At 37.8% G+C, this 72,089-nt stretch overlaps 1 protein-coding gene across 7 annotated transcripts; it reads right to left on the minus strand.

The window, feature by feature from the left end:
- Positions 1-8,134: 8,134 nt before the first annotated feature.
- Positions 8,135-48,731, minus strand: PCMTD1 (protein-L-isoaspartate (D-aspartate) O-methyltransferase domain containing 1). 7 transcript variants are annotated; one of them, XM_059488167.1, is made up of 7 exons: positions 48,526-48,724; positions 46,430-46,549; positions 31,024-31,451; positions 26,923-27,025; positions 15,389-15,560; positions 13,713-13,836; positions 8,135-10,805 (listed from the first exon to the last, which is right to left on the minus strand). In XM_059488167.1, exons 3-7 carry the CDS (start codon positions 31,328-31,330, stop codon positions 10,435-10,437), a joined length of 1,077 nt encoding a protein of 358 aa, XP_059344150.1. In that variant the 5' UTR covers positions 31,331-31,451; positions 46,430-46,549; positions 48,526-48,724; the 3' UTR covers positions 8,135-10,434. The 7 variants fall into 7 exon arrangements, with proteins under 7 accessions (XP_059344150.1, XP_059344158.1, XP_059344174.1 ...); XM_059488175.1 differs by lacking the exon at positions 46,430-46,549 and having other exon boundaries at positions 48,526-48,731; XM_059488191.1 differs by lacking the exons at positions 46,430-46,549; positions 48,526-48,724 and adding an exon at positions 48,013-48,153.
- Between the last annotated feature and the right edge of the window lie 23,358 nt (positions 48,732-72,089).

The following is a 72,089-nucleotide window of genomic DNA, read 5'->3' on the forward strand; positions in this document are numbered from 1 at the left end:
AGCTTCCTCAGACATGAAGACATTACCTAGTATTTATATTAGCACAGTATCCAGCAGCTTTTTCATTCAGCCACATGGAGCAGGAAGCAGGCACTTCTCAGTTAAGCAGATGATTTTTTTTGTCCTCTTGCTGCTGCTTTTTATGCTGCTCAGAAGTCCTGCCAGCACTAGGATCTTTGCAGCTGCTGCACTTTCACCTCTGATGTTTCCAGAAATTCAAGCATCTCAGGGTTCTGCTGGGACATTTTAAAGGGAAAGAAAAAACAGGGGTAGAGCTTCTCCTCCCCTGAGAAGTGAAATGAAAGCCAGGCTGGACGACTCAGCTTTGCACATGCCTACAGGAAAAGGGGGCAAATATTACTGATGCCAAACTGTCTTGTAAGAGGAAATCTGCCAAATACTGTCTGCTTCCAAAATTCCTCAGAGCTAGTGTCAGTCTCAGGCTGTGATAAGCAAGAACCTATCTTGATTCAGAGCCTAAAAGCTACGTCACATTCTCTGTAGAATGGGCAGGTAACCCCCCTCTCTTTTGCTCTTTCTCATTCTTCTGTCTTTCACTGCTGCCTTTCCTTATTCCTTCCCAATGAGAAATCAGGAGGAAAGCAGATCACTGACTTGGTTTGTCCTGCACCAGGATCTAGGGCCAGCTAGGTAAGGTCTCATTTAAATAACAAAATGCTTCTTATAGAGAAGAAGTTCTCTATTTGCCTAAGGAGTTAAGTGACATAAAGCATGTTTTCCCAATGGGTAAACTGAGGCATGGGCTAATAACATGTAGGGTAACCTACAGACCAGGAAAAGAATCTTCAATTCCCCTCAGATTTCTTGCCTCTCTCTTACAAAGATAGGCTGTTTTCTCAGATCTGCTGTCAGAATTTGAAATGCATGGTTAGATCCTCTAAACAACTTGGATCTCACAGTTTTTAGCATAAGCATTGCATAGCACTCCCTAACTTTTGGACATCTTGCCTAGAGATAATAAATGCTCCCATTGCCAGGCAGCATTTAAAGGAAATGTTAGAGAGGAGCTCTTTGTTTACAGCTTTGCATTTTCATGGAAATAGACTGGCATCTTCAGAGGAAATTAGTATTGTTCCCTTGGATTACAGCGTAGAGCATCTATATTTATTCACAGACTCCTGTTGAGCCCCATACCAAAGAGCTGATCCAGCGCAGCACTTCTGCCACCTCCAGTCAGCTCTTTTAACAGCAGATTTTAGGGTATGCATGGCAAATGCATAAAAAACAAGCCCCCCTCCCTCTGTAAGGCCCCCAAATTGAGGATGGGGCCGAGGGACAGGGGAGCTGCAAAGGCTAGGGAGAATACTCAGCTAAAAGAAAATGCTGAAGAAAAGCTGGGACTGGAAGGCAAGTCTGAAATATTACAGTTCTAGGAACAGGGTATTTCATTGTGTCTGACCATTTATCTTCATTGAAACTGAAAGGGCTGAGCATTCACCTGCTAGAGGCTTGTACTGCTCCTTTCTCATGAAAAAGTGCAAATGTCAGCACTTTCTTTCCTCAGTAGTTGAATTACTGCAGGAACAATTTTCTAATATTTTCTCTGCTCCCCTGAGGGAATATGCTGTACTGGTGTGAGATGGTGTGGTCACTGTGAGACCCTGGCCAGAGAAGGGCTGGCCACACCCCATAATAACCAGCTGGTGGCCAAATCAGCACTTGGTGACTGTGAGTTCATCCCAACCCTCTTTTGGGGGCATCCACAGCCTTTCCTTCCCCGTCATCTCTGCATCTTTTACCCCCCCATCCATCTGCTATCTCTTATCCCTTTGCAGTCAGGAGGCAACAGCGGAGTCCTTACTGACTTGAAGGGAATCGGGAATTCTTCATTTCAGGTACTCTTAAGTAGACTGCTGCTTTTTGTTCTAGTATCATTGATGCTATTGGTAAAATCCAAGTCAGAAATTTCTATTCTCTTCTACTCTGAGGGAAATTTCTAAAATATTTACTTCTAGGATGTTAGAGAACAATATAGCGAGAAGCTTAGTATTCAGCTATTTTCATTAAAGATTTTATCATCTGTTCTTAGCCATACTCCCAAGTTTTAATGAGGAAATGGCTTTGACACAGAGCTTTAAAAGTTGTCAAAGCAGCAGAGTTGGTGCTTTTGCCATTCTTGTTTGTGACTAAATACTTTCAATAGCTTTTTCAATCTCTTTTAAATATTGATCCTGAAATCTCCAAAGAGCTTAGCAGCAAAGCAAGGCTGCATCATTAAAGGCAATTGACTTACAAACACTCTAATCTCTGGAGAGAGGAAAAAAAATAAAGGATAAAATTTGAACCTAACACAGCACATGCAAGCAAATATAAGTTTTGCTCTGTGGTGCCAAATGCATAGTGAGGCTTCTTTTCCCCAGAAGAGTTAAATAGATGAACCGAGACCTGGTGTCCTGCTATCTGTCCACCACACATCCAAAATAATTTGTGGGGACAGCATGGGAACTAATAAAACTAGCCCCATATATTGAAGACTAAGAGAGAAAAAGAGTCTTGGAAGATGTAAAAGATTCACTTCCATAATTTCTCCCAGCATGGAATTTAAATTTCCTACCTGTCACAAGGGAACTTCCATTGAAAACCTTTTTCTTCCTGGTTTTGTGAGAGCACTTGCACCAATACTTGTGTTGTTTGCAACAGCTTCATTCACCTTCCCCAAGGCCTACCCCAGCAGGAGTGTTTTGGGCTTTCAGGACAAAGCAAACCAGAGGACAGCTGCTCCATGATCCCTTGCTGGGACTTGGGCGACAATTAAGTTACATTAAACCCCAAAGTAGGAAGGTGGGAATTGGAGAAAATATGGACATACAGTGTTTTACTTCAGGTACCTCAAGAGGCAACTGGACACTTGAACACCACTGTGGACCTTTTCCTATATGATTTATTTTAAAATCTTAAGCTAGCATCACATCATTATCACTACCTTATCCACAAAAACAGAAAAATATTTTAAGAAATAGGATATAATTTTGTGATCAAAGGGAAAATAGCCTGCTTTATTTTAAAAGCAAATTTCTTGAAGTGAGATAAGGTCCTGGAGTTGCATGTCATAATTAAAAAGATTTAGTCAGAATTAAAACAAACCTAAAATCCTGGTTTTTCAATGTGGAGAAGTCACTTAGTGCAGGTACTTAAAATGATGATCCTGTAACAAACACCTTTCTACAGCACATTCACACAATCCGTATTTTGGGCAGTAGAAAAGAAAAGCTGTGGAATGAAGCACTAGAGGATTTCATAAGGAGATAGCTCATTACCCATTTTCTACATCTTACATGTTGTTTACTGGCATTTTGTGTTATTTGGGCTAACAAGCCTGACATTTGTGCCCATGCAAATTGCCACTCTGGCCTTTGAACATCCAGTATTCAGTGTGTCCTTCTGCTATTACAATTGTTTGGAAATGTGCTGGCTTTATTATTTTTTTCATGAAAAGTTGAAACTGCATCTGAGGAAAATTGTTGCCAATGCTCATCTTAGCACTGGCATCATTGGCAAAGCTGAGATCAAGCTGTGGAAACATTATGATAGATATAGTTTATGACTTAAATACGACACTTGCTTTTTTTGCCACCATTTCATATTTCACCCAGTTTTCTGAAAGTAAATTAACAACTGCCAGAGTCTATAAACTCTCAGGACTGAAAAGATGCCAGTTTGCTAGATAGCGAGGCTGGATATTACTACAAAAGCTGAAGGTAGGGCTGAAATCTGTTTGTGGCACAGCTTGAGTATCTGGAATGGACACAAAAAAGTCTTGCTGGGGCCCTGGGCAGCAGAGCAGCAAGCACAGCTCTGAGGTACTTTCCTTCAGGTTACACCTCTTTTTCTGGGAATGTTCTGCAGGAGCCAGGCTAAAGTGCCACAGGCTTCAGAACATAAAATGTGGATTTGTTTCACAACTCAGGCCTCCCAGCCTATGCTGAGGAGGAAGAGCAGCTACTGCATTACACATCTGTAAGCCATGCACAGGCATGGAGTGTGTCAGCCATGGCAGCCTTCTGCACAGCTGTGCTTTCCTACATGCCCAGATGCCCTGTTTTCAACATAAGGTCTCAAGTAAGGATTAGGATGAAGTCCAAAGTAACTTTGGCAGCTGAAGACATCGAATACCCAATTACACAGCTAGTCAAATCCCTAGTGACCTTTTTACAGTGTGGCACCGTTGAACCGTTATGAATGAAAAGCTTTATCCACACCATCAATTCTGGAAAGGTCTCAGATTGCATAAAAGCACAACTCAGAAGAAAACCTCTTATCCTATACACCTACACTGGAATTTCAGAAAATTATTTAGAAAAATCATAAAGACTCTCCTGAGACTGACTCTACATTTTACAAAGGTGTTTGTATCAAAGAACTTTACTCAAAGAAATATTTTCCTATAAAAAAAAAATCAATGTAGATTTTTTGTATTCCCTAACAATCGCCAGCATCTAGCCTTTGTTCCCGAAAGACAATGCTGCCCTCTTCTGGTATCCTTGATTACACACAACGTTCTAGGTAAAGTTCTTCAGCAAGGTAAAAAAGCATTTTTTAAGGATGTACTACTTTTGACTGTGGGAAAATAGACACGTCAGGTTTTGAGAAAAACAAACTAAAACAAGCAAAGTTCCACAAATAACAAACTTTGTTTTTCAGGCTGTTTATCTAAAAAGGGCTCCACTGTTAAGAGATTACTGAAAGTCAGTCACAGAGAATTTGTTAGATGTGGAGCAAAGAGTACAAAGGTAGTGCTTTACAGTGTTGCTTTTATTGACTACAGCACAAAGTCACACTGTGCCATTTAGTAAAGGGAAAAACTGAAGGCTGAGACAATAAGGTTAGAAAGATTTAAACGAGGTATTTAAAGTAGTTAAAACATAGAGCAGAATCTCCTTACAAGCTAACATATATAAAGCCTATGGATTGTACAGAAAAAAATAATGATAAATGGCAGAAATGAAAGATTTTTAAAGAGGAATCAAAATTTGCAGCTAATTTTATTGTATAAACTGCTCTGTTTGTTTTTATTACTGTTACTGTTTATTTACGAGTAATTTCCCCATACAAATTATTCCTGCTCCTGTTCCAACCCTGAAAAAAATGCTTTTTGATCACCGAGTTGAGATATGAAAGCTTGTTTTCATGCCTGTGTAGCTCTGTCTTGTATGCACAGTACTGAGATCGCCCATGGCAGGACAAACACGTCAGTCTCTCGGGCTGACCTGCTGTCTATAGGCAAGCATACACTCATTCATGCTTGTGTGGCCAAAGCCTAGTTTTATATAGGTATAGTAAAACACCACTACTGTTGTAAAAAAAAAGAAAAACCTATTTATCATTGTCACATGATGCTGTAGTGCAGAAAATGGAGCCCTGGTCTAAGAGCAGAAAAATGGAGACACAGGACACAGCAAGGGGGATCAAGGTGTGTGGGCCACCCTTGGTACTGGAGATTCAAGAGCTATGCACAGCTCTAGAACAGTCAGTTTTAAAAATTCGCAGACTGAAAACTCAAAACAAAACACAGTATCTAACATATGCAGATTAACACAAACAGGTAAGTTGAAGATGCAGAACAACAAATGAAGATGCAAAAAAAACATTATCCAACATACAAATGACTCCCAAGGTGATCCCAGGAGGGTAAGAAGGAACAATCAACGTGAACAAAATATCCTGCCCACAGAAGATGGCAGAGGTGCAGAATGCTGTGTTACCCTCTCTAGCTGTGGATCTAAAACTCAAGGGAAACAAAGGGAGATTGAAAATAACTCCAAGAGGAGGAATAAAAATAAAGAGCATGTGCTACAGGTTTAATTGCATTACTGTAATACCAAGAACTGCAATTTAACTTTCCTATCTCTTTGCTTGCAAGAAACATTTTTGTTTTTTGTATCTTCTGAGATGCCCAACAAAAGGGAAGATGCATGAATCTGATTCCATGTTCTTAGAAAGCTAATTTAGTATTTTATGATTTATATTATATAAAAGAATACTACACTAAACTATATTAAAGAATAGAGAAAGGATACCAACAGAAGGCTAAAAGATACTAATGAAAACTCGTGACTCTTCAGAGTCCAACACAGCTTGGCCCCAGTTGGCCATTAAGTCAAAACAACTCACAGCAGAAACCAGTGAAACGATCACCTGTTGGTAAACAATATCCAAGTACATTCCAAAGCAGCAAAACACAGGAGAAGCAAATCAGATAATGATTGTTTTCATTCTTCTCTGAGACTTCTCAACTTCCCAGGAGAAGAATCCTGGGCTACGAGATTTTTCAGAAAATATGACGGTAACATTTGTTCGTAGAGATCATCCATGGAAGCAGCAGAACAGCAGGAAACCCTAACAAGTTATTTTTCAGCCAGGATAAAAAGGCTACCAAAATGGAAAGGAAATGCTTATAAAAGAAAAACCAGCATTTAGTGTGTACTAACACCTATAGTTCTGCTATCTTCTCTTTATTCTAAAATCATGGTTAGTCATGAATGCATGAAGAAGTGACAGAAAAAAATTCGGTGCCTTTGCTCCTTTCTAGCATGCAAGTATTTTGCAAAATATCCTAGCAAGGTATAGATTCCTTGCTTGCAGCAGAAGACGACAGAGCTTTTAAAAGGATGTGCTAGTTCCCTCTGCTCCCCTGAAAATGCTCTTTAAAGCATCACAGAATACGAACAGAAAACTCTAGAAAGAAAATGCTGATAAGTACTGATAAATCAGAGTTAGATTCTTGCTTCCATACTGGCCATAAATGTGGTACAAGCCTTGTGGCTACACAAGCCAGCTTTACTTGAACAGAGTAATTCAACAAGTTGACAAGTACACTGTGAAGCCACAGAAGAAAAACAGGCACTGATCAAGCCAGTCATCTAAATTTTACTGAAGTTGTTTTACTAAAACATCACAAAAACCATACACCTTTAAAGCCTCGCTGTTCCAGTTACACTCCAATGACCTTCTCAGAACAAGTTTATGGAAAACACCTCATACATGATTCAAGTGTTGTCAAAATAAGTAGCAGCTCATTAAAGTGAAGTTTAGTATATACACCTCTAGGAATAACATAGAACACTCCTTTATCTTTTATAATTGATTAGTAAATCACAAAGCCTTCAGTTTTACTCAATTACATGAATGATGGAAGGCGACACTCTTGAGGACATATGGATAAATATTTAATGAGCTAAAAGAGCTTTAATCAGAACATAGCACATTTGATTACATTCCCTATTTGTTTTCAAACTCACAGGCAAAGATGCCTTTTAAAAAGTACTTCAGAGAAAAATAATGCAGGATTAAAAAAAAAAAACCAAACAAAAAAAAACCCCATCAACAAAAAAACCCAAACCAAAACAAAAAAAACCAAAACTCAACACTTAAGTTGCCTGCACCTGAACAAGCAACAGTGCTCAGCCAAGCACAGCTGTTTAGGCTCATGGCAATGATAACTACTCATTTCAAGTTTTTGGGAGGCAGCTGCTCAGTTTTTCCTGAATGACATGGGATTAAAAATTCACATCTTTTGAAAAGATTGCACTGGTCTTGGGTCCTTGTTCAGACCAAAGAAGATAAACCCTCCCCGAAGTTCCAATTCATCACATCCTTCCTTACAGTCATCACAATTGTAGGCTGCTTATCAGCCTACCTGACTTACCTTGAATTTTCCCTCTAATTTGCAATAAAATAAAGCTGCATCAAGAAGTGTGCAGTAGGAAGTGTGACTCACTGGTTGCTCACCACCCTTGCAGCTCTAATATCCAAGTTTTCCTTATTTGTTTTGGCCCAGGTAGCTGCTCAGTTGAGGATTAAAAAAATTCACTATTTAGGAAAAAACCACAAAACATGGAAATGTTCTTCAGTGTAGAGCTCAAGTTCAGCTTCTGGGTTCTCCTGAGGAAACTCCACATGACTACTTCAAAAGTAGTGCTGGGACCAAAACAGCTTTCCCCATTTCATGAATAACATCTCATCTTTCAACCTTTGCAAAAATTCACAATTTAGCGAGAATATATACTTCTGAAATTCAAGAATAGCTTTTATTAAGAGATTACTGACCTAATTATGAAACAACTTGTACCTGAATTTCCAAATAACTGAATATACTTCCACAGAAACACAGAAATTCAAGCAAGCAGAAACCACAAAAAAACATTTTATTGCAACAATGTCCCCATCATCAAGTGAGATGGCAGAAATTAAATTTTAATTAATTTTGCGTTTCTACCTTTTTATTTATGTAAATATAAATTCAAGAGTGTAAAATAAATCCACATATAAAACACAGAGGAAACATTCTCTTTCAGTGACTCCAAAAGAAACTTACATACTGAAGATTCATGACAAGTCATCCACTGTCCATTTTTCCAAGTATACAGGCATGAAAGAATGCAGAAATTTATTCTCCAAAAGCATCCTGTATAAAGTCCTTGAAGTACTTAAGTAATATTTAGTAATTTCATTCTTGAGCTCATGGATGTAGATTCCAAGAAAGGAGACAAACATCTCAAACTTCAGATTATTTAACCTCCATCTAAAATAACCCATTTAAAACAAGATTATGTTCAATTCTTATAGCTGAAGCATCACAATTACTTTATTAGTATCATTATTTTGGAAAACTATTTCATATAAGGTTTTCCTGCTTTTAAAATAAAGTCAGAATATTTATTTCAAATACTTTTGCTTACTTATGCAGTAAATATATTGCGGAAAGTAACTCCACATGCTGGTACAACAGGCCTTCATGAAATTCCATTTAAACATTACTATGATGTACCTTAAAAACAGGGACTACAGCATGAAATGCACCAAAAAGAGTCAGTGTCATGGGACGGTGTCTGACCTTCCTTCTCAGATGCAACAAAACGCTAATGTATTTTGAAGTAAATATTGGACTGCTAGACCATACGAATACTAGTTGGTTATAAATATTTGGAATAGGAACATTTACTGCTTTAGAAATATGTGATTATTTTTTGTTCATTGTTTTACACAAAAATAAGTGTGACCAGTATTATAAAACGTATTGTGGGGGATATTTCAATGGGAATGTTTTTCATTGGGTCTAACAAGCATACATTTCCTATGATTGTGGTTTTTAATATGTATCACATGCCAAGTTCTTAAACTTTTTACCCTCATGGTTATGTTACAACAGAATGAAGAAATTAAGATGGTAAAAGCAAAGTTAAAAATGAGAACTGCAAATAACTTCACAACTAGAAGAGGAAAAAATCACGGAAGGATTTAAATCAGCACTATTGTGGGTCCCCACAGTTGCACTGCTACTCTTAGGTTTCCAAAAGATGCATATGATTTTATAAATATTGTTGTGCTAAGAGCCATGCTCAGAAACAAAATATAGGCTGGCACAAGTCTACCTTCTTGGAGATGCATGTTAAGTATAAAATTCACTTACTAAAGTGCATTTGCTGAACAAATTCTAAGTTCTACTATTATAGCTATCCCAATAAGCAATACAAACTAAACTTTGTTGAAATTCTACCTCTACTTAAAAGCAGTAAATATAGATGACTGAAATCTAAATTACAATCTTGAATTACCAAACTTCTTGACTCAATGCTGTGAGCTCTAGAAATAAATGTAGTGTCCTATACTTCCCACAAATGAGGAATTGCCTCTAGTTAGAAATACTGACAGTGTAGAATGGAGTTAAGTATAAGCAGAGCTGAAGTAAGCATTGCTTTGCTTCTTATTCAACACGGTGTTTCTTTAAGGCTCTGAAAGAAGCTGTTAGTTGTCACAAGATCTTTTGGCAAAAGATAAATGCAGAAGTAGCAGGGTCATCTGACATTTCAGAACTTGTATTTTCGTATTTCACTAAAGCCAGCTCATTCAGTGTCTGTATACATTTATTGCACTTGTGTTGTTGGAATACTCTATACCAACATAGTAATAATGATTGCAACAAAGCCATAGTAAAATAAACTTTTAAAGGGTCTGATTTAGATATTAGAAGGTAAGTGTCTGCATGTTTAAAATGTTTCCCTAATAGTAATAAATACAGACAAATTGCTCATCAAGTCAGATGCATATGTTTAACCAATTATTTAGCATATATAAAATTTCACTCATCTTTTTATCAATACAAATCTGTTAGGGATCAAAAAAAGACTTACCATGCAAAATATTGATTAGTGCTGCATAATGGAATATATATTTCTATCAGAGTTAAAACAGCATTTTCAAAATTTAAAGAAAAATAGACTTTTAAAAAGGGATTCTACTGTCGAATGCAAGTCTTCCTTGTAGCAATGACAAGATAGAGACAAGTTACCATTTATCGCTGTACTTCAGTCTTGATGAAAGACTAATAATAATTTGTCCACCTACTTCTTAATAAATGCTACATTTTCAAGAATAAAGGAACTATCAGTAGGCCTTATTTCTACTTAAAACAAGTTATTTTTCTCTGTAATAGGTCAAGTATGCTTTTAAAGATTCAGGTAATGGTAGACTCATAATTTTCTCTCTCAACAGATTTCGAGGAGGCTCTTCTGGCTTCAAGGCCTCACTGTGATCTTTTTCCTCCTCCTCTTTGTTATCATCTTCCATTCTTTCATCTTCTTCACTATCTGGAGGCTGAGGAATGAGCTGATTACCAACAAACACATAGGTGTTAATCCTGCGTCTACGACATCTCCTGCGTTTGCGTTTCGGAGGAGCCTTCTGAGCAATACCCTTGGCTTTCATCTCCTCGTTTATGAAGTTTCTAAGAGTGCGTCTGATATATATCCGAGCTAGGTCCTGGAGGTTCCTAACAGCACATGGAGCTAAAACGAAAGAAAAGTAATAAGTTGTACTAAGTAAAATTTCCCTCTAGCAAAGAAACCCCAAACTAACTGCAAGGCAGTGAGACTAATGTTCAAAACCAATTGAATTGAAATTTTAGTAAATGATACAGTATGCAAATGATACAAGTTTAGATAGCATCACCTTGACCCTGTGGAACAGTCTAGGAAACAAAGAGGTCTTTTAACAGATGTGCAAGAGAAGTAGTAAGCATGAACAGATCATTAAAATAAATTTTAAAAATTACACAACAACTACTGTCACTTTTTAGCACCTGGCATGTTTTGGCACCTACTGCTACCACAGTTAAGATCCTACTGTGGGAAAACAATTTCTACACCTGTGCCATACTAGTTTAAAGCAGGTGCCTTTCTTCTGCCTCCTCCTTCTGCTCACTTCCTACTGAATCTAACTGATGAGGGAGGGACATGTCTAATTCACAGGTGACAAACCAGATAAGCCACCTGTACATTTGAAGTAGAAGAAGAATGAAAATTACTCAAGTCCTAAAGGCAGAAAACCCCAAACCAACAAGTAAAAGAAAAAGCCAAAACTTTATGTTTTCCAATGACAAGCCAGGTGATGACAAAATATTGCTTGGCTGCTGGACACCTGCCCTAGATGAGCTATGGATGGCTATTTCCAAGGAAAACAAAACCAAAAAAGCACACTAGCCAAAGTTGAAGCTTGTTCAACTTTTTTACTTGTCACTTCCTTCCTCTAAAGAATACCATAAAATTAACAGGGACTTCAGCAAGAAAGAAGTCACTAAAGAAGTAATTTCAAAAATTACACTTCCAGAAAATGCATTCAGCTATAAAAGCTACTGATGTAGTTTAAAGAAGCTGTATTGTTATATACAATGACTTCACTTGCAGACTAATTCATTTATCTGAGACAAAAAGGATATTAACACTGACAATACTGATTTCAGGTCATGACAAAGATAGGAGGGAGGAGAAAAAAAAAGTCCCATTTCTTTAGAATAATATCAGCTCAAAATTCAAGAACAAAACCCTATCTAATCATCCAGAACATGTTTCTAAGTTCAGGTGAAAAAAATGGTGATTGCAGATTGTATGGCAATTATAACAAATGCAAGCACTTTCAATGAGAAGAACAGGATGCAAAATTTTAGGTATTTACTGTCCATGTATTTCCATTTGTCTACTACCAGTGAACTGCATACTAACTCATAACTACATTGATCAAATGAACCTTTTAACACCACCTCTATAGTTTTCTACAAAAAAAGACTCTACTTTGAGAATGACTGACAGATTTTTTACATACTTGAGTTATTTTAGTCTATATGTAACACTACACGTGTCAGAGAGTATCCAAGGGTTGTCCAAAGTATGGCACAGACTCTATGTTTACTTAGTAATGACATCTACAAACTCTGGCTAAACTTTACAGAAGAAGCACGTTGACTACTTTGAACTTTTAAGATAAATTACAGGCCTGTGGACTTGAAACAAATAGACAATGTTACTATAAAGGAGAAATTGTCTAAATTTTTTTTGAGTTTCAGCACACTCCTCATTACACCCCCGCCCCTTCCATGTACCCCCAACAGATCCACAAGAATACTTTTGGCTTATTTTTAACTTTTTAAATAAAACCGGATCCACATGAGCAGTGGAAAGAAGCCTATTTCACTAATCTCATTTTACAATGCAACTTCAAGCCTCTAACTCTTTTTTCTTTTAAATGTGAATAATACCACATTTGGTTATTTTTTCCTCTTCTCACTAAAACTTCATTTTGAAATTTTAACACAGGAAACACCTTTCTTGTACTACCATTCAGCTCTGACTGTCCATGGTCTGCACTCCTCCTTCCAAAATTTAGGAATGTTGATAGAAAATCCTCTTTTTTTCCAGGGAATTAGACTGTATAAAATCATTGCAAAGTTTGACTAGCCACCTCTGTATTTCATTGTTAGATATAACACAATCTATGCATTATGGATGGAACAGAGGAAAAAATAATCTTGAATCAGTAAACAAATTTCAGGAAATTACTTCTGACGGCTCAAACCAAGAATTAAAACAACAAAAATTAATTATTTATGCATAGGAAGAGATTATGTAAAGGAAATTATCTTTATACTTTGCATAAAAAAATTAAAAGTACCTATCACAGCAAGTTCACACTCAAAGTTAATAGCCAGATCAGCAGTCACAGGCAATTCAAGCTGATAGGACATCCTGGACTCCTGAAGGGCTTAGTTTCACAGTCAAAACATGTTAAATTTGGGCTCTTTGTTGGGTTTATTTAATTTCCCACATGCTACCATAGCCCTGTGTTCTACTCCTAGCCCTGACTACTTTGACAGAAAACTTCAACTCTACGCTTTTCTTTGTCAGCTTTTTCTCCTTTCCTGTTATCATCCTATCTTACCATTTGGCAAGAGGTGTACTTCCAAAGACTTTCTAAATACCTTTACTACCTCTGCTCAAAGCATTGCAGCTAGAAAGCCAATGCCAGTGACTAATAACAAACAGTTATGTCTATATCCACTGCACACAGACATAAAGCAAACTTGGGCTTATTAATAACCTGTCATACCACAGCCCCAATTTAGACCTCTTCCTTCCATTTCAGGGGGAAGAAAAAAAAATTTCTGGCAGACCACAAGAAAGTTAGCACTGTGAAGGATGTTAATACTAGCTGGCTAGAAGCTGGAAGCATTCTATCACTTAAATTATTACCTTAAATTCAGAATATTAACTGTGAAGGAACACAGACCACGTACTAGGAGCACAAAAAATCAGTAAGCTACTGCTTTGCTAAATGGAATGTTTCTATAGCATAGCCTCTCAGTTTCCAACATCAGGCACTGTAACATGCCTGCGAGCCAAAGGGAGGGAGCACAAACTTACGCAGTCCTACAGTGTCATGTTTGCCGTTGTCATTTCTGTTTGGTTGCACTAGTGGAGCAAATGAAACAGCAAGGATATTCTTACTTTCCCATGTGTTCTGTCCTGTTCTCAAGATCTGTGTTAGCTGCAAAACAAAACCAAAATAGATCACTGGTTACAATTTTGTCATAGTCAATACTATTCAGATAGGTTTCAAACATGCTGCTTTTTCTTTTTTTTCTTCAAAATTAATGAATTAACGCTGTTTTATGAACAAAAAGGACTTTGATAATCCTTGAAATATCACTTGGTCACTACAGTACTAAATAAGGCTCCTTTGTAATGGGAAGAGATGCAGCTGGAAAACTAAGGCCCTAAGGAAAACACTAAGGTAAGTTTTGTTTTTTCTCATTTTTCCAAAAGATCAAAGAATACTTTAGATTGGAAGCAACCTCTGGAGTCCTACCCTCCTCCTTGAACAGGGTCAATTTCAAAGTTAAATTAGAAGCTTTTCTGATTAAGTGAAAAAAGATCTAGGACTGAGATTCCCCACCTGTCTAGGTAACCCGCTGTAGTGTTCAACCATTCTTACTATGAAAGATTGCCTTCCTTATTTGCAGGCAGCAAGATCCCTTGCTGCCAGTCTGTAATGTTCTTTCAGTATCCTCTGCACCTGTGAGGAGAACTGGACTCCTGTCTACCACATAATTCTCCACCCCTTCAGCAAGACAACAGGAATTAAACATTTCCTTAGAGTCTTTCTGCAGGCTAGATTATCTCAGATCTTGTAGCTGCTCCTCACACTTTATATGCTCTAAGCCCCTATCCACTTGTATATAAGGTAAAAATAGTCACAGTTTAAATTTCTCTCCTAATTTGTGACTACTTTTAAGCTGAATTCTATCAGCTTCAACTGACAGTATCCTAGCTGAATAAATGATGGAATTATTTATAGAACAGAATCATGCAAGCTACGCTTAAATTCCTTTGGTATTTAGGAAAGCAGATCAGTAAAGTGAGAATTCTTTTTGGAAGTAACTAAAATGCTTATCAACAAGAATTTTAGTAATTATCTGTATTTAGGAGGACAGCAACTTAAGTCACATGATGTGCCTTTTTCAATCTCCTTATTAGTAAAACAGGGAGAATAATACTTACCATTGAGAAGCCTTTTGAGGTCTAAGAATGAAAAGCGATAAAAGTGTGAAGTATTATTAAAATAATATGCCCCTGTCTGAAAAGCATTACATCTAATATGGAAAAGCAACACTGAAAACTGCTGTGAATACAGACATATTTTTCCTTTGCTTTTTTCCTCCCTTTGCAATGTCCTACTAGTCATAGCTATTCTTTGAAATCCATTCTCCTGGTTTAGAGGTGGTTTCTTTGTTTTGAAGTACTGACTGAAAATGTCTGTGTGGCAGGGAGATTTCAAAGAAGTTCTGGTATAACACAGAGGAAATAGCATGAAATAGACTGTTAAAAGCAGGATATTGATGCTTTCCTACAAATTTAAGGGAAAAATGTTCAATGCTTGATTAATAAAAAGATTAGTATCTGCTTAACTGCAACAATACATCAAATCAAGGTATCATTAGTTGAATGTTAACTTAGTCAAATATATATTCAAAAGCATTCTTTAAATTACATATTTCTCATACTAGAAGACAAAAAGGGGAAATTGTCACTAAAGTCACCTGATCTTCTATAGGCATTACTAAAATGCCTCCAACTTTCAATAAAATTTTCATGTAGTTTTCATGGTCCTTCTGGACTCCAGCTCCACAGTAAATCCGGTCATACTGATGACTGTCTGAGGCTATTTCCAAACAATTACCAACCACAAAGGCAGGTTCACAGAACTCAAATCTAAGGAGAAGAAGAAAAAAAGAAAGAGGGGACACATTTCAAATTAGGATTTTTAAGAAAAGCCAGTCCAGATAAAGACAGAAAAATATATTTCATATCTTCCCTTATATCATGAAGAATGATTAGCATATATAATTTAAAAGTTTGTATTAAGACATTACTCTGAAAGTAATCTGGTTTTTTTCTGCCACATCAGGGACCACTGAAGGAAAAACTCTTGCAGTTACAATTATGTACTATGCAAAACAGAGAAAGCTTCAAAACACCACCTTCCTAACTAAAAGCAAGTACATTAAAGAAATCTTAAGCTATATGGTACAACTGCTACTAAAACAGTATGTTTATCAACGATAAGCTGTTGAATAAACATTGAAAATTTTCATTTCCTAGCAGCTCCCCTCAATTTTCTATCAGTTAGGGTCTATTTAAAAGCTCTTTTTTCTCTACCTCCCAACTTTCCACCTTGAGCCCAATCCACTTTTCCCCAAAAAGTAATTCAATGAAAAAGTCTGACATTTTTTTGACCACACACAAAGCAAAAAATAAAAGATTCTTTATCTTGGAAACAGCTAATTTTCTTCAGAAAATGGAAGTAATACAACTGGCATTTTAGTGGACCAAAGTATATAACACAAGTTGAAAGGACTGTAGGTGCTCTCTGTCGCTGCATAAAACACCAAAGGAAAAATGTACAGGGAAGTACTTTATTGCTAAAGCTGCATGAATTTGCCACAACACTGTTATTTTCTGACATTTTTTAAAGCTCTGAAGCATCTTACTGCTGTAGCTGTTAATACCATAATAAAATCTACCATTTTGTAAAAAAATTCATTGAGCGAATAATTGTACCTCTTCCCCAAGCACTTTATATATAAAAGGAGAGCTTACAAAGTAGCTCATTGAAAGGATTTATGATTTTTTTTGAAAAAAATATTACATAAAACCTAACACCCTTGCTGTTTCACGAAAAAGTTCATAAACTTCATCTGGCAGTATTAAAGTCCAATGCATCTCAAACAGCATCCAGAAGGAATGAATTTTTCTAGCAACTACAAATACACGCAGCCATTTTATGAACTTTATGGCTGACCGTCAATGGAAAATAATTTTTCTTTTTGCTTGGCTAGCATTAGCAAATCCCAGTACAATACCTGACAACATTCAAATCAATATTTTTTCAGTTACAGTAAAGTTGGCAGCTTTCACTGCTTAGGGATGAAGTCTGTAAGGCTTGGCTGACTTTCTGATCTAGAGCGCTGCCATTAACAAATCAGGAAATTGAAATTCTTGCTGGAAGTGTATTTTTCTCTCCAAGATGGGATGCTTGATCTTGAAAATATTCCAATGCTTCTTTCTTTGACTAGCCCAGACCAAACCCAGAATCTTTTTACAATTACTGCATGGCTCTCTCTCATGCACTTCTTGAAGTCAACAGTCCATGTTTTCTCTTCCAAATCCAGAGGGAGAGGGAAAAAAAAAGAAAGCTACTAACAACACTGGCCAATTGAAGATAAAAAAGGGAGATGGAAGTAGAGTAGGGATAAATTGCCTTGTTGCACAAACTGAGAAGGTAAAGCTAGATGAGCCAGAATCGTGGCTGAAATAATTCCAGATTAACACAGAAAGATCTAGAAATACATTTGACAAGGCAGAAAATGAAATCCAAGACACTGATCAATCTGCTGAAGAAGCAAATCTCATTCCAAAAGCACGTGGACTATCATATTCCTTCCTACATTTTCTACATCCCACATACAGGTCAATCAGGCAGTTTTTGCTGTAGTTTTAATTTCAGATTACCTACACTTTAAATCAAGCATTAACATATCAATTTAATTTGAAAGACTGAGCGAAGTACTTTAAAAAGTAAAGGAGGGTGGGGGAGGGGGCAGAGAGAGAGTGAAGATGGTATTTTTCCAAAAGGCATTTTTAAATCTTGACAGAGTCCTTGGTTAGTTTTAGAAAAATGAAGATGGCCTCCCTGCCTGCCCACCCCCACAACTTTCACAAGTTCTTACCTTCTCAGAATGCTCCTTTAAAACCTACCAAATTTATTACCTGATAATCCTGTTTCATCTTTTAGAAACCACCGTAAAAGCTCATGAATACAATAGTCGTACCCTCTTAAAACAAGGAGAAACACCAACTATCCAAGGAATACAAGACACAAGAAAACCCCATGAAACATTCCCCAGACACAAAATATACATGAGCTGAAGACAAAAATCCACAGTATTCTTTACTAATATAGTAAAAGCTGAACATAATTGTTCATTTAGCTCTGCAGTTCGCAATGAGAAGGGCACAAATTCCAAATAAAGACACAGAAGCAAACTTAATACACTTGTAAGAGTAAAATGGGTTAAGCACTAGAGACTAACTCTGTCTACAGGCACTTTGGATTGTCTGCACTGTGCTCCCTCCACATTATTAGCAGAGTTTTGTGAAGACACAAAGCTCATGACCACAACAGGTGCTCATTTGTTACTCCACTTACTTCAAAAAATACCTTCTTCCTCCACATAGTTTTTCAGTTAGTTTCAACCCAGTCTGTCAACAGGTGGTCCTCCTGACAGACTCATTTCTTGCAGCAAAACTAAACACTTTATGGACTAGGTTACATGAAATTTCTGAAGACACTTCTTTAGTCCATGTCAGATGAAAAATGAGATCTAATCAGCTCACGTGGCTGTGCAATGCTCACTCCCAGCTGCTAGCTGCTGGTCTGCTGCTACTTCACCAACTGCCACATGTAATTCCCTGTTATCCAGAAAGGTAAAAGTAGGTGGTAGAAGAAATGGGAGGAAAAGATGATAAACTGTCTCTGGTAACAGCAACATGCCTGTTTAACAGCCAATTCCTCTTCATTTGTGCTTCTCACAGAATTATTCAGAAATAACTGTTTCATGTGTTAGGGTATGAACAGTGACTCATACCAGATACAGCAGAAATACAAGAAAAGCATACTGCTTTCCTGCTTGGTAGAGCATCATGGACTTTTCATGGACTAGCTGAGTTATAGAACAGTGAATCTTGCCCCTCCACACTCCCATGAAACATAGAACTCTCTACTGATGCAGCAAGACTTTCCCAGATCTCTAAATCTTAAGATGATTTTGATTTTACACACACCTCTGAATCAGAAAGAGCTCATAAAGATATGTACCATTTTGTTGTATTTCCAATCCAGTAATAAGAGATGGTCTTTGAACACAGACTGAAGTATAATTCTGAAAATTCTTTCTGCTAACTTGCCTACGCAATTTTTAAGAAAGTAAAATTTAAATTGGTTTTACTCAGGTACATGAGACCCCATCAATTGATCAGGAAATTATCTGAAACTTAAATACAAAGGTTCTACAAATACAAGGAAGTATTTGGTATTTAGAATACCTACCAGGCACATCACAAGCATGTTAGTCCTACAGCAGGAAAGTAGTATCAATCATATTAGGTCAAGTTCCATTTTTTAACAATCAAACCCCAATTCTTTTAGCACTAATTGTCGCTAGATCCAAAAAGTTTCTTTTATTCCTATTGCATCTGGGGTATCAAAACAGACCAGATATTACACTTCATTCTGTGTTACATCTTTTATTAATATTGATGAAAATAAAATTGTTTATTGCTTCAACACGCAGTATTGACAAACATATACTATAACTATCAAAAAGAGCTAGTATTTCACTTAAACATTTTATTTCCAAGCTGAAATGTAACTAAAAACTGCCACATATTCTTTAATGTATGTTCACCTCTACCATGTGACCAGGGTGGCTTTACAGACATTATACTGGTAACATGAAAAAAACTATTTCACACACCAGACAACAAAAAGAAGGGAAAAAAGTGCTGGAACTATCTGGAAAACTTTAGTCACTTCAGGTTCTTCAGTTGAATCTGCTATCTTGATTGCAAGAGAATCAACAGCAAAGAAAACAGAAATTAAGAGTTCCCATTACAGACAACATGGCAACAGAAAATCTCTGTTTAAACAATCACGTGCCACAGAATAAATTTAAGCACACACAAATCACATGTAGCAATGGCCCAAGATAACCAAGCAGCTCCAAGCATGTAAGGCTTTTGCATGGAATGGGCATTTCAAGTTCAAGGCAAAGGTACTTCCAGCTAAATTAAGAAAAAAAAAGGCAAATCTGTAGAATTTAAAGTGAGTTTTTGCCTTTGCTGTAGAAACTTAAGAAAATTATCAAGTAATAGATTCTAACTGCCCATGTTTTTAAGTTAGATTCCCTATAGTTAGCAACACAACAAAATATTACTACGGTAATAAAATAAACAACCATTTAAAACATTTACAGGAAAGATCTAAGGTTAAGTTTGTTGCTCTTGTATCCATATCCACCAATCTAGTACATGTGTAATAGCAAAATACTAAATAATGAAGCTGGAGAGTGTAACACCAACCTACCATGGTAGCAGGGATTTTTTACAAGGGGATTCACTTAGGGTTGGTCCTAATATGACAACCACCCATGAACCCTACCTTTAATTACTTCAGCTCTGAATATGTACAGGACACTTCTTGGGCCAAGCTCTTCTACCTATACAACCTCCGTGAACGCAGGATGTTATGCTGATGTCTTGTGAAGATGAAACTAGGTGCAAGGAGATATAGATTCTCTCCTTTTTTGTTGTTTTAAGTGGTAAAAATACTTGATTTTTTTAGAAAAAAGAACAAGGTCAATAACACTGGAGAAAAATATCAAGTAATTTGAAGGAAATTAAAAAAAACCAAACCTGTCAGCATCCACAGATTTGTATCTGAAGGAAACAGTAAAATATATTATGAGATTTTAAAAAGCAATATGGGGGAACCATTAAAACTATTTTGTTTACAAGAAGAATTATTTAGTTCTTAAAACTAGCAACACTCCAGCTACATTTTACACCTCTCAACTACTACATTCACATCAAAATACCATCTGACAGTACACTTCTGCCTATCCCCATAATTACTAATCACACTCACATCTCCCAGCTTACTGTTTACAGCCCTTATAGAAAGTAAATCCACGTCAGCATGAATTTAGTATGCTTTTTTCCCATCCATACACATTTCCTTTAGTTGGTCAACTCAAAGCTCTAAAAGCCTGAATTCATATTCAATACCATCAATCTATTTAAGTAATTCCCTTCCAATGCGAAATTTATTTAAATTTATTTAAATTTAGGGCACAAAGGACTACCATTCAACTTTAATAACGTATAAGAAAAGGTTGGCAAATTGTTAACATTTGTCATGTGAACTACCCTGACACAACATTAGAAGAAAGAATTTCACACAAGTCTTGGTGGGGAAAAAAAACCCAAAACAGCATATCTTAATAAATATTTCAAAACCGAATAGAAAATCCAGCATAAGAACTCATGGAATTAGCTTTACATCAAAATACCCTTAAACCAAACACATTAATAACCAGACATTAAAATGAATCTGCAAAATGCGTAGCGTCTGAAAATATGTGATTAAACATTAAACAATTTTCCTTACTGTGATGAGGAAGTAACACTTACTTTTGTCCCATATACTAATGCACTTTCACCCTAGTTCCAATATACTGCTGAATATACTTTACAAAAATGGGAAGTGTGAAAAGAAGGAAACAAAATTTCCACCAGTTCTGGCACATTTGTTGGTGAAGAGAAACAAACCCAAAAACTGTTGCATAAAGCTATGGCAGTTGTAGAATGAGTTCCCATGCTGTCTTAAAGACAAAGACTGAAAAACTACACATTTAATCTAGAAAGGTGTGGCTTCTTTGTGCAGTTGCATTAAGAATACAATCTCAGAGGCTCCTTTATATCAAACAACAATTTCCTAAATCAGTAATCTTACTCCAAGCATTCCTAGAACCTGATGTTTAAACAGTGATGTATTCACTGAAAGAAACCTTAAAGAAGTTTTCAGATAATTTAGTAAATTTTTCAGGTTTCAAAACTTTTCTTCTTTGAAAACAGCAGATGAATATTCATATGGCTTTATGTGATATGACATGCCACAAGAACATGCAACAGATTAATGAAATACTTTTTGATTTCTATTAAGTCTTTCTCATTTCACTGGACTGTGAAAGTGCTTTAGATATAAAGGTAAACAATTTTTAGAGAGCATTTATTCTTTTCCCATGAAGTGAGGCAGTATCAGGCCAAGATGGCAAGCTCTTTCCACCTTTTCTCAAGCTTTTTCTCCATTGTTTTTTCTATCTTAAGTATTTTTCCAAGCTCTCTGAACTTGTCTTTGGTTCCTCAATAAATTCATATTCATGTATTTCTAGCATGTTTTGTTGAGAAGTTACACACCTTTCACCCACTAGTATTGTTGGTATCTTTTGCAGGTATACTAGAAAACAAACAAATTAAAATATTAAATCTTTGAAAACTTCTCACTGTAGACTTTATTTTAAGTCCCTTACATCCAATTACAACAGTAATTTTAATTAGCATTACAGTAATAGCCAACAGTGATGCTGGCAAAATTGCTATTAAATACTTTTGTCCTGGACATGATTTCAGCTTCCAGGCAATGCTATAGAGATAGTGGGAAATCTGAATCTCTACGTCCCTTATACTCGTCATTTTTCCATCTCTAAATAAAACTGTCCTGCTTCTTAGACATCTTGTTCATTATTTCTGATATCATCAGTTTCACTGAGTGGACCAAAGCACATTATCAATTACTTCTGAAGAAAAAGTCAAACATCTTAAAGTCAAAGTTCTTAAAAATACTTATGACTCATGACATTCTTCTTAGAACACAGATTTATAAAATTTAACCTTAGTAATATAACTTCATTATATTATACCTACATTTTGGTAGTAAAATGAAAAGTAATACTGAAGGAATACTTTTCAGTAATTTCACAGAGAATATTAGGAAAAGTGAATGGGCATAGAGAAGTAAGAAAAAAATTGTCAGTTCAGTTTATTGTAAAAGCTCTATGATACTCATAGAAAAAGTCTAGAGAAAGATTTATCTGTTAACAAGAAAAGCATTTTCTTTCTATTTTTACTGAAGCAGAAAATTATTTTATAGGTTGAAAAAGTTGTATTTTCTACTGTGGATTTTTTGTGAAACAACAGCTTTTATAGGAGCAATATACCAAATATTGTCATCACTTGTTTTAATGTAAGAAAATTTTTAAGTACTATCAAAACTTGTAGACATAAGAGATTTCCAAGGGCAGTGTCCACTACAGGATTTATTTTTTAAAGGTATTTCATTTCTTGTTGTCAGGGCAAGAATATCTATTTTTGCTACTATCAAATACTTGGAAAGTGTAGGTTTAGGTCCTTCCCAGGTAAGAGTAGATTCGATTGCCTTTGGAGCCTTCTGGTTTACAAGATAAAGAACAAGAAGTAGTATTTCCCTCATACCTCTAAATAAATAAAATGACTGTGTTTCAAGCCCCTACTTTCCTTCCCTTTTTGTTTAACATAACCTCCAGCATCAAAGAATTCCACTGCCTGTGTTGCTCTGATTAGATTAAATCTCAACAAGAATTCACTTACCACTAAAAAAGCATTATTTACACTATTTGAAATTAAGTTATCAGTAATATTTAAACTGAGAAAGTAATCAGTAAGGTTTGGAGACAGTCTGCTTTTTCCTGCTTAGATTTTTACTGCAATCACTAGCCAGCTGACCAGCAAGAAGGAGCTCTATTTTTCTTTGTGTGTACACCAGGGAATCACCTTTCAAATCTAATTTAATTTTAAAAGTGAGCCTTTAGAAACCTACCAGTAGCCTTACATTTCAATGAAGAAAAACATTCTACTGAAGATGTTCAACACAATCTCCTACAGGACTTCAGGAAGAAGTTTCACCCATAACAGTTATCCCAGAATTAGTACTAGGGTTCTTGTCACTTACCATTGAAGTGGATTCTTTTGATCCTGAGAAGGGTTGGTGATTTTCTTTCACAGCAGGGACTTCACCAGCTTACCCACGTTTGGGTTTTGATAGGGTGCTAGAAGATGGGCAACCTAGCCTTGCCCTGTGGCTCTCTCTCCAAGCTGGATATTCTAGGTCTAGAAGTTGAATGGGAGCAGAAAAGACAACACATTCCCCTTCAATAAACAGGTGAAGCGGGGCCTGGTACTTGAACATACGTGTTTTAGATAGAGCCTTCTTAAGGAATGATTCTTTTCCCCTTAATTGGCATGCATTCTCTGAAGGCTTCAAGAACGAAAGAGAGCCTTACATGTATTTCACACACAAAGAATTTTCTTTAGTCTATACCTAAAATCTTTGTACCTCAACCATCATGATACTTTTAGATGTTTTCAAGAAAAAACTTCTCCTTTGCTTTTACTGGCAAACACACATCAACTCCATCAAGGCAGCATTTTATCTTTCAGAATGCACAACTCCACCTCCATTTAGAGGAAAACTGTTTTTATAGATTGGTGGGATATGGATACAGATACAAGTAATTACTGAAATTATTTGAAACAGGTATCTGAGAACTCTTCTTCTGATGAATAATTCCAGAGGCTAAAACTAAGATAAGACAAGCTATCAGAGACAGACAGCCCTCCCTTTAGGCTGAGTCTCAAATCCTTCTGGACATGCTAATTTTATATACTGTCAGGTTTCTGGTGAAGTACCTTACCTGAATCACAGAAAAGTAAACTTGTAATTGTACTTCAACATTATTATCAGGTATCAAAAAAGCAAGTTAAACTGTATCACACAGCACTGGAACATTCCCCCATACAAATGGCATAAAAGAAATATTCCATCTTGTTTTATTAGGCAAGAACCCACCTAAATTATCATGATCCACCTCCACACAGAAGTCAGATGCAAAACCAACTGCCTATTACTCCAAGCAAAGGAACAAAGTTACCAAGTGTTTATTTATGATCCAAGCTGAATCTCTCCATGTACCTACCCATAAGTTTAAAGTCGTGCTTTGTGTTTGAAAAGCAGAATGTTTAGAACATTCAGATCAGACTGCAGAATTCAAAACACTAAAGAAAGAATGCAGGGAAGTGGCAAAACAAAGCTTTACTGAAGTTCCCATTTGTATAACTCTGTAACTGCCAGGAACACACATCATAGTCTCTGTGCTCTTTATGTCCCCTGGGTACCTTGCTGGAGGCTGCTGGTCAAGTGAAAGTTATTTTTCACACACACATTCACTGAGACAACTAACTTCATTCATACCAGTCTGCCATGTAATCTATTTTCAAACAGTGAGGACTCCTGCTTGGAATACACCAGTGTTGAGCAGCAGACAGATAGCACACATCTCTTCCCTGGGTGGTCTTTCAGCCAAATACTAAGCTGACCAAAGCAGTAGTTAAGTTCAGATGGTGCAGTCCCATAACTCTGGGTAAAAATCTTTCACTTATAAACGAAGATGCAGGAAAAAGTTACTGAAACAAGAAGCAAAACCAGACTTACTGAGTCAGAAAACATTACTTTGAGAGTCAGCTTAAAATTCCAGATTTTAATACTTACAGTAAAAACAAATACAAAAGAACCCTACCACAGGAAAAAAAAAAACAACAACCACACATCATCTTCATTAACAACATTAAAATATAGAAGATTTACAAAGAAAGCAATCAGCCAGAATCAGTTATGCAGACAAACTGGGAATTCCCCCCAAAACACAAAATCCAACCAGGCACTCATTATTGTATCAGCAGAATTGCAGTTACTACAGGTAGGTCTCTATAAAAAAGCACTTTCACAGAGGTGTAATTTTTCTTATGTTGGTGAGGAGAGTCCTATTTCTTTGGAACACATACAACACTGACATTTATTTACATCATGTTTAACAGTTTTGTTTGTCCAAAGTTCTTGCATGTTTTGAAGTGTTACCAACACCCCCAGGATTCTGCTATTCATTTACTAAACTATCCTAATCAAATTTTGTTTCAATTATGACAAAACTTCATTGCTACTCCAATTTCCTTTAATTTCTGTACACAGCCTATCACCTGATTGGTAAGACATTCCAATCAAAACCAGTTTTTGTATGTCTTGTACAGACACCTACAGTAATGCACAAGGTATGTGCCAGGATTCACTAGCTAGCAGACACAGCTAACTTAACAGAGCCATTAATGCAGTATCAGCAATGACCACAAATTATCGTATTTCACGCACATTTTTTTAAGACACAAACTGCATCATAAAGCTGCTCACTGAATCAATTTTTACTTGTTCTAACTTGTGTCATAGATTAACCTCAGCCAACATAAATGCTTGTATTAAAACTAAGACAATAGTAATGAAAGATATACATGTTCTCCTACATGATTTTATTTATTTTACTGGGCTAACACAGTACTAAAATAATGTAGCCAGTATCAGAATTACAAAATTTACTTCAGATACAGTTAACACTAGGATGATACTCTTCTCTTACTTAGGAGCATGAAGAGAAAGGCTTGTGGTCAGACAAGAGCTCCTGAAGTCCGGATATGGGAAAAAGTGGATTGAGCTCCAGCCAACCTAATCCAGAACATGGCAGTCATAAAGCACTTTAGACAGGTAAAAGGACAGCAAAAGTTTTCTTTGCTGCCTACAGGACAAGAAAGAGGTGTAGAATGTGCAATTTTTAGGTTACTCCTAAAATTCTAAAGATTTCTTGCATTTCCAGAAGTTACCTTATAATCACTGTTGGAGAATTTATTGCCTGCAAGCAAAGAAGTCTTTACAAAGAACAGCCCTAGCTTTCCCTTTAACAGAGGCAGAGACTCCCAATACTCTTAAGGCCAACTTAAAATAATATAAAATTGCTGGGTAGGTAGAAGCAATAAGGTTCAAAGCCCTGGAATCCAGAGTTATACCCTGAAGTAAAAATGAGTAGTGCTACGAGCACAGATGAATACTCTGACGTCCATCTCTTCAGGAAGTAAACATGAAGGCAATCAGAAAAAATTACTCATGTCAGATCAATATGGGTAGATTAGAAAGAAGGTTAATACTGTACAGAGAGATTATGTAAAACTACATAAAAACTGATTTAATGGATAAAAATTGCTCTATACATGCAACGACACCCACATACCATGTCACTCTCCTAAATGCATATATGCACATACGTGCACACACACACGTACCCGTGTACCCGATATACATCGCCAAAATGCAGGGAAATCCACTTTGCTAAGCACTGCACAGCAGAAATACTCCGATACTTCCAAAGAGTGCTTTCTTAAGCCTCAACTTACCTCATGAAGTAGAGCCACAAACTGGAAGTTTTAGGTTTTGATTGTGTGATGCCATTCTTCTCCCCCCTCTAAGTTCATAAGCAATGACATGCTGAGTTTAAAACCAAAAATGTTATTGCAAAGCAAGTCAGACAAATTAGATACTTACTTATCAAAACTATCACTGTATTTTATGAAGCTCTCCAACTTTTCTTTGGCGTATTCTACCACATCTGAATGAAGCTCTATTCCATGATTTATCCCAAAAGGCCCTGTAAATAAAAATAGCATGGTGTGTTTTTGTGATGTTTCCTTTCTAAGCACAGCAAAACTACATGGAACAGCACTATAGTGTAAAAATATCAAAACCACATAAAACAGAAGTCTCCAAACATTGCTAGACAAACTTAATTTTTGCATCTGCATTACTGGTGCTTAAAGAGGAAGGTAAAAGGCCAAAGGTTTGATAAAAGAACAGGGACTGAACTACAACAATTACAGAACAAATTTTCTTAGTCAGCATGCAGAAAATAAGCTGACTACACTGAACACAGTCCAAGCAAATTCTTTTACAAAACATTACTTGGAACACAACAAATAAAAATTTCAGTCTGTGTTTTAGTATTTAGACTTTAAAGCTTTCTTATGGCAAACTTTTCATAGTTTCTCTCTGACTATTTAGAAATTGAGAATTATATCCCTTGGCCACATATGTTCTTCTAATTTGCAGACTGCAATATCAGAAATTTGTTCTTAATTTAATACAAATAATTAACTTCCACCAAGAACAGTGAAATTGCCCCACACATTATGTTCACTCATCACAATCCCATCACAACTGCATTGCCTTCCTGTGATCAAATCCAAGTATAATTCCAAGTCAAACTGTGTGCCAAAAGTTAATGCTATTATTTCAGGAACAAGAAGAAATCATGAGACAGTATTATGAGGATTATCCACATCAGGAAGGAATCTGAATCAGACAGTCACATTTGCTCTAAGGATTCTAAATTTAACATGCACTCATAGCCCAGGGTCTTAAGTCATTGGAGCATAGAATTGGAAAAGGGAAAGGGAAGGAAAAGAGGGAAAGTAAACATCAATAAGATTAGACAAAACTTATATTTATATCCTCTACAGCGTTCTAAATCTTTCCTAAATATTTAGCTCCATGATGTTACTCCAGTGAAACAGAATTCAATTTGTCTTTTCTAGGACAGAGATTACCAAAACAGACTAGGGTTAGTAAGAGAGATTTTGTTTTACTGCAACAAAAATACAACATATAGCTATTTACACTTAACTTGATCGATAATTGCAACTCAACATAGTTTAGAATATTTTCTGCTGGGTGAAATAAAAGCAATCCACTACTCCACCAGACAACTACTAGGAGTGCTTTTAAGACCCCATTGATTGCAGGCAAGAGTTAGCTATCATACAAGGGATGTTCTTACAGCTCGTGAAAACATTTACCTTCTGCTGACATTCATTTTTACTGTAAATTCATGTTATTATTGGTCACTTTAAAAAAAGCATTGGCATAGGCAATCCCCTTTCTAGCTGTTTAATATTCTCTTGTATCATAATAGGCTATGATGCTTCTAACAGCTCTACAGTATACAGCAGCATTCAAGGTAAGTTCTCTTTACCTAAAAATTAATAACAATTCCTTTAACCTCATAATTTAAAGTAAATTAAGAATGCATAAACATCATCTGGTCAAAATTTCTCATGTACATTCCTTCAAGTACCCAACTTTGAAAGCAACTAAAAAAATTCTACAAGCATCAATTGCTCTAACAAGCTGAAATTAAAACTATGAATGCAGAACACTACCACATCATCATACACCACAGCATTTGTAATCTAAATGGAAAGATGAGAAATGTGCTCTCTTCTCTCACTGGGAAAGTCACAGCTGGACATGTAAGCAGAGTCAGCTAAAAATGTGAAACCAACATCTCCACTACTCCCTGAAATCAACTGGCCTCTTTCAGCATAATGAGATAGCAATTCCACCCAGTCTGAACTTCGATTATATTTTAACAGTTTCAGCAACAGTTAATTTAATCTCTGTGGATTGGTGTGCAGCCTTTTAGTATGTTGCTATACTTGGAAGCGATCACCAGTTTCAGATTATTTGATAATTTAACCTAGTCATTTTGACACTGCCAATGTGGCAGAAACATTACTCACTACATTGTCAAATGGAAAGATACTCAACTACTGTCAAAACCCACATGGTTCTGTTCCTCACTGCAGTGTACGCTGAAATAGGTTTGAAAAAAAAAGTGAGCTTTTAAAAACAAGTATGGTTTAGTTGTCAGAAAATGACATCTGTTTATTTTTCTTCACTAAAGCAACTGTTCCTTGGTTTAAAACAAACACTTAAGTATAATTATTATATGTAACTAGTTTTATCAGAAGGAATACAGTAAGAAAATAAAGACATAAACTGCATTTATACCTTCGATGCCTTAGCCTAGAAGTCAAAACACATTACAACACTAAGACTTTGGTGACAGGATACAGCATTCCAAAACATGGAAAGTCTGCTTCTCTAAGCAGCTAGGCAGTTGTGGCTCCACGCTGCTCAAGCCCGGCTAGGGACCATCAGCACCTGAGCCGCCTTTTCGGGAACATCTGCAGGGTAAATGTGCTCCTCAGGGGCTGTCAGACAACCTCACCCGATGTAGAAGACAAGTCTTTTCCTGTTTAATTCCCTCAACTCTGCATATACTATTCTGAAGGATAGCAATTCTGCTTAATACAGAGAGGCCAAACCCAGGAGTGTTCCATCAGCCATACAAAATTGGTTTAAGTACAGAGATACAAATGCAGCATACAGAATCAAGTGCAATAAACATAAATGTCTTTTTTTTTTTAAACATATGAGTTAAGAAAGAATAATGAAGTAACAAAGCTTTCCACAAGACAGTAATAAACATGCACCATTAGTCATTACCCTGAAGAAACATTTTCGAGAAAAAAATGCTGCAATATTTACTAATTGTTTAGATACTGCACTTAAAATATTACAATCCAATTAAAAATATCTACTCTCAATTAGAAACATCCCCAAACAGAGAAAAGCAACACTCTACGAGAATAGATAGCTTTACCTTATTTTTACCTGTGAATGACCATAATTCCTGTTTCCACAAAACAGTTTTTATTTATTAGTATCAGTAACTCTTATATTTATTAGTATTAATTAGAACAAAAGATACTGCAGATACCAACAAATGATGTTTGTTATGCACTATTAGCCATAATTTCTTCCTTCCAATAAATAAATGATAGAAAGTAACTAATTAAATGAAAATTAACAAACTGACTCCTGACACCTTAGTTTTATATATAAATTAATGTAAGCAAAATCTGTATATTAGCTGTCAGCAAGATTTCTACAACCAAGGAAAAGCTGCATGCAGTATGGTCAAGAAAATGGTATCTACAAAAAATACACATCAAAATAACTACTGCTGTTTTATGTAATAAAACAATTTGTAAAAAAAATTAGTTGTTGGTGCATGTGCTCTGTAATCTAAATGTTGGGCACGAGGACATTTAATGCATTTTTCTCTCTTGGTTTTGAAATTTAATTTAGGCAACAATATTTAGTTCCATCTTTTTTCATAAGGAAATGTATTTGAAAACAAGAAAAAACACAGTGCTAGTGTGTTAAAATTCTATTGAAAACCTACACACCTGATTAAACATTCTCATCAGTCTACATCCCAAAATTTTCTAAGACGCTGATTAAATGTATTTTAAAATAACTGTTTCCATACTGACACAGATTTATTTTTCAGTTAAGTTTCTTAAAGAGAAATAAATTAACCATTACAATTTAGATTTTCCGTTCCATAAACTGAAGATCAGAACAGTAACCCACAGCAAAGGCACAAATAGAGTGCAAATGCAGATGAAAATTTTAGGCTTCAAAAATTGTTCCACTCTACCTTTCCCTTTTAAACAAAAATAAGGACTGCTCCTTTCAAATGAGCATTTTAAACTACAGAATGCAGGAAGAATTGCCTCTTCCAAAACATCCAAGAAATGTCACCAAATTAGAGCGTCAGTGAACTGCTTGTAGAAAACAAACTATTTTAACAACACATCTCAAAGAGCCAGCCTTATATATGTTACTGTCATTGTTAAAGAAGTAAAAGTAAGGTTTTACAGGGCTTGCATAATCTTCTAAAATATTCAAACCCACTATATTTAAATAAAAACGTTCAGGTTACCTAATATTAATAATTACCTAATATTAATCCCACCATTGTACTCAAGTATCCGGTTCCACTACCCAGATTTAGAAAAGACAATCCAGGCTGAAGTTTCAGTGCTTCCATGACTTCAGAATAAATGCAAGGTGCTGACAAGTGTATATTTCCATGCTTCCAGGCCAAGTCTTTGTAAGCATTGTCCCTGTACCCTTCCAGGTAATAATCACCACGATCAATAGCTCGGAAGGCTTGCTCCACACTCTCGGTACGAATGTACTGAGCTTCTTTCAAGTTATCAATTAAGTCATCGTTGTCTTCTCCAGCACTCACAGCTCCTCCCATGCTGAACTTCTGTGGTAATTCAATTAGTTTGCAAAATACATTAGGAGCAGAGTTTTCCCAAAAGTGTATGTTTGTAATGGAGTCTCAGCTGTTTTTCAGAAGGACATCACAAGTGAATTTCCTGCAAAACAAAGAAATTAACTATTAGCAAGCAATGCAATATTGTTAGTAGTGGATAACTTTATGAAGCAGAACTAAGATGCAGGACAGCTAGTACTCAATCAAAATTCTACCCCTCAGATTTTTAACTCAAAGCTTAGAAACATGGGCTTTATACATCAGCAGGGGCTGTCTACATTATGCAAACCCTTATGCTGCGTTGCTTGCTAGACACTGCAAACCCTACAGTGCTAAGAACCCTTCACCCATGTCACACATTTGAGGGGGCACCTACAGGACAGAACTGCCTTTGGGTGAGCTCTTGTCCCATCCTGAGAGCTAAGTGTCCAACAGCAGCTTGAGCATGTACCAACTTAGCTAATTCTGAAAAGAAGTTGGTTTCCATGTGCTAAGATCACCCATGGGGGAAACAAAGCCCAGGAAGGGATGATGTCCCAGAGATGCTTCTCAGATGTTCACTTTGGAGCTGAAACAGAATACTAGTGCAGATACAATGGCACACTGCTCTCTTCTGGAATCAAAACAAAAAAAAAGCGCCCTCCAAGTATCTGAGCCCCTCCTAATGCCTGCCATATTCACTAGAGGAATAAAAACTCCTTAAGTACCTGGAAATTTTTAACAGCTTGCCAGCTCATAAGTGTAATTCTACACAGCACACTGCAATAAGTCATATTCACTTCAAAATACTTCCTTCAGATCTGTATTTTATCTGCAGTTATCTCATTATGAATTACTAAACTCAAAATCCAGATACTAACATTTTTAATGTTGCATGAATTATCAGTAAAATAGCAACAAAGACTAGGAGACAGGAGAATAGGAAGTTTAATGCATCACTTCTAGGTGAATAGAGTACACAGTGAATAATGCTGATAACACACTGAAGTTTTAGCTGTTGCTCAGTAGTGTTTACCAAAAGCCAAGAAGTACTTTTTCATTTCCTACACTCTGCGGTGCACAGGCACACAAAACCAGGAGGGAGCATGGCCAGGACAGCTGACCTGAAATGGCCAAAGGGATATTCTATACCATAGCGTGTCATGACCAGTATATAAACTGGGGGGAGTGAAATATTGAGGGCTATTAAAGCTCTGGTCAATCAGAGGTGAAATGATGACTGATGTTCACCATTCAGCTGTGTGCTTCCCTCCGAAGCAAAACTAATTCCCACTAACATTCTGGAATGGAAAGAGGTAAAAAGCCATCACATGCAATTATCCAGCAAAAAACCATTTTGATTAACGCAGAAAAAACAGATGTTGGAATACCCTAGTGCTTCACAGCAGAGTAAGCAGGCCTGTGCATGTTCAACTGCACAGGAATATTTATTTCTGCTTGTGGAAAAAACTACAGGACAACTTGGACAGAAAATGTGAAACCTAGGAGATTTTTTTAACTGTAGGTTATAAAAATATTCCACCCCTATTTGTCTGCACTTGCACCACACCTGAAGGTTTAATGAACCAAATTATGATACTTCAGTTAAATAATCTGCAGTGACTAAAGCAATCGTTTTTGCCATATTTCACACTAAAAAGTTCATTATTATCTTGAGCTATGTTTGGAAATAAATTTAACTAAAACCACAAAGATAAGAACTGAGTTTTGTAAAGACTAAATTCAGCTGCTACGTTTGAGAAATGGGAATGCTGCTTTCAGCTCCTCCTGCGGGGTGCACCCACCACCTCGCACCAGCAGATGGAGAACTCGCTAGCCATCAGCACTGCGTCAGCAAACGCGCAGAGCACGCCGATGGGAAAACCTAAAGCTTTAGCATTCCCATCAACAAGCGTCTTCACTGCTGTCACATACCATTTAGATCCTGTAAATAACATTTTTCTAGTTTTCAATACACATGACACAGCAACAGACTTTTTTTAGGCATTTGGTAATTTGTATTCTTGGCATTATATGATGGCTCAAGTTATTGCAGTATCACAAGACTTTCTACTGATGACACCCACCAAGTGCCTCAGCTTCAATAATGATTCTCACACAAAATCTCGAAGCCAAGAACAGAAAAAGTGTGATTGACAGCATGACATTGAGGGAAGTAGGGGAGAAAGAGAAATGGAGTCTCCTCTCAAGAATGAGACACAGCAAACCAGCATGGCTATTTGGCAGTGCAGTTGAAGGCTATATATCATTCTGGACACACTGTCCCCGTCTGAAGAAGGTGACATTAAGCAGATGACAGTGAAGGTGTTTAGGCCAGACACCCAGCCTAGGTATCTTGGTTTGGTTTGCATTCCTTACTCATCTACAGTGTTCTACTCTGCACTCTACAGGGAGGCAAAAATGCTGCTCGATGATAAGTATTGTTGCTCAAAACCAAAAAATGCTCTAGGAAGTGAAAGAAATACACCTTTTCACAAGAAGTGGCCTCTTGTGCTGCAGAGAAATACTTTTTGATAGTTTACTTTCCCCAAAGCTTTTAAACACACAAAAGAAAACATCTCAGACGCCATTTTAGCACAGCTGGAAAAAAAGGGCAAGTTAGTCAAATCTTCTTTGTGACAGCTGACCCAGGACGAGATAAAAACAGCAGAGCATACTAGGATAAAACTTTCTACACAGCTGAATGCTCATCAAAAACATCCTGTGAAGCTCCCTGATATTAAAACTGAAACACATGCAGTTCACAAAGAGCACAAGCAGCATTCTGATGCTTATTACACCAAAAAGTATAGCAACTTCACAAGAAATATGAAGGTTTGTCCAGTTAACAAAATGCAGCTATTGCTTTTAGCCTCAGGAATCTCTGGAACACACAACCGAATAGAAATTACAGTGTAGGAGTTAAAATTTCAATATAGTCTTGATAAAAAATTAACTTAGTAAAGCCAACTGTAAATAAAACAATCTTCATTTTCTAGTCCATACTACTCATAATTTATTTTCAGAAGCTGGAACCCTATCTTGAAGTTTCTTATATTCACAATAAAAATGAAATGGAAACATACTTTCCAATTTCTCTAACAATCCACACAATTGTGTAACACCACCACCTCTGACCTGTTTCTGACCTAACTTGTAACCAATTTCAGTGAAATACATTAAATAATTTCTGGGTGTTTTATTGACATTTTTCCTTTTTTTTTTTAATATTGTCACATTGATTGAACATGTATTTTTTGGCTATGTAGCTAAGAAGAGATGACAATCGGAGTGCATTTTTATTCTTTACTCTTTTATAAGATATACAAAACTCTTAGCTGAAAGGTTAGTAATGAGGTATAAGGTTAGCCAAGTTTTTTGCCAGCTTTTAAAGGGACACAAGTTTTGCATGTTTCAGAATTTCTACAAATGTATTTGCACTTCAAATTAATTTCCTGGGCCACTAAGGACTTGCACACTTTCTTAAACACAGTTTAAATACCATGCTCCAAGGTATCCAGTTAATTTGCCAGACAAAACCTCATTGACACTGCTAAATCCATATAATTCCAAGTATCTTAAAATTAACTATCTTGTAATACTGACACAGCCTGACTCCATATAGACAACTACAATACATGCTACTTGAGCTGACTTACTTGATCCTTGCTTTGTTTCAAAGAAAACAGAATAACAAAAAAAATAAATGGAATCAGCCATATTTGAAGTCTCCTCCTCACAACTAACACATTATCTTGGAGAAAGATGACACTGAATCAGGAATGTGATACATTACTTTAAACTCATACATAGAATACAACCTTGCTTTGTGAACTCTCCCTCTTTCCTGTCAGAGGGAGAAGACAACAGTAAGTCACTGAGCAGCACATTAATATTAGAATTCAGCTGTCCAGTTTCCCAAAAAGGAATATTCTGCGACTGGCAATAGAAGGGAATTAACCACGAATGCACACACAGGCCTGAAATACTTCAATCAAGTTAACAGTTTCAGTTTACTCATAGAAAAAATCAGCAACATTGCTCTAATCAGCAGAGATTTAAAGTTCCCCAGGCTACTAATCAAGCATCAGGCCTACTCCTTTCTGTCCAGACTCAATACATAATACCCTAGCAGCAGTTATGAACTCAAGATCGTGTTTTGCCTGTCCTCATTCCATCCAATGACTCCTACAGCCACAGGACTCCACTTGAAGTTTAGCTTCCCTTTTTCTCCCAAGTATAATAGTGACTCACACAAGGAAATTCAACCTCAAACTGCAGAGCGGAGCTTTGGATTTCAGCAGGAGTTTTCAACAAACAGTATGATTGATTATGATCTGAAAGGAAAAGAATAAGTCTAATATTACTTTCACCCAGCGAAGACTGGAGAAAACCAAAATATGAAGTATGTGCTGGCAGTAACTGTAGTAGGTGACTAAAAAATTAAGAATAAAATGTGGGACACAGAGGTATTTTACAATGAAGTCTTCATAAACATTTTTTAAAAACTTTTACACCTATACTTGCTACTAAACTGATACTAAAGACAGCAAAAGGTTTAAGTGCTTTGGAAATCCAACTATTAGAACCTTCTCTTCCACAGCTATTTGTTTTGTCACTCCAAGCAGCTATGAAAGAAGGAAACCTATTGTTTTTTAGGATATGTGATGCTATTTGGTGCATTAAGGAAAACTCTACAGAGAACACTGCACACTTTGAAGTCTATACTCAAGACTAATCTTACTTAAAAACATTCAATCCCAAACTGCTGCTCAGTGGGTCACTGCAATAAACTTTTCAAATTAAACAGAAACAAGTACAAAACCAAGTAGAGTCAGCTGTGCAGTGCACTCCACAGAGCATACTTCAAGGTTCTTTGCAATATGGCAATGGAACAAAAAATAAACCACAGGATTAGCGTTAAGTCAAATGAATGTAAACAGCTACAACTACTGACTTAACCTGAATTGCATTGACCTACTTGGGCAGAAAATGTTTGTCAAGTCTGATGTAAGCTTAAGCCCTGATCTTCCTGTTTGAGCTTCCAACAGCTGTTTGTACAAGATTCCAGGTATGCGCCTGCTTTCACTCTTCCTCCACCTACAGTCACCTGAACACACTGAACAGCAGACATGGCACTGCATTTCTCTCAAAAGAGGTACTGAAACTTATGGAACTCCTCAAATGTATGAGCAGTGACAAGCACATAAGCACATGATCAAATTAATTTAACCTTGGCAGCTACACAAGGGCATAATTTTGGAGTAACTTGCTGAGTAGCTACTGAACTCCTTTTTTTTTTTTAAATATTAAGACAGTTCACAGGAACTTGAGTAAAAAAAACCAATAAAGTAACAGAATTTTGTTAGTTGTTTTTGTGTTTGTTTCATTGTTTTTCACTCTTCTTTGAACTAGGAGACATTCCTTTCCTGGTCTATACTGTCTCTTGTACTTGATTTGTTCTTCTCATCTGAAATTCTATCTACCCTCTTCACACCGTACCAATAGTATGAATGCAGAAATGAACATTTTTCTATACATGCCAGACCTGTTCTCAGGTATGCTGATAAAGGCTTGAAAATTCAGTACCTTTTATTACAAAGCAAAGCAAACAATCCTACATACTTTCTGGACTAAAATTTTAATGTTCAACTTAACCCCACATCCTGACTTAGCTCTCCTTATTGCTTAAAATCTGGCAACCAAAAACTCTTTGCAAAGCTAAGCCTCTCGGGCTTCAAGAGCAGTTTCTTCTTCAAATATGGACTTCAAATTCTAATTCAAATATAGACAACAGGTGTACATATACCTTTATGACTGAATGAACACTAGCTCTGCCCTCTGTACTGTACAGTGTGCCATCAACTGCAGACTTCAAAATAATTAGTATTGATTCTCTACCCACAACAGTCCAAAACAATTCCTGTTGCTTAGCTGTAAGACAATGCACCAAAATGCTCTTGTCTCTGGGGAGCCTAAGATGACTTAATAACCTTTTAAAGTTCCACTGAAGATCTAAGCAAAAGAGAGCAGTTTAACCCAATGTTCAATATGCAGAAAGATCCCCTACACTTCCTCTGATGCCAGTGTCTGTGACAGAACCTGGCAGCCCTCTCCTAGCACAATTTGTAAAGGTCTCAACTCCTGAGAGGTGTGCCTACAGCTCTATTCCCAGGCCACAACTATTTTTAGTTTGTCCAGTACCAACGAGCCAAAAAGCTTTATCACAGGCTGGTTGGGAGAAAGAGGAAAGATGAAAAGCTTCTCTTGAGGGCCTAACAGACCCACAGAAACAGGAGGTAGCAGGTAATAGCAGTTTGATCACTGCCTAAAATACCAGGACTTCACTAGAGAGATGAACTGATGATGATACATACAAATGTCTGATATTCACTGAGCCTGTCTCAGTGCATACCTGTTTTGCATATCAGAAACTGCTGTCTGTGCACATATTTCACAAATTAGTGAGCTACAGAGTGACCAGGCTGCAAAACTCATTGCCACAATACACAGCTTTGTAGAAGGATATTTAACAGAGTATTCATTTCAAGCAGGTTCATATAAGCTATAATAGGCAAATGTTAAGAATCAGAAGAGCTGTAGATTGATGTGTAAAAAGAACTGGTTCTGGTACATCTAATTCCGTTTGGCCTGAAAGGGCAAAGGCATAAAAGTGACACAACATTTCTGCAAATTTTAATATTGTGATCACTTTCCATCTAAGACACCTTGATATATATATCTATATAAAGAACAATAGTGAGAGAATCAACATTTTTAAAACAAAACTTGTTTCTTTTCATAAAAGATGGTTAATAATTTAGTTTGGTTGACCAGAACATAAAAATTATTCTCCTTGGAGTAATCATCAGAGAGTCCGTAGTAAGAACTGGGGGATGGGGAAGGAGAATCCTCTTTTATAATGAAATACAAAGCAGATTTTGTACAGGAAAGGAAATGTATTTTCCTAACCTTTTACCATAAAAGTTATAGTTCTTAAGGAGATCAAGTCACACTTCATATAACTTTGACTAGGCAAAATGTGGCCCATGACAAAATTTTCACTATTTCAGCCAGTACTAAAGTTCAAAAACTTACTGCACATAAACATTTCAAGTTATTTAAATAACTCACTTCTAGCAGCAACAGAACAACATACGCCTGTTGCCTTTAGCAAAAGAAAACAGAAATGAGGTCAAGTGTAAAAATAGAAGATAGTTGCATTCCTGACACTTGAAACCTCATCTTGGAGCTATGCATTTACTTCAGTCTCCACAAAGAAAAAAAAACAGGCCCAATTAAAAACAGAAATATCAATCATCTTTACCAACCTCCAAAGGAAACTAAAATTTTTTTGTTTCTAATCTTCAGAAATGTATCTAAAAGCTTCAAAATAGCACACAATAGTCACAGCATAAACAACTTAAATACTGTATTACCATGAAGTTTACTTTCACAGCCTGAGAATCTAAACTTTTAGTGATTATTTACTATCCTCTTCTTATGAGATGCTAAACAAATACAATTTAAGGAAAAAATATATCCCAATTCTTCTGTGCTTAATTCTTAAAAGAGCACAGTGCAATACAACAATATCTTTTGAGAAGTTGTTTTATTAGTTAGTCCTGTGATTCTCAAGAGCGAAGAATGAGTAAAGCCTACTCCTGTTTCCTGCTTCTCCTCCTCAGAACCACAGAACAAAATTCTTTCCCTGCAATCTTCCAGAAGAATCACACTGGAATCACCATTTTTTTTCAAATATAACTTGTTCACTAACACTTGCACAATGAGTTAGCGCTTTATCTTGTCAAAGAAAGCAACAGATATCTACCCCACCTTCTTCTTTTTAATTCCCAAATCCTGCATATCCAAAAGCTTTAGACTTTAAGGATCCATATCATAATTTGTCTAAGTCTCCACACATACCATAAATCCATATACAGCACAACCTATAATGATGTGACTTTATCCATAAATCTCTACCACTTAGGACTTTCAATGCTTACTTTATAGAAAACAGAGATAAACTTCCCTAACGAAAAGAAAGTGATGATTTATTCAAACTTCCAAAACACACTCATTAAGTACAAACTAAATCTATATTAAAATTCTACTGAAGTCTTTAGTCATCCAGGAAAAAAAAAATCAACACTTTTCTTTAAAATGTAAAAGGTTACAGCATTAAGACTGTGATCAAAATCTGTTTCACAAAGGTTCATGCAAATATTTTATTATTCTGCCTACTTTGAGGTAATGTTTCAAAGCACTGCTTTTGTAAGAGTATCATTTTAATTTACACCTCTGTGGCCAGTCAGTACCTTCCACCTTAAATTTTCCACAGGGCTTGCAAATGATTAAACAGATTATCTGCCTGCACATATCATAGTTAACTTTGTTGGGTTATGTGACAGAAAGCTGTTCTGCACACAAAGGAGCAGGGGGGGATTTACAAGTGGGGGAAACATGTGAATACCCTGACCCAGCCTACCATCAGCTCTCTCCACATTCCCACTACCACCATGCCTCTCCAAGGCATTTCCCAGATCCAAAGGTGTGACTTTTACAGAGCTACAAAAGCAGCTCTGTAAAAGCTCCCATGGAGTGCAGGGGAAAGGGATTTGGGGATGGCACAAGTCCTGTGAGTGGATGCTTGGCAGAGGAACCAGAGGTGGGGAAAGGGAAAAATCACAGTGACTAGGGGAGAAACAAGCATGGGAAAGCCACAGCTATATGACAAGAGGGATGGATCATGTGTCAGCAGGCTGCAGGTCAGTATGTGTGTGCAGCTATGCCCTGCCTCTCCTGTCGGACTGTCAATTCCCTTTTGCAATTCTATCTTGGGCCTCTGCTTGGTGCCCATGTGCACCTACAAGACATGGAGTCAGACCACAGGTAACAAGGGCTGGTGAGTCTGCAGTGGCAGCCAAGCAGGGCGTGAGCTTCTGCAGGTCAGGGTGCAATCACACTGAGTACCAAGCTGGACTGGCCAGCAAAGCAGGGAGAATAGCCTTGGGACTAGGATGGGACACACCAGCCGAGTGAGGCATCTGGAGGAACAAAGAGGATCCAAGGTGAGCTGCTGGAGAATCTGGGGTGTTTGGGATTTGCAGCTAAACACGTGCATGTGCGTAAGAGGCAACGGGGCATAAACAGACTGAAGAGTTCCAGGGTAGAATGAGTGCCTAAAGCCAGTAACTGGAAAGATTTGTAATACATACACACATCTATGTTTGCACACATTCAGCGTGACCATCCAGAAAGAGTAACAGGATGAGGCCACTGGTGCTGTTTGTGCTTGCCTTACTGCCATCTCCTGTGTTGGTGTGGTGGCAAATTATAGACACAGATGCTGAATACATCTGTTTGTTCGCTACTGAGAATACATGCTCAGCCTCACAACTCACTGCACCTGAGGCCATGGACACAAACTAAAAACTAGAAATACTTAAGCAAAACTCCTTAGAGCCCTTCGTTAAAAGCACAAACCAAAATATAAACACATTATAATTTTGAAAATGTTTCTGAATTACTGGTTTTCTTTTTCTTCAGGTATGAATCAAGTACTACTGCAAATGTGGCTCCAAAGTTATAATTTACTTACAGTACCAACAATGGCAGATGTCATCTTGGAAGGATTTGAAGCATTTGTGAAGGCTCCAGTAATCATTCCAAGATATTCATGCAAACTCTTCAGCAAGAAATGGTAGTTGAGAACCTTTTATCATTGCCTATATAGCAGTTGTGCACTTGTACAGCTCACAATAACCATCATTCCCACAATTTTACTGTACCAGTTTTTTTGCAGTCATACAAAGCACATGGTTTTCACCTTACATAAGTGTAGTTTACAGATACAACACAAGAGGTTGCTACACTCACACAACCTGATGTAGTTACATCATGGACAACTCCAATTTATCCAGAGCATGCCAGAATAGAGAAGGCAAATTTTACGCTGACTTTTTCTGACAACTGAATTACTTCAGAAAACATCACAGAATCTCAGGAAACTTGGCAGTAATGAGTCTTAGTCATGATGAATGCATAATTAACTGAAGCAAATAACAAGAGACTAAGGCCTATGGGATTTTATAATACTGCAGATGTCAGCTCAGCAGAAGTCAAAGAAACTCAACAGCTTGACTTTTCTGTGTCTTTCCAATTTCACTGACCTTCTGACCGCAATAATGCCAAATTTAGTGTTTCTTGAAGGAAGAACACAGCAAAGCTAAACAAACTGGACTACATGGAATGAAAGGAAAACCACAGCTCATTCTCAAAAGGCTAGAGGAAACAGTTTTGAAAATAAAGAGCAGGATCACATGCCCAGCAGAAGAAAGCCATCAAAACCCCACCCACTGAATCCAACAAGAACTACAACAGTAAACAAGAATTTCATGGGTCTCAGGCAAAGATTTTCAAATGAAAATCAAATCCTGTAATGGCAAACTGATGTACCAGAAGAAATACAGCATTCCTGATTACTTTAACTTATTTATATTAGCCATTTATCAAAATTAAGCATCTCCTTTAGCAATTGCACTGGAGTTCAGTCTTTCAGCAATGCTGACTTGCATTCATTTCAGTCATACCTATCAAGCAAAAACAATAGTTCTGAAAATATGATTAAGAGGATAGTGGCTCCCACAATCATTTCTTTTTTTAACTTTAATATACAGACCATGATATAACAGCACAGTCATCCTGACTGGGATGAATAGCATTACTTGGCTTTTTCTTTTATATGTCAAGAAAACCACATGGTAATTCCCAAATATCTGCTATAAACATTTGCTATAGAAATAAAAAAAATCTCAAAATAGTAATCACATCTCATTTTCTGCCAACCACATGGTCCTAATTCCTCTTTTAATGTTAAAACAACTACTTATAGGAATCAAGCCTTTCATCTGGGATGGGGATGCCACAGGCATATCAACTGCCAACTCTGATTCACTAGCTGACTATTACTATAAACAATTCCAATTACTATCCCTTCACATGCAAAAACCACACATTGATACAGAAATCTCCTTTTGGAGAAGCAGATTTGTCTTTTTTAAATATGAACAAATAATTAGGACATGTCACCTCTGAGATGATCTCTTTTAAATCTAGTTACCTTTCATTCCTGAAGACAACTAATAATCAATTATATTTGTTTTACTTGAAGAATGGTACCAATACATGCTTTTAATAGTCACATTCCTTTTGTGTCTACAATATTACTGCATACTGCCTTTCACTACATCTTAAACTAGTATTTTAGAACAACTCTGATTTGACTTTAACTTTTACCATTAAATCTAAAATGACATTTGTAGACATCAGCTGGAAAAAAAAAAAATCTTCCCAGTGACAGATGCCTCCTGAAGGAACATTATCCAGTATTACACAGTTGTCACTGTTCATCCTGAAAATAGTTTTCAAGATTGCTTAATTTGCCATTAGAAATATGCACCTATCACTTAAAACTTTAACAAGCCAGTTGTTAAAAAAAAGGAAGAAATAATTATGATTACTGACAGCTTTAGTAAGACTTATCTGTTTAGAAATCATGCAAAGAAAAGGTTCTGTAATAAAAACAGCAAGCTTCTGGTGCTTGTGAGGTGAGTGCTCTAACACAGACCTCTAGTGCTATTTTAGGTGCTCATGCTAACTGCTGGCTACTTGGCCGGTGCTACAGCAACAATTAGTGCTAAACAACAAAACAGAAAACTCTTCTGGCCACATCCTGCCCTTGCTTCTCTGCAACTGAGTCAGAGGAGCTGCTCTTTCCGTGTCACTTAAGACTGCTTTGAAAGGAACCCAACTGCTGGAACGGAAAAAGCAACCTGATAAAAGACATTATTGGCCAAAAGGGACCAGAAGAGCAAACCTGGAGACACTGACTTGCAACCAGTCTGTCATCACCAGGCTCTAAAAACATTCAGAACAGAGATCCTGTTTACAGTCTCTACACCACCACAGAATTGGTTGGTTGTCCACATATTCTCTGTTTATATGTGTCTCTAAACACACACCATCTCCAGTAAAGCACGCATGGCATCAACCAAGACAAGGACTCTCTTCTCTAACTGCTGAGCTATCTCTAATTCAGATTTTTCCTGCCATCTTTTTTTTTGTTTGTTTTTAATATTTCAAGTAAATCCTCTCATATCTAACAGCTCCATGCTGACAACTCTGATGCCCTGCAGCACCTCCATATAAATGTCTTTCATTCAGGATTAAAAACATGTCACTATCAAACCACTCAATGAAAGCCTGTTACCTTTTAAACCTGATTTTAAGGTTTTGATGTCAAATTCTGAATTATTTCCTCCAAACAAGTTTTTCAGCATTAATTCCAACTGTACTCTTTTGCACCCTAGGAACACAGCAAATACAACTCTGCTTTGCAACTGTATGCTGAGCAAACACTACTGTGAGAAAATCAAGTGAAATGCTATACTTGAGAGGCATTCCAAACCTCACCAGTTATGTAACCTTAACAACACTCACAGTATCTTAAACCTCCAATTGCATGCAACTCATAGAGCTCAATACTCTGCATTTGTAAAAGCAAGATATTTACATCCTGTCTTCACTAAACAAAACAAAGCCAGAGGTCCAAAACTACTGTTCATAAAATGCATTTTCTAAGCAGCCGGCTCCAAAAACTTTTCTGCCCCAAGACAGCCCCTCTAAGAAGAGAACTTCCACAGGAATTCCCCACCCAACAACTTCACTGTATGAGAATACACCAGAACCTGCAGTCTGTGAGTTCCCATGGTGAGTCCCGATGTCACACCTAACCTCTTTCAGGGCTGTGGAGTTTGTCTTCCTTTGCTTATTTTAAGTGTTCAGTAATGACCTCTAAACCACTGCCTTTTCCTCACAATAAAGGACAATTCATACTTTTGTGCTTCCATTTAAAGAACTGATAAAATTGAGAAATATGTGACATACCAATTGCAGTCACAATGTATAAGTGATAAAGACCCTACAAGTGTTTTCCAGACCTGTTTCCAACCCTATAGGTTCCAATACTTTTCTTCTTTCCAAAAATAAGTTTCTTTGGACTAACTGCTATTTTTAAAGACAATTTTACTTCAGGTTTACTTTTACTTCTTACTTTCAACATCTCCAATAAGCTTCTGATCAGAAGTAGATTCAGCAAGAATCCACACACATACATTCCATCAGTACTCCAAGCTCCTTGAAGTTAACATCACTGTCACCTTTGCAAGACTTTCTCTGAAACATGAAGAAGGCATGACATACCAGGACAAAAAGGAGAGAAAACCAACACTCTTCTTCTGAATGCCAGCCAGCTATCTTTCAGTTCTACAAATATTATATTCAGCATCCTGAGCTACTATAAATTTTATCCTTTCTTCAAGGACCAGAAGTCCAGCCCAAATTTCTTAAGTAACACAGCAGCAGAAACTGCTTTAAGTGCTTGCATGAAGGAGGCCTGAAGGCTTTCATTAACATCCAGTGCACACAAATAAGGTCCAAAGGAATTGGAACACAGTAGTTATTTCCTGATGCTCTCATGTAATTATACCCATAATATTTGATATAACCACCACACTTCAGTCCCTATAACTCCGTAAATGATGAAGCAGAACAGTGTGAACACAGTTCTGCAAATCAGATACATTAAAAGAGTACTTCATCCAAAAAATCCACACTTGTTGGAGAGGATGAAGTATGCAGATCAACTTCCAACCCTACTGGAAGATTCCTGGAGTGCCTTAGGCCAGTCACATACCTGATTATTCATTTGCAGAACATAATTGCATCTACATTCTACCCACTTTTGCTCTGAGGAGTTTACATTCTAAGTAGGTAAAACAAATGAGATTATATAAACGATGTCTGCATTCAAGAGTGCCAAGTGCTGGAGACTTCAAGGCACTTTTCTTACACAGAGAGCTAATTAATCATCAGCTCCAGAACATCACTTTCAGTTCAGCAGGGTAGAATAGCAGATCTCTGGTGACATTCCTACTGAAAATGGGAACAAAGCAGGAAATGACAAGAACAGGTACATGTAAAGACACCTCTCATCCAGAAAAAATTACTGTATTCTCAGGTGTTTCTCTCCATGCACCTTTAAGACTGGCATGAGCATTACCATAATGCTTAGTATTTCAGAATTGCTTTTAATGTATTTGTTCTGGGGAACTTTTGAAACACCCAACATAAACCTTTCTGAGACACTGCATGGGGAAATTTTATTGCCTGGCTCTAAGGGCAAAAACAAGAATGATGCACTACAATGTGTTGCAGTAGGAATTCTGTGCTAATGTCTTCCAAGTTTGCCTTAAGACTTACACCTGCACTGCTATCATGCCTAAGAAGCCTAGCTTCAGAATGCACACTTCCATCTCAAAGTGCTTCAAGTTTACAGAAACACAGCCAAGTGACTGCTCTGGTACACTCCACCACAGTCATGGAAACTACAACACATGCCTGACACTGAGGTCCTATTTTTAAGTCTCCTATTAGGCAGGAGCCTCTTCAAAAGGAGCTGCAGGTTGCAGCAGTCACTGACAGGCAAACATAAGGCAACCAATAAAAACCACCAAACTGGCACGATTATGATTATGAAAATGGCAAGATTTCATAATTTATCAATTATGTAATAGAATACTGCAAAATTGAACCTGGTCAGTCACATATCTAAAGCAAATAATGCCACAGATTAGATGAAGCAAATCCAGAAAGAAGGCCAATTAGAGAGGCAGGGAGATTTTTACAAAAATTCTGGAGTGAAGATCAGAGATGATGCAGGGAAGGAACCTAACCCAGCACAGACACAGGGATAAAATCTGACCATCCAGGACTACATCCAGTATTACATACTTTTTTCTGTTTCTGTGATTTCATTATATTCTCCTCACTGCAGACCTCCCAACAACATCCAATTGTATTTCCTAGCACTTCTGAGGGACACTGACTGTTGTAAAGAACATCTGGCTAAGTGTCCATCTCCAAAGCCCTTATTGTGGCTCTCTGACCTCACTCACATACTTCTGACATTCCTATCATTATATTTATTCACCCAGAGTCAGTTAAAATACCAATCTATCTGTCACACATTTTTCCACCTACAAATCCAAAATACTTTTCAAACTCTCCCAACAAATCAGGCAGGAGTTCTGCAGAAGACAGCTCCATTTATCCAAGCCTGATCCTTTCCAGAGATCTTCTGCCCAGAGTAAGGTAATGGTCCTGTTGAGGGAAAAAAGCGTATAGCACATTATAATTCATTTGCAAGCAGAATGGATTAAGGTTACAAAGACATTCTCATCACACAATATTGTAATTCACTAACTCTAAGCACTGGATTTTTTGTGCCTTCCATCCAGAAAAGCATGCTCTGTAACACAGAGGTCACACGGTCAAGAGGAATTGGGTATCTTCATTAATTTGCTGAAGTGCTGACTAGCCTTATTCTGGGTATTTTTTGTGCGGGTCTCAACATTTGCTGCACTTTATGAGAAGAAACCTTACATTCTTGCTAAAGCCTGCAGTTCAACTCTGCTTGACCTATTACTTGACAGAGGTAAAAAAAAAAATACCCCCTAGGAGAACACCAACTATGTTGGCACTGGCAAATACTGCAAGGACACAAGCATTTTCCACACACTGGAGCAGTTTAGCACTTTCATAAAGGTTTTCTTTTTAAACAGACAGCCCCTCACCCTTCCACCTTAGGTGTTCGTTCCCATTTTTGCTTTTGTTGGTTTTTGGTGGTTTGTTTAGTTTTTTTGTTTTGTTTTGGTTTTTTTTTTTTTTTTTTTTTTTTAATGACAGAGCTGCATAAAGCAGGCCCAGGCTGCTGACCGAGTATCAAATAAATGCCAAGATTCCTTCTCCCTCGGCCCCCCCCTTCTCTTCCTGCAACTTCAGAGCGAGCGGCGGACAGCTGCCGAGGCCGGGGGAGGAGGGCGCGCGGGGGGCAGAGCCGACCCGCACAGGCGCTGCGGAGGCGGCCCGAGGTTCGGGCCCAAGAGGAATCCCATTAACACCGCCACAGACCGCAGCTCGGCTCCAGACGTGACCCCAGGACGCCTCCTCCAGCTGATAACAACAAAGAAAACAGACGGGAGGAGGAGGTGGCAGCCCCGGAGCCAGTTCCTGCTCCTCCCCTTAGTCTTCTCCCAGCCAAAACAGAGACCACAATATAAACAGAGACAAAATGTGCGTTTATGGCAAATAGGGGGGCAGCGGCAGCCCGCTCCTCTTCCTCCGGCGGCTGCCGCCAGGAATGCTCACCGACCGACTCACCCTGGATTGCGAGCGAAAAGCGAAGTTATCGCGCATTTCACACACTTTATTTATGTAAACAAAGTATCTTAGGCATACTGCAGCCGCACCACCTCCTCCACTCCCAAAAAGAGAAATACCCTGCATTAGCCCACGGGTTTTTATTGAAACAAAACACAATGTTGTTTCACGCACCCCTCAACGATGCCTCGGCCTGGAAGACGCAGTCCCCACAAACCCACGAGGTTGTTAAGACTCGACAGTGAAAAAAAGAAACAAAACAAACAAACCAAGCCCAAAGAAATCCCCCAAACCGCAGGCTTCCCTTCTCACTGCATTTCCTCAAAGGCGCAAAGCAAACGCACAGCCGTCACAGGGGGAAGGCAGGGCGCTGAGCCGCAGCGGGGCACAAGCGCTGCCCTCACCTTGCCTGCACCACCACCCCCCCGCCGGGATCTCGAGGCTGGAACCTTCTCTCTTGTCCCCGTCCTCTCACAGCTCCCAGGCCCACGGCAGCTACACCAACCACCTCTCCTCCCCCAACTCGTTTTGGGCCAGAGATTATTCATTACGCAGACGCCGCGAGGGGTGGCAAGGGTCGGGCAAAGGAGGAAGAGAAGAAGGGGCTGCCGAGGGCGTACGCACACAGTCGGTCCTGTCCCTCCCTAGGGCGAGCCCTCGCCCTGTCCCGGCTGCACGAAAACAACGCCTCCCCCTCATCCCCCTTCCCCCGCGCCTGCGTGCGGGGCCCGCGGACAATGGGGAGCGGAGCGCCCGGGCAGCCAGCGAAGGGCAGGGGCCGCAGGGCAGGGGCCGGAGGGCCGCAATCTCCCCTCCCCCGCGGCAACCCACCGTCCCGGCCGCCCGACGGGGCCTCCGCGCCGCACAGCGCCGCCGGAGCGCAGTTCTGCCCACCCCCCACAGTGCGGGACACTCACCCGTTCCGCAGCGGACCCCGGACCCTGCGCTGGGCGGCACCGGGGAGACCCGCCTGGGGGGTGGGGGCGAGAATCGCAGGCAGGAGAGCGCTCCGGCAGGCCGCGGGCAAACGGCCGAGCGAGGGAGGGCGGCGCTGGCGGCCGCGGGCCGGGGGTGCGCGGGTCGGTTCGGCGGCCGGTGCCGGTGCGAGGGACGGGACGGGACGGGACGGGGGAGGCGGGGCCCGACAGCTGAGAGGATGTAAACAGAGCGTCACGTGACCCCGCCCCCTGCGCGCGGGGCCGCCGGGCGGGGCGAGGCGAGGGCGAGCGCTGCGCCGCTCCGAGCCCGGCCCTGATTGGCCGCTCGTCCCCCTCGCTACAGCCAATGGGCAGCCGGCGCTCGCGGCGCTCGTCACCAGTCGCCCTAGGGTCGCTGGCGGCCCGCACGCTGCCTTCCCCCCACCCCCGTCTCCCGTGTGCCCGTCCCCCTTCCCCGCCGGCCGGGCAGCGCTGCCGGCAGCCCCATGTGCCCTCCCCGCCGGCGGGCAGCGCTGCCGGCAATTCTGTGTGCTCTCCCCGCCGGCCGGGCAGCGCTGCCGGCAGCCCCATGTGCCCTCCCCGCCGGCGGGCAGCGCTGCCGGCAATTCTGTGTGCTCTCCCCGCCGGCCGGGCAGCGCTGCCGGCAATTCTGTGTGCCCTCCCCGCCGGCCGGGCAGCGCTGCCGGCAATCCTGTGTGCTCTGCCCGCCGGCCGGGCAGCGCTGCCGGCAATCCCGTGTGCTCTCCCCGGCCCTCTAGTCTCCCGTGGGCTGCCGAGGAGGGAAAGCAGCACCGTGTTGTCGTGCGGAAGGGCCGAGTGGCGACGGCAGCGCGGGTGGGCGCTGGGGGTCAAGCAGCCGTGCCGGAGGCCCGGATTTAAAATCGTGCGCAAGGTGCCCCCGGTGCCCGTAGGAAAGAGCTCCGCTTTGCGTTCTCATCTTCCTCTGCGGGACCCTTCCGTAGGGCCTCTCGCAAGGGGGCCAGAAGGTTCCCCCCACGCCTCGAGAGGAGGGCATTCGGGCTGTGTTGTCGATAGTTTTAAAAACTACAGGAAGTAAGAAAGATCGCGGGGAAAGCTCAGAGAAATCATTCGCAGTGTCAGAAAGCGTCTAAAGGGGGGCTGTGTAGATGCTAAAAAGGTCTAGAAGGGATGCTGCATGAAAAACAGCTGAGGTCATTTGGCTTGCTCTGCCTGGAGAAGAGACCTGGGGGGAGACCTCACAGCAGGCAGCAGCTTCCCTGGGAAGTGGAGGGGAGCACTTGATTTCTTCCTGGTGAGCAGCAAAGGGCCTGTGGGATCGGCATGGACATGTTGTGGTAGCTTTGGCTGGGTATAAGGAAAAGATTCTTCACCCTGAGGGTTGTTGAGGACTGGCATAGACTCCACAGAGAAGTGGTTAGGGCACCAAGTCTGACGTAAATGTTTGGACAACACTCTCAATCCCATGGTGTGATTCTTGGTGTGGCCCTTTCCAGGGCCAGGAGTTTGACTTTTGTAATCCTTGTGTAACCCTTTCAACTCAGGGTATTCTATGATTCCATGAATTTGGGAAAAGAAGGACTACCGTGGAAGGAACAAGACATGAAAAAGTGGGAAGTCAAGGAAGCCTGAGGCCCCAGTGCAGACTTGAAGCCCAAGGTGATGAAGAGTGTTGGATCATTCTGAGCCCTGGTCCCAAGTGATGTTTCTGAGGCATTGTCTCATGTTTGATTTGGTTAGGAGGAATGATGTGGGATTTGGAGAGTCAGTGGAGAAAGTAGGCTTGGCTGGTGTTTGGGAAAATTAAGATTTACACAGGTGTCAGGACTTGTAGTAACTTGGCTAATCTGTTTTTGTTGTGGAAAGAAATGAGAAAAGCCTGAGGTCAGTATCAGAAGAGGGATGACTTCAGGAACACTAAGTTCATGTTCACCAAACAATCAGGCAAAAGGTGTATTATTTAAGGATTTCAGGCTAATGGATGTGAAAACCTGAAGCTGAGTGGGTGTTATAATAAAACTAATCTAGATAACTTGTAGACATTTACAATGATAATTTAATCTAGAGTGTTGTAAGCACTGAGTGCTTTGTGAAATGCAGCCAAAAGGCACAAAGATTTGAGCTTTAGCCCAAGTTTGAGTAGTGGTGGAACAGGATTTCTAACTAAAAATCCTGAGAATTGAAGGACATAAAAGTGTAGCTGGTAGGAGGCCAGAAGTATTACTCTGTTGGGGGGCAGGATTAGTTCATAACCGGAGCACACAATGGTTGTAGATGGCAACAGCTGAGGATAACTGGAAGAAAAGGGGGAAAGTTTGTGTTAGGCCAGGATTCAGAAAGAAATGTCTCCTGTCAGTTGGACTGAGTGATTCAAATAGTGCTACAAATTGCCACCCTATTAGTGATCCAACTGATGGCTCCTTCAATGAGAAATAAAAGGGAGAATAAACACATAAAGTCAGTTTTTACATTGAAATCTGCCTTCCATCATTGCATCAGTAAACAAATAATTTTTGCTGGCTTTGCGTGTTGTAAGTTTGTTTATATTAGGAATTTTTAGTTAGATGTAATAAGTGTGTATAATTCCCTGCCTATTGTATGTGTGATGGTTTCCTCCTCTTTCCATCACATCCTAGATATTCTTGTGCCTGAGCAGCATGTAGGCATTACCTGTCAGACGAGGTGAACTTGATGAGTATTCAGTCAGGACAGAAGTTATGGCCATGTTTTGCTCATTCACTTTTAAGAGAATTTTTCAGATAGCTTTTTTCCTCTGTAAATTACCACGGTTGAACTATTTTTTCCATTTGCAGTGAAGATGGACATACAGTTAGGAAGCCCATTCTGCCATCTTCTTTCAGAGCTGAAAAGAAGCTGCAGCATTCTGATCCAGCAGAAAATTTTACTCAAGCATATATAGTCCTCCAAATGTGTTCCAGCTCCTGTCCATCCATTGTCAAAAAAGAACTAAGGTGTGTGTTTTCTGATGCAGCAGGTAACTTTTGCATCTTGGTGTGAAAGATATTTATTATCTCATTTTAAATTTGAGATGTGCACATCATTTGGGCAAAATTTGTTTTCATTTGAATCTAAGTTAATAGTCTCAAAAAAAGCTAAAGTATTATGTGACAGGCCCATCAAAGCTCTGTACAAGCTTGCTAAGTTCAAAACCCTCATTTCCCACTTTCTGCCTGAATGAAATTGAAATAACAAAACCCACTTTTTAACTGAAGCACAGTGAACATCCTTTCATCCTCATAAAACAATGAGTTAGGCTAAAGTGCCCCCCAACTTCATTATTCTGTGCAAGTTTGGGATGGTTTTATTGTATCTGCAGATTTAAGCATAATTTACTTTTTCAGTATTTTGTCCTGCTGCTTTGTTATTTTTTCATGATCATGCAGATAAAGTCTGAACTCTGTGGAAGTCTCCAGTGAATCTTCATTCTGTGCTTCTGGTGAAGGTTATAACATTCAGATATCTGATAGACAAGTACTCAAGACTGCAATTTTTTAGATAAATTTGAAATTTGCTACCGGTGTCATTAAGGTTAAGTATTTAGACTTAACTGTTACTATAATGAACAGAAAATTGGATATACACAGCAATTTATAATGAAAACTCTATCAAATAAAGATCATGTCACAAATACTGACTAGGCATATTATTAGGCATATTTAATTTTTTATTTATGTAGGAAAAAGTTGTCCTTTAGATGTATTGGCTTTCCTAACTATGGCAATAGTTTAAAAGTGGAGTGGTGCAAATTACATTCCCTCAATGCAATCTTGTTGGCATAAAGCTAATAAATAATGCATCATTTGCACTGCTTATATTTTTTACACATCTCTAAATAATGGAAATCATTTATATATCATTGCATTTAAGGTACTTTGATTTGAATCAGTTTCAATTCTATGTTCTGTTATTCAATAAGCATTTCAAAATATTTTTAAATGCTACAGAAAACATACAAATCAAGTATTAAAGTGTTTTTCTTTAACATGTCTTTTTAGACATATATGTCATTTTCTTAATCTAATAAAGCTCAAATTTGCAAAATTTTTGGTGGAGCTTAAGCTGATACTTTTTAAAATATTTTTTTATGTTCTGCAATGAAATCTAATTTTAATAAAGTTGTAACAGTATAATGTATGTAGGATTTCTTAAGGCTTGGATTATTCCTACCAAGTAAAGGACTTTACTTTGTTATTTAGCTCTGGAAAGTCAATGCAAGGATAAGGATATTAGAGACTTACACTTTAGCTCTCTTTGTAATTAGTTATTTCACACTGTTGTGCATACATTTGTATGTTGACACAGCTTTTTAGAAAATATTTATAACTCACTGTCATTTTGAAGCAAATGTTTTCTGATTATTTCTGATTGCTTTTTTTCCTAATTCATTTTGCATGTAATTTTTTTTCTCTAGTTTCCACAATCTTGTTAGATTTCCTTTCCCCAGACAAATTTCATTCTGTACTTTTGTTTCATCTTTAATTACCAAGCATTTTAAAATTGTTGTTGATTTCTTATATCTATTTAATATACTCTCTCATATTGGTAACTTCCTGACACTTACACTTACCTTTCATCCACTGATCTCTATCTTTGTCTTTTTTTTTTTTCTTTTGATTGCCTTCTTTCTTTTCCCTTATTTTTCATAGATTTTCTTTCCTGACAGACTTTGACTGGTTGTTTTTACAGATGTAGAACAAAAAAGATGTACTACAGAAGTAGCAGCTCCAGTTTTCAGACGTTGTCCTCAGCTCTCAACAACAGATATCACTTCTGGCAACTGGATACAGTGAGCACATACCTCACGCTGTGTCACACATTCCATTGGCGTGGCTTGTTTCAGGAAGAGGCCCTGAAATGGAGACCTGGTGCAGTGGCTTCCCCTGTCCTGCAGCCTTGGTCTTCCTGCATTACTCTGTTGTCTCAGAGAGTAAAAGTACTGTGTTAATAAAAACAACACAAGTAGTGCAAAGGAAAAAAAAAAAAAAAAAAGTAAATAACTTCTGGAAAGCAGTTTAATTTGTCCTGAATTTTTGGCCTACCTTTCATATATTTAAAATGTTCTGTTTTTGTATTCTTCGCTCCTAAATGTTTGAATGTACCTTCTGGGGCTCTCACCTGTACCCCAGCAGTCATCGTGCCATTTCCAGAGGTTTGTGGTAAGTGATGTTTCAGTTCTCAGGAACAGAAGTGGGTCATCCCCCAGAGAGTGCCCAAGCTGAGTCCCTTCATGTGGCATGTAGAACCTGAGCACACCCGCAGCTACGCTGTAATGGACTGGTCAGGTGTAGCCTGCAGTCCCCAGGAGTGGCCAGACACCAGCCTGGCAAACCATCATCCACAGGCTGTTATGTGGGCCTCTGGAGCCAGCAGCTGTGCAGCTGAGGTGTGGCCTGGCTCCGAAAGCAGTTTAGTCACATTTGTACAATGTTGCTTTGACAGGTGAGACTTGAAAGATTTCACCTGTAAAACTGGTAAGGTCTACATACGCAGTGTATAGGGTGTCTGCATCTTTGACCTTGTTAATCTGCAGTTTGGATAAACAAACCCAGCATTACTGTCTTGGATAAAAGTAGTTGTATGCTAATCAAGTTTTAGATAATTGCAAGGTTTTCCAAAGCTCCAGAGCTAGGTGATTGAAAAGAGTGCCTTAAAAGGAGTAATTCAACCTTTATTACAGGCCTTGTCTATGTGCCAGATTCCTTCATTGAGTATTCCTACTGGTCTTTAAGACTTGCCATTTATTTCTTTGAGATCTGCACATCCTTTTTCCTCTCTAGCCCCCTTCAGAGAGGCAGCTTGTTATTGTAACTTGCTAAGGAATTTTGAGGTTTTAGGGATGGAGATTTTCATTGCTGTAAATTTTGATATGCCCTCTTTGCAAATATGAACTGCATTAAGCAACTGTACAATGTTTTTAATGCTGTGCATCACAGTCATATTCCTCTGAATCACTCCAAATAAAATGCATTGAGGTTTGAGTTATATATATTTATTTGGGATGCCTGTAACCTTACTTGTGCATCCCACCTCTCACACCCCATTGAAGTATTCACAACTTTTATCAACTTTGTGAAAAGAAATGTCATACAATGGTAGCAAAACCATCTTCTTTTGATGCTCTGAGTAGGCAGGAATAGCAGTGATAACCTTAAAAAGTGATATGCTTGCATACCACTGGTTAGGAGAGTGTGTGAGGCTTTTTTTCCTTGCCATAAACTGTTCTGCTAGGGTGGTATTATGTATTATCACTGTCAGCCCCTCTGGAGCAATTTTTGGGAGAGCTTCTGGCAGTGGGCAAAGCATGGCACAGAGCTAGAAGTATCTTGATTGTCAGAACATAAGCTGAGCTCAGTTCAGATATTAAGACATTGAAAGCACATACTAGAAAAAGAAAAATACCAAAACAACGAAGCCCATATTTTAACTTAAAGATGCAAATGAGTAAATGAAATGAAGGAATAAATTAAATGGCGTCTGTTGCCATAGACATTGGTCTTAAGGATGTGTCTCTCATGATCAGCTTTTTGGCGTTCTTCAAATTACTCCTCTAATTTCTTGTGTGCAACTTCCTGGGGTTTTTTTCTCTGTTAAGAACAAGCCTGAGGTTGTAGCAACAGAAGGGTTCCAGTGGCCTGTAGTCACTGCCAAGTGCTCAACCAAATGTTGCTCGTAAATACAACAAACTGAGCACATCTAGATAATGATTGATGTACTACAAAATCTAGTTACACAACCAAATATTAAAAAATCTTTCAGAATTTGGTACTAAGACAAGTGCCAGTTATTTAGATTTCATGCATATTACTTTTTATTTTTTCCATGACCCTTGACAGAAAAAGAAATGTCTTCCTTCAGTATTTCTGCTTTAAACCATTTGTAACTTGTCTCAGAGGTATATTAGGATACAAAAATGAATATGTAAGCAGAAAGTGTCATATATTATCACTTCTGTCCTCCTTATTGACTGTAAACTGCAAGCACAAGACATTCTCCATGGAAATATGTTGATTTGTCTCTAGATGTAGCTGACAGTGAGTCAACAACATACTCTTTCTGTCATCCTTTTCTTAAATCAATAGGGTGTTTTTCTAAATTTATAACATTCTTTTTTTAGAAGGAACACAGTCCTTCAAACCCAGAAAAGATATATGCCACCATGGTTAATACTTTAAAGACAGTCTCTGAGCTTCCCTTGAATGAGTCATATTTAAAGGAAGTTGCTGTATTTATAGCAAATAAACAGCACACATATTATTCTGAAAACAATAAATGTTTTCACTTTATTTTTGCCTGATTTTGTTAATCAAATATGGAATAACATGTAATTTAATTTAAATTAATTAAAATTTAACTTGTGGAGCCTCTCTTTTATATTTGGGCTTATAATACCCTGTAGGGTATTAGTGTATACAGTGTATAGTAGTAAAGTTACTGATAGTCAGCTGGCCTATGTTTCATAATTTTGGAGGCTTTTAAGATCAACTGATTACCAGATCCCTCATAGTCTCCAAGTACTCTATTTCTTACATGCAACTTTTATCTTTAAGTAGGAAAGATAATGAAAGCTATCTGCATGTTGAAAATGTGTCAAAAATGCTTCTAGTTCCATTTCTAACTCATTTAATATTTTTGACAAAGTGAGAAGGTTATGTTTATATAATTTTTTTTTCCCTTAAAAGAATTTAAATCTCTTAATCAGTAGGATTGAGTTGTTAGAGATATATATTTGGTCTTCTATTTATTGTCTAAAAGCATCCTTTATCAACCGACTACCAAAAAAGCAGGGAAAAACTAATTTATTTTATACATATTTAAAATGTATTAATATAATTGATAATATATTAATATAAAATATATTAATATATTAGTATCAATTAAGTTCATATTATATCCTCCAGTGTAAGTAATTTTTGTGAGACATGGACAAATGTTACATTATATCCAACAGGCTTGCCAAAAGGTTTGTACTTAAGATGCAGCATGCAGGTTGCTCTCAAAAAGCTTTTTTCTAACAGAAAATAGCATAATCTTTTGTTTTAGCCTCCTCCAAACTCCTGATGCTTTAAAAAAGTACAATTTATATTTTTCTCAAAATTTTGAAGAGGTTTAGCACTTTTTTTTTCCCCTCTTGTTTTTGCCTTTTTGGATGATGCAGTTGGCTATTATTAAGTCTTTGACAGATGTGTAGATGGCAAGGGCACTAAAAGTGAAACTTCATACTCTGTCTGCGGAGCACATTATTTAGTAAGTTAGATGTAACTTCATTGTCAGGAGAGCTGCAAAGTATCTCTACAGCAGATCTCAACCAAATATTTAGAGTGTTTTCTTAGAGTTCCTCATCTGCAGTTGTACACCACAGGCTTAGATATACAGTAAAAGGAATTAAATGGCCTGCCCTTTTATCTCCTGGCTCCTGGAGCAATTGTGAGAAAGGTAAAAATTTTGACACGTGAGATAGGTATGATACCATCACTGAAGTCAGTTAATTGACTGTGGCTATGGGGAGCAATATGCATTTCTCTTTTTGGCTATGTGAGTCTCTCTTTGGCCATTTCTCCAGCTGATTTGGGTGTGGCTAGATCCAACCAATGTCACGGATATATTGTATGAAAAATCCTTTTGTTAAGATTTTTCTCCTGAGAAGCTGAGAGGCCTCAGAAATGAAATGTCAACAATGATTATCTGCTGCTGTGGAATGCAACGGGTACATATTTGATTGGTCTCATGTGGTTGTTTTTAATTAATGGCCAATCACAGTCCAACTGTCTCAGATTCTCTGGTCAGTCACAAGATTTTATCATCATTCCTATTCTTTCCTTGCTAGCCTTCTGATGAAATCCTTTCTTCTGTGCTTTTAGTGTAGTTTTAATATATAATTTTCTTTTAATATAGTATATATAATAAAATAATAAATCAGCCTTCTGAAACATGGAGTTCAGATTCTCATCTCTTCCCATGTCAGAATTGCCTGTAAATTCAACAAATCTTAGTCCTAGATTTGTCAACAGTCTATGTCTAAAGGATTATTCATGTGTAAATGAACTTTGTCCTGCAAGATTAAGAATGGCAAACAAGATTTATTTATATAAATATATATGTTTTGTTATGATAACAATTAGACAGGAAGATCTTTATTATTTTTATTTATTTAGAATTATTTATTACACAGTATAGGAGCTATAGCAACTATTATAATATACTGTATTATAAAACAATGTTGAAGCAATTATATTAAAGCACTTGTATTAATTATTAAGTAGAGATTGATGTTACTCACCCACACCAGTGACTCTGGGCAAATCTCTTGCTCAGACTGAAAAGGTAACATTGAGGGACATCTCCTCTCATGGGAGGAACCTCCTCACATACACTCCTAGAAGGAATGTTTTACAAGACTGCTGCTAAAATTCAGGACTGGGCTTTTATGGTATAGAGTGACTCACTGTCAGTCATATGTCTCCAGGCCAGCTGTGTCAGTTCAGCAGCTTTAGATAAGTTGTTGGTAGTACCACATGTTTATTCCTTTATCTGGGTACTTTACCAGTGCTACCACATCTTCATCTCACTATCAGAATGCTTAATTTTGGGATTGATGAATCAGACAGGTTTCAGCTTTATTCAACACCAAAAGCAGTATGATGCCACCTTCTTCATTTACCATTGGTAAATGGGGCACTGTTCTGCTTTTTTTACCCCATGCCAGGCAAAGCATCCTGCAAGTGCATGAGAATATTGGAAGAAGAGTTACTAGCACATTTTGGAAAGAAGTGGCTAAAGTGAGAGAAGAATGCAAGACACTGAAGGCAAATCTTGTAACTGAGTATGCTCATAGTGAGCTCAGATTTGAGCTGCTCCATGCTCAGCTGTTTGCATTATGTGCTGAATACGTTCAGGGTTCTCACTTCTAAGAGAGATTCATTTTGACAGGAATAGTGGCCACTAAGTACCACCTAGCAGAAAGAGAAGGACTCCAAAGCTAAAGGGGAAGGAAGAGCTGAGAGCAGCCACAGCAGAGGATGAGTAGACCTCTCATTGCCAGGGCACAGTCTGATCTGAGAGTGGGATAAGCAAAGGAGAGTGGTAGTAGCAACAGAGTTTATGGAGAGATCATAGAGCAAAAGCAAGGCAACAAGCCAGAACACTGATGTGGGGGTGAGGGTAACACCTATAGGATAGAGCAACCTGAGCCTGAGGCTAAATGAATCTTCTCAGGCCGCAGGCAGGGCTTGTGAGTGGGCTCTCATGGGGACCATTACAGCCTCTTGGTGCACTGGACCATGACATTGATCTTCTTAACTGATCAAGTCCAAATGGAGCTCTTAAAAGACATAACTTGACAGGCCAAACTTTGCAGTGAATACCTAATTACGGGGTGTAATAACAAGATGAAGGTTGTACTGATTTGTCATGTTGAAGCTATGCCAAGTTAAAAAGCTTCTGATAGTTTCAGCAGCCTTAGCTAGGCATTTGGTCTCTTGTAAAAATTATGTCTTACTGTTGTGATAAGAAATTGGTTTATGATCTCTCTCATTTTTTTATTTGGCCTAATGCATTTCTCTTCATGTGCAAGACGAGGATGAGTAAGCTTGTGTTAAGCCTTGAGCAAATGCTGAAGGGCAATATTTTCCTCTTAGTGCATACTGGTAATAGTGGAAGATATTGTTAAAGCCAACTCGTTCTTGCATGCAACTACAGGACTGAACATTCTGTACTCCAAAAGATCTGCATGAGTGCCTAAATCTCCACCCGTTAAGTCATGTGAAAGATTGTATCATGGTGAGACACTGGAGTAAGTTGCCCAGAGAAGCTGCAGATGCCCTGAACTGTTCAGAGCCATGGTGGATGGTCTTAGCAGGGAAGTTGGACTAAGTCATCTCTAAATTCCCTTCCAGCCCAAACCATTATATGGTTCTATGTTTGTTTCATCTTGATTCTTTGAAAATCTCAATTTTCTACTAACCTAAAGAAATAAAAAAATAATAAATCAACTATTTGGCAATAAAAAAACTATGAATCTTCATAGGGGTTATATGCTTTTAACTGTATTACCCAATCTCTAATTTTTCATACAATTACATGAAAAGAAAAAGAACAAAGCATTGAATAAACACAGGCATGAGAGAGTGTGATAATTACTCTGCTAAAGTCTGTGACTTCTCAAGTAAAATAACAGCCAGAAATCAATGGGGCAACAGATGAGTATGAGGCTATACCTTACATAGCCTTTCTTCTTGAGTGCATGTTGAAACTTTCAGTGGCAACAAAGTGTTCAGGGGGCTCTAAGTGAGAAAAGTATAAATGTTCTGCTAACAGTATGCTATACATTATAATAGTGGCAGAATCTGGTCCTGGAACAATTAAAATTTCAGTATATTAAAGAAAAAGAAACACAGTTCTTTGTTTCACATGCTGTTTGCCTCTGTATGACTTGATAGCCTGCTACTAAAGAGGATGAAAAGACAGTGATAATACAAACCTCATTTTCCTCCCCCAAGGTATGAGGTGTATTTAACTGATGTGCTTTTTTGCATTTTCTGGCATATAATTGGAATTTGCACTCCTGAAAATGTCTTACAGTGTATAGGTAGCAAAATGTTATTAGAGAATGCTCACTGATTATTTCTATTGGACTTCCTGTTCTTAAAATCTGTATCTAGGTCATTTTTGGGTGCTTCAGTGCTTCACATAACCATTTCCTACCGAAAAAATGGAGCTCAAAGCATAGTCTAGATCATAGGTAAATCTAGCAGTGGCAGGTAACAATGCCTTTTTAGATTGTGCCAGCATCAACTTAGGTCAATGAAAGTTTACACTTTAGTCTCACTTTGGCTTCTAAGTAGTTGTAATTGCAGAACTCTGCAGATTTCATACTTCTGTTGTCTGAAAAGAATGTTGATGCTGTAGAATAGAAAATGAAGCTCCATAACCTTCTTTTCTGTGAAAAGTGTAGGAAGGAACAGGCTGCCCAGAGAGGTTGTGGAGTCTCCTTGTGGGGACATATTCCAAAGCTGTCTGGACACAAGCCTAAGTAACATGCTCTAACTAAATGATCTCCAGTGGTCTGCTCCAACCTTACCTGTTTGGTGAAAATAAATAAATAAATAAATAAATAAATAAATAAATTTCCCTGTTGTGTTTTGCTTTACCTGAATTAAGCTACTTGTATTTTTGTCATATAGTGGAGAATTGAATCCATAATGTACACAAAGTTAGTAATTATGACCTATGAATAGAATTATATCCAAATTATTTAAGTCCCTGGACCAATAAAAGTGTTTAGGCATTACCCAGCATGTAAGTAACCACATAGGTCAAATTTGTATGACAAATGAAATTATTTGGTATCCAACTGGATTCATGGGGATTCTTCAAATACACCTGTAATAAGGGTCAAATTCCATAGATATATTAAAAAAAATAGGTATACAATATATACAATGGCAAAACAAAACCACAGAATTTGGGTTATTTTATCTTGCTCCATTCTGTTCATACATATCTTTTAACATTAAAAAATTAGATGAAAGCTGCTGCATAGCTCTTCATATCTTTTATGATAGCATTGTCTTACAAAATTTTCCAGAATCTTTAGTTGAAGTTTTAGAATATAAAAAAAAATATTAAATAAAGAATAAATAAATAATAAATAATACTCCTGAACCTCAGCTGTGAAGAGGAAAGAGTAGAAGCATCTTAATTTCTGGAATATTCACAAGAAACAGATTTTAGAAAGGCACAGTGGAAAATGCATCCTCGATACCTCAGAGTTGTTCTGAATTATTTTACAAATGTCATACTTCCTTGGATTCTAGTTTAAGATTTTTTCTTCTCTTTTATGCCACAGAAGCAGCTTTTGACTGTTTAATCCTTCTTTATCCCAGATACTTAAACGTTTCTATGAAATTTTCTGCTTGCAACTTTTGGGTACTTTGGACCTTGACTGTCAGAGTAGTTTCAGTTTCCCATGTAATGTGGGTGTGCTTCTGTTAAAAGTTCATTGAGCCAAATTACCCTGAGGCTTTTTTCATTGCTTTTCATTTGGTACCATCTGCATCATCACTGACCTTATTAATTAAGTCAATGTAGTACCTTTCTTTATTCTGACTTTCCACCTGCAGCCAAGAAGGGTCATTTCAGACAATAACAGTAACTCATCTTTATTCTGGTGTTTAAATGTGAGAGATATCTTAAGACTGCTCACTTAATTCATTCACTGACCTTCTTCCCACATAAGAATTTATTTTGTCACATGTTAATTAATTTTCCACAACAAGGACAAACTAAGTATATGGTTGTAGTGTTTGTATGGCTATTTAAAAACTAATTTAGCTGTTGCGGAAGAGTGACACCATTCATTGGAATCAGAACTGCGGAATCAAAATGCAATTGGATACTGAGAGTCTAGGATGTAATAAATATTTGTTTTGTGACTCAGAGCTGCAGGTGACTGTGATGTCTGAAGACTTTTATAGTTAGAGGATGAAATACGCGCTTCATTTCATAGGGGAAAAAAAAAGACATGGAAACACTAAAAGTAAAGACTCAGCATTTGAATTATGTTGCCTTCTTAGTGAGTCATGACGTAAACCTTTTACTATGCTAAGATGTGACCTGCTATAACCAGTTTCAAAAATTTCAAACCAACTTACTCAATACCTACATTTTATCCAAAACCTTAAAAACTTAAAACATAAATTAAGCAAGTATTAACTCTGATAAATTTCTTTCTTGATGGTTACTATTTAAAGAACTATAAACATTCTTAGGGTTGTTTAGCACACTTTTTTTTTCCCCCAATAGTCACAGGGATCAGTAACACCCAAAGATGGTGTTATTGCAAAGTATAATAACATCCAAAATAACTTCACTATTTTCTCTGCCTGAAACAGAGTGTAGATTCTTTGGGAACTGGGGGATGTCTTTACATAGGTTTATTACTGCATCTCATCTATGTAGCTCAGCTATCCGAATGTTCCCTTTTAATAGATCATTAAACTTCTGACGTCACCGTCGTAGTCTCCTTTCTCCTGACAACTCTTCTGATTTCGCAAGAGTTGTTTTCAGAAGCACAGTCATTGCCTAGTGCAAAGGAAGGAGGAAGTGGCATTAATAACTGTTACTAATTTTCAGTGAGCCCTTAGAGCTGATTTTTGTTTTACAGGAAATTCTCTGAAATACCTTATTTTAGTCAGCACAGTGTTGAGAAAATGTTATTAAAATTCTATATAGAGATTTGTGTTTAGTCAGCTTCCTACTGTTCTTCTGTTCCCATCTGGGATGTTAACACCAGAGAGTTTCATTTCTTTAGATAACTTTAGATAATTTTTCTTTGCAGTGTAATTACTAGAGCAGCGCTGTGATGTTCACAGAACCCACAAGCTCCCAGACCTGAAACACTAAAAAATTGCTATGGAGAACTTAAATTAAACTGGTAATATGAGTTTGATAGAGGTTCTTCCTCCTTTAGAGAGAAGTTAGGTTCTGTTTCCTCTAAAAAGACTTGGCTTTGCCAGTTAATTCATATAAATACCTTTACCCATTGAGAAAATAAGGAACTGTGGTATTCATTACTTCTGCTCTCTCGTTATGTTAAATACCGAAGACTTTAATGGAAGTTGAAGGATAATTTTTAACACAATTAAATAACAGTGAAGTAATGATACTTTTCATTCCCATAGCTTTGAAATGTAAAGATAATTATTTTCCCAGTTCTCTGTAGAATAGGCATACATCATTAGCCTTCGAGTACAGTGAAGTACAGCAAGGTTAAAAAAATTTTAAAGAACTAGAAAAAAATAAGGAAAACCAAGAATAGCACTCTAATTTCTTGTCATCTTGTTCTGTTCTGTTTTCACAAGATCAGCCTTTATTAAGTTGTCATCTGAAGCACCTTTAACAGGTTATACCCATGAAGAATTTAAATTAGAGGCTTTGAAAGTTTGTTTAGGAAATTAACTACCAAGATAGGGGATATAAAAAGCATTGCACTGATGATGAATTTTGTTAAGTACACAAGGTTTAAAGTCCCTGTCACGCTGCTTGCTTGGATGCAAATTTCTTGTGGGTTTCCTTTTCCTGGGTGGAGTGCTTACCAAAACAAAATCCAAAATCTTGATAAGGAGAAATACCTAGGCTGTGGCACTTCTGGGTTCCCTTAAGCAGAACAAGTTTCCTGCTGTTGTAGGGAACCCGAAATACTGGTAGTGCCCTCTGGTACCTTTTGCACTACAAGCCTTACATTTTTCTCAAGGCGAAGGAGAGTGATCTCTGATTTATGGCATGCAGGGACAGAGCTCTTGGCTTTTCTTTGGGCCCACTTTTACTTGCTTGTGTCTGATTATGGGGAGTTGGACAAACAGGGACAACCAACATTTATGGTTTTTTATTCTACAAGATTTTATCAGATCTTGTAGACTTCAAGGTGAAATTGCTAGAAGCAAAACAGTCTCCTGGCAAAATTGTATCATAGATATCCAGTCTAGGCAGCTTTACAAGAAAAATAAGTCTTACAGTGTTTTGTTTGCTTTTGGGGGTTTTTTTTGTGTTTTTTCTTTTTCTATGGGGAAAAAAATCCAACCAAACCAAAAGCAGCTTTACTATTAAGCTGTATGGCCAGTATACCAAATAGGGTTCCCAAAGTGAGTTAAAAACTACAATCCTGACATTTCTATTTAGATTTTTCTTTAGGGAGATCACATTTGGATGAGTTCAAAAGCTGTTTTCATGAGTTTTTTGCAATTTTCTTCTACAGCAAAATTTAGCTGTTTTCACCAGGCATCACTGCAAGTTGCCAGGAAAGTGTCAGAATTCCTCTCAGTAAATCAGTTTCTACAAATTTGTCTCAGGTAGAAAAAACATTTGCAAAGAAAATGAGTCTTATGACTAAAGGAAAAAAAAGTAACAAATCTAGTGATGGGAAAGAAAAATAGTGTTCTTGCTAAAGGATATGTAATTGTATCTTTGCAATTTTTTAAAGACTAATATTTATATCCCTGTAGTAAGCTCTCCTGTTTACTAATCTAATAATTGGTAAGAAGGAATGCTTTATGACCTTCAAAATATTTCTGTGATAGACAAGCATAAAAAGGTTGCTACACTCTCTGAAAGATTTCTTGTGTCATAAAATGTTTTGTTCCCGTATTCTTACTGCCTGTTTGTCATCTTGTAGTTTAGTGAGCTCTCTAGTCCATGCTTAAATAAGTCTGTCCAGTTGCACCTTGAACCCTGAAAACAATTGGACAAAATCAGTTCTTCCTTCAAGCCCCAAATGCCTCTAGTGATGCACACACTGCCAGAGGGGACCTCACCTTCCCATGGTGGGAGGAAGGGTCAGAGATGCCCCCCTACAGAGCTTCATTCCTACACTGGCTCCCCAAAGCAGCGTCACTAAGGAATATTCTGATCAAATACTAGAGTATTTCAGGTAAGACTTGTAATTAAAATCTTTTTTCAACTTATTTTTTCAGAGAGACTCTCATGGTAGTTCAATTTTAGGGCTGTAAACAAGTAGTGCTTCCTTCTGGCACTGGCTCCAGATAGAGTTTTGTTACCAGACTGTTCATCTTACTTGCTGGAGGTCTTAGCACTGTACTGTTAGAATCCTTGGCACTGTAAGGAGAGGAATGCCTGGTACTTAATGCCTACTACTTAAACATGTGGACCATGGTTGAAACATCTCCAAGATCTAGTCTGTGGTTCAAAGCAAATGCTGCATTCTTAATCAATAAAGGAATTGTGATGCTGCATTTGCATCTCTCTCGTTGTTGAATAAAGCACTCTTGGGAGGATTCTTACTTTGGGAAAGAGATGTTTTAAAAGGCTTAGAAGAAATCTTGGTACAGACAAAGAAAAGAATTACAAGGTTAGACATTGCTTGGAAAGGATGCATTCTATAAGAACAAAAATTAATAAAAGAAAAAAATGTGCTTTAATTTGGGATTTGTTACATCTACATCTAATGTGACAGACTTGAGTCCAGAGTGTGTTGCAAAACCTCTGCTGCTGGACTCTCTTCTGTCAGAATTGATGCTGGGGTTTTCTGCAAACTTATGTGGTAACCTTTCCATTTTCCATTAATGCACAAGCCCATATTCAAAACTTGCAATTCTAGAGCTAGTCAGGCTTCTTGTCCAGGGACTTAATGAAGGTCATTCAGGATCTCTGTCTTTAAGGCACCCTAAAATGTGTCACAGATGAGAAGAAATATGTAGACATTTCTGTTCATTTAGAAAAGGATTGTGTCTGCAAGCATAATGCCATTTGTTTTCTTTCTGAGATGTTTTCTTAGAGAAATGTCAAAAGGTAAAACCCTGAGGGAACCATCGTGCTATGATTCCTTTTACATTTAAAGATAGTGTTCAGGAGAAGCAGTGCACTTGTTAAAAGGGTAGGTGTTTTAATATGAAGTGAAAAATTGAAGGCATTCTGTAAAAGACTTGAAAACAAATTCATCACTTCACACATTAGGCTATCTAGAGATGAAATTTTGGCACAGTGTTTGAGGATAAATGGCATGTCTTTTTGATCAAAGTTTTTGGAGATTAGCTGAATATTAAATATGTAAATATACTCTCTTCTAACAGGTATGTAATTGGCAAGAATGATCAAAGTATCCCTTCAAATCTCTAGACAGATACTAAGTATGTATTTTCCTGTGTTCGGAATTTTACTTTTTTTTTTGTTTTTACAAGTGCCTCTTCATCTGCTCTTCTTCAGGAAAAAAATCATTCTGACATAGAAGACTTCTTTTGAAAAGCTTAAAGAGGAGCATTTGCTATGACATACTGATCCTTTGGAAGCAGCTGATAGTGGCAAAGCCCACTCCATCACTTAGGAGTCTGACAGCCCTGGAAACAGGCTGGCCAAACTGCATGAATCTGATTTTTGCATTGCTTACATCCCTGTGCTAGCAGCTGTTGTCATAGTATTAGCCTTCTGTAGTCCTCATGTAACCTCTTGAAACTTATATGGGCTTCATGCTCTGAGATTACCTGCCAAATATTTAAAAAAAGAATCATCATCACCTCTCTCTTTCTTTTCATTTTCCACCTGGGGAGAAAATAGCTTGATTAGTTTGGGTGATGATAGGAAGCTGGAGGAAATCCAATCATGATTTTTCAATGTGAAGGGTTTATTTCCTTTCATTTCATTCATTTCCATTCAGATGAAGGTAATGAGGTTATGCAGGTCTGATTTCAAAGGGCACAATTTTGAAATGATGGGTTTTGCTTAGGTACATTATAGCTTTAAATTGGTGATTTTGATGAAGTTGCATAAACTAGAGTATAATGCAGTTTCTTTCTCCCCTCCCCACCTCCCCAGAGATATGGTGGCTCAGCACTGAAGACATGCAGTGGTTTGTTTTTTGATTTGGTTTTTTTTTTTTTCCTCTCCCTACTAAAGCATACAAGAACAGATCTGCTGAGTAGGAAGTGCTATTTTTACATAATCACTTTTCAAACCAGAGCCTCACTGTAGACATTTTGAAGACACCAAACTAAGCATTCTAGCAGTCACTTCTCCTCCAGCTGCAAAACTGCATATAAGAAGCTGTAGTGTAGGTCATTTAATAATTTAGTAGTCTCCTCTTGATCTGTTCTGCTGTCAACTAGCTGAATTATTTCCCAATAAGTGTTCTTCGCATTTCTGGGGTTAGCCATCCAGAATTTCCTTGCTTACATACAAACAGCTTATCATTTCCATAAAATTTTTTTGAAATCGTGGTATCTAAAAATAATGTAAATGTGGTTATTTTGTTTTGAAAATTCTTTTTAGTTTACTGGGATTCATTGCTATAACATCTGAGCATCTAATTTATTTTCATAATCAGCCCTTTGAGACAGAGAAATTGTTATCCTAATAATTCAGATGAGAATTGTTTTGCTTAAAGCTGTCCCGGCCCTGCATAAAGGAGATGGGAAATAAAACCATCTTTCATATTTCAATCTGAATTGTTCAAATGCTAATGAAATAGCAAACATGATTAAAGTGCTTGTTTACAAGTTGTTGCAGAGGCGTCTCTTCCTTGACCATGAGACTTCCATCCTCTCACTCTTTTTTTGTCTCCCTCCAGCTGCTGCCATTGACCTGCACTTTTTATTCTTTGCACCAGTGATAGGGGCAACATATTTTCCCCCTTCTGACTGAGGCAAAATTTCTCTTTTTTTCAGGCTTTGCTGTAATCTGGAATGACTTTTAGCAACTCCCTAAAAAACCCTCCCTAGACTGTTTTTTAAAACAATCTATTTTTTCAAAAAGAAAAAAAAACCCAAACTGATACATGAAAGACAAACAAAGCCACCGCAAACACATTCAGAAATCATAGCTCCAATAAGCATGTAGTAACTATAACAATTCAAAACATTTGTTGAAAGCCAACCTTTTGGCTAGAGACCATAACTTCTCAGTTAATTAATTACTGGTTAAGATATGGATACATCCATAATCTTTCTTTATAACTGCTGCAGAAGTTTTTACTTAAGAATATCTGGCTCACTTGAGGCAAATTAACCTCTTTGCATCCCAGCTGGGTTACCCTATGTTTGTGATAAACAGAGGGCATTAAAAAAAATTGTGTCAGCAAAAATAGTAAGAAATACAAGGTATTTTGAAAGTTTTCTGCCACTCATTCCTTCCAATATGAAGCAGAAGAGGGTTTTTTTAATTCCTGAGAGCAGTCTCCTTGACTTTGATAGCTCAAATTTCAGAGCACCTGTGTAAGTTTTTATAGCACCATAGCAAGGGACTGCAGGGCCCATATCCAGAAATGGGCTTTGAGCCAAGTTCTAGTTTAGTGACTTATGGGCCTTGTGGGTAGAAATCAGTGTGCTTAAATTCAAAGAACTTTGTATTTATGTTAGAGGCTTTCACAACTCAGATACTGTCCTTATTAACCTTGGGGTTTGAATTAATATTGCCCCATAGTTTCCAATTAATATATATATAATGTTCTGATGGGCAGAACATCTGCTTTTCAGATGAATTAGCCTTTGCTTCCTAGCACAGTCCTTCCTGTTCATAGAGCAGCCTAGATGATGCTGAAAGTTGAGATCATTTTAGGCTTAGCTGGACAAGGACCTCTCTCATCTGTGACCAACAAGGTGTTTTGCTGAGTTCTGAGACAACCAGAAGGAAAATGTACAGAAAGTGTCAGTGAGTCATTTGTGTATGTGCCTCTGGGCATTTATCCTTCTCTTGGGAGGGCATTTTCCCTCTGATTCACTGAAGCAGAATGAAATAATATTTTAATTTTAGGACTGGACTTACATATAAACATTTTACTTTCAAATTGTAGAATTCTGATATAGACATTATTATAAGCTAGTAATTGGCTATGCCAATGTTCAGGTAAGGAAGAAAACTCGCCCTGGATGAACAGGCAAGTGAGTGCATCCTACCCTGTAATGATAATCTGAAATTCACTTTGAAAATGACCCAATGGGCTTTTGCAATCCAAGGAATAGATTTAAGGCACTGCACACCCTTGCCTTGTAAACACATGTAAAATAATTATTGCCTTGTAAAATAATTATTATGTTTACATTCTTACATCTGAAGTTAAGTATTTATCTACAAACCTGAAAAGCTGGATGCTTTGAATAATGTGAAGATCATTGCCTGCTATACTCTTTACATCCTTGTGTAAAAATAAGTGTTGTGCCAAAGAAAATACTTTCCATTCTTACTATTTGATGACTTACCCACATCTTAGATGTTTTTCTTTTCTTACATAACAAAGTTTAATCAATGACCTCAATGATAATTCAGTATTTTTGTAAAAAGAAATGTATTATTTTACAAAGTCTATTCAATAATTTTTCATTTTACTGCATTTTAGAAGTATAGATGATTCCAAACTTTGTCTGGTAGGTGAAATTAAAAAAAAAAAAAAGATTGTTTACTCACATTTCTTTCTTTTTTTAAGAACATTCTAGAAAATTGCTAGGGTGTTACACTGAGGAAGTTGCTATTAGAGTATCTGCTAACACATAACACATATGATTATGCATTGATACAGTAGTATGTGAGCTCTCCTGTTGCATTGCTTTCCCTGAAGACCCTGTTTTTACTGGAAGAATAGAAATGCAATAATATTACAAAGCAGCAGGACATTACTTGGTAAAAAAGAGTTTGTGAGATAACTTAGTTTTGAATCTTGAAATGGAAAATAAAGTTATTTTCATGTGTGAAGCTAAGGGATCATTACAAATGCTGCTAAAATCATCAAACTGTGGAAAAAAAATGCAAACATTAAGCCAATTGCAATGAAAAGCTGCACAGAAGTATGAGAAATGCTGTTTTCTTTGTCTTCTCCTCAGTCATTTTCTTTCAGTTTTAGTGAACAGCATTAATTTTGCTTGATTTATAGGTATTAATTTAGAGGCTGTCTACATGTTAAGTTCTTTGAGATGAAAAAAAATGTTTAGAATCCTTATACAAGATTGCAGACTGGTAAAATAAAAGTAGATTTTTCTAAAAAAATTTTTAAAGGACAAATATACTTCCAGCTGTGCTATATTTCTGTGACTAATAATATGCAAAAGGCTGGCTTCTCAGCTGATAGAATTCAGTATTATTTGACACTAGTAAGGCAAAATCCACATAAACACTCACTAGAAAAAGTCTGCAGTGTGTTAGGTAAGCATCAGGAGAAATGAAACCTAAAACTATGCAATTAATATCGAAAAAATCAACATGTTCCTAAGTTTTTCATCATGTGAATTTGTTGTGAAGGGAAAATATGTCTTCAGTTCTAACAGTTCAGTTTCCATCTTTGTTTACATGTGAGAACTAATTAATTTGCTATTTTTCCCAGTAAAGGAACTACTGAAATGAAAGAGCAGTTGGGAAATACCTGCGAGATGCTGCACTTGGGATAGTTCAGTTTGTAGTAGGCTTTTGATTACTAATGTGGAATGTCCAATATCCTAAGAAGACTAGAGGAATTATTCCCCCTGGCTTTGGAATTGTTTACCGAGCCGCATTTTACTGAGGCGTGCCATGCCCTCTGGTGGCACACGCGCTTTATGGCAAGGTAAAGCCCTGGAAAAACGGGAATCAACAGCTGAGTGTGCAGCCGCTCTTCCGCTCTGATTTTCAGCTCAGTGACAGAGCTTTTCCAGCGATCTGTGTGCTAACTTTTGGCAAGCGGCTGAGGTTGGTAGGGGGGCTTTATTCAGAGCTGCCTCAAAGAGCTACAAAGCTCCTGCAGCCCTGCCGTGAGCGAGGGTACTGCCCTTGGAATAGGTGAGAATTCTGCCAGTGCCGAAGCAGAGATAAAGTCAGATTGAACTCGGAATTGCTCTACCATAGGACTAGAAATAATACAAGTATCTTACTCAGAATTTAGCCCTGTGTATCTTTATTGCACATGGAGGACTATATAGCAAAGAAAGAATTTATCTTGGTAATATGCACAAGGGCCTGTCTTTAGCATTTTTTCAAAGTTCATCTCAATCTGGAGCATAGAAATTGAACACTTCTGTTGCTGAGAGAGATAATAAATTTTTTAAAATCTTTTCTAAACCTTATTAATGCTTTATACACCAATACATTTTCTTAAATTAAAATCACCTGTTGTGAATCTATATCAGTCTTTTTTTAGCACAGTTATTGGAATCAGATGGTGTAAATATTTCTTTACCCCAACAGGTAAAAACATGGGAAGAAGAGTAATCTAGCTTGTGTTTTTGTGAAGATTTCAATTTTTGTAGGAGATGAAAAGATTATTGAAAAGATGATGAATAGAGAATGGATATAGGCAATCTCTTCCCCTATTGTCCATTTCCCCTCTCCTCCCCCAACCTATTTATCTGATACCTGATACTGTCTTTCTTTGAAAAACTGTAAATAGAAATAGTAATGGAAAAAAGTAAAGAAAAATATTTGAAATGTTAACTGGAAATGGACTTCAAGCTGCAAGTCAAGGTACTATCTCTGGCTGGTTTATTCCTTCAGTGTTCCAAAGTACAGTATTTTTTTTTTTTTTTGCTCTATCAAAAGGATAACAGAAACATATATGCTAGAATTTTTTTTTAACCCAAGTTTTTAATACCTTTATAAATGTATTGGCTTTCTAATGGAGAAGTCACTTTCCCATGGCAATGACCATCAACCTATTAAGTTTTTAACCTTTACACCCAAGGCAAACCACCAAGTATTACCAAGACATAGAAAGAGGAGAAAAAGAGCCCCCATCATTTACAACTTACACAATTCCAGCAGGAAGGGAAGAAGCATGGATGTATGAGGCTTTTTAAAAATCAGGCATTCTGTTTTGTTCCATGCCAGCTGTATTTAAATACTACTGCTACTGAAAGGTGTTGATAGTATTCAACATAAACTGATCTAGACATTAAAGAAATTTTTGCCTTTGGTTAGATTGCTGACAGTGTTGTGGGTTGCAAAGGGCTTATTGTGAAATCAGGCGAACAACAATAATTCAGAAAGTTCATTTTAATATGACAGAGCTGACTGGAGGCTCATTATAAATACCAGCTCCATATAAAGAAAGGCAGAAGGGAATTGACTTCAGTACTTTTATC

This window comes from Ammospiza nelsoni, chromosome 1 (genome assembly GCF_027579445.1).
Source record: "Ammospiza nelsoni isolate bAmmNel1 chromosome 1, bAmmNel1.pri, whole genome shotgun sequence".
Taxonomy (NCBI): domain Eukaryota; kingdom Metazoa; phylum Chordata; class Aves; order Passeriformes; family Passerellidae; genus Ammospiza; species Ammospiza nelsoni.

What these genes read in the sequence shown, in the direction of transcription:
- PCMTD1 (XM_059488175.1), bottom strand. Translation starts at nt 31,330, where the DNA reads ATGGGAGGAGCTGTGAGTGCTGGAGAAGACAACGATGACTTAATTGAT. An exon ending in TACAGTGATAGTTTTGATAA is followed by an intron (nt 15,561 to 26,922) that starts GTAAGTATCTAA and finishes TCTTCTCCTTAG; the next exon opens with ATTTGAGTTCTGTGAACCTG. An exon ending in TAATGCCTATAGAAGATCAG is followed by an intron (nt 13,837 to 15,388) that starts GTGACTTTAGTG and finishes TTTGTTTTGCAG; the next exon opens with CTAACACAGATCTTGAGAAC.